This window comes from Engystomops pustulosus, chromosome 7 (genome assembly GCF_040894005.1).
Source record: "Engystomops pustulosus chromosome 7, aEngPut4.maternal, whole genome shotgun sequence".
Taxonomy (NCBI): Eukaryota; Metazoa; Chordata; class Amphibia; order Anura; family Leptodactylidae; genus Engystomops; species Engystomops pustulosus.
In genome coordinates this window covers 117206691-117278779 of record NC_092417.1, presented here as the reverse complement: position 1 = coordinate 117278779, position 72089 = coordinate 117206691, and the positions used below count along the sequence as shown (strand labels likewise).

Sequence of the window (72089 nt, the reverse complement as noted above, 5' to 3'; positions counted from 1 at the left end):
TAAAATGCAATGTAAACTCAGCGTGTGATCAAGGCTGAAGCCTTTTGAATGCTTCAAAAAAGCATTAAAAAACCGCAACTCTTTGTGTGAACGCGCTCTCAGGGCGCGTTCACACGTTGCGCTTTGGTTGCGTTTTCATTGCGTTTTAAAACGCATTACAACAGCTGAGGATAGGTGATTTGCCTAATTACATTACTATTTACATTTGTTAACGCATGCATTAACAAAACGCATGCGTTTACGCGTTGTTAAAGCATGTGTTAACATTGCATTTACAATGCGTTTTGTAAATGCAAATGTTAACAGTAATGTAATTAGGCAAATCACCTCTCCTCAGCTGTTATAATGCGTTTTAAAACGCAATGAAAACGGAACCAAAGCACAACGTGTGAACGCGCCCTCAGGGTTTGTGTGTGGGTTTTTTTTTACACCATTAGAAACCACTAATAATAGATATCAGGCAGGTGTGCTGGAGAGGAGGAAGAGGGGTGAGCACTCCCCTCTAAATAGGGATGCAGGGACATTGCAGTTCACTGCCACACATCTGTGGCACCAGAGCGCCGTCAGGAGCCGTCTACGGGGACATATATACGGCCGCAAACTTGCAGGCGTATATTTGTCCCCACAACGGCAGTGTTAATGAGACCTGAGGGCGCGTTCACACGTTGCGTTTTGGTCGCGTCTTCATTGCGTTTGAAACGCATATACAACAGCTGATGAGAGGTGATTTGCCTAATTACATTACCGTTTACGTTTGGATATGCAATGTTAACGTATGCATTAACAAAACGCATGTGTTAACGCATTGTTAACACATGTGAACATCGCGTTTACGATGCGTTTTGTAAACGGAAATGTTAACAGTGATGTAATTAGGCAAATCACCCCTCCTCAGCTTCAAACGCAATGAAAACGCAGGTCAAAACGCAACGTGTGAACACGCCCTGAGAGTGATGCACTTTCTGAAGCTCCTGGCTGACCATGTAACTTGAAAAATCCTCCTCCACAATGTAGTGACTGATCTGAAAAAAAAAAAAAGATAAAAATGGTTAATAAAAGTGACACTCTACATGTCACCCGCATTCCATCCGTGTCGCCCACCTTGCACCTCCGCATTCCATCCATGTCACTTGCCCTGCACCCCCACATTCCATCCATGTCACTTGCCCTGCAACCCCACATTCCATCCATGTCACCCGCCGTGCAACCTGCATTCCATCCATATCACCTGCCCGACACCCCCACATTTCATCCATGTCACACTCCCTGCACCCCGGAATTCCATCCATGTCATCCACCCTGCACCCCCACATTCTCCTCTCTCCCCTGCACAGCCTGTCTCTGATTTTCTTGCTACTATACCTTGTCACATCAGCAGCCTCTTCCATGGATCTCCACGCTTCCTGTGTGGATTTGTCACGTGGTCATTACATCATCAGAAGTCCTGGGCCGGGGCCAAAAACTTTAGAAAAAATTGGTACTTGCCTCTGGTCGCTCCTCTTCACTTTCTCTCAGGTTCCGGAAAGAGGCACGTCTCTGCCGTCTGCCAGCGTGCACCGCTATGACGCAGCTGCGTCGCTGGCAGATTACATCATAGAGGTGCGTGGCGGCAGAGACGTGCCTCCCAGAACCTAAGGTAAAGTGAAGGGGGGTGCCGGAGGTAAGTGTTGTCTTTATTATTTTTATGGGGGCATTGCTGTGGATATTTCATTGGGTGGGGGGACCCCTACTAGGACATGATAAGTGGGGGAGCACTGCTGGGGTTATTAAATGTCGGGGGAGCACTGCTGTGGTCATTAAATTTTGGAGGGGCACTGCTGGGGTTATTATATGTGGGGGGAGCACTGCTGGGGTCATTATATGACGGGGGAGCACCTCTGTGGACATTATATGACGGGGGAGCACTGCTGGGGACATTATATGGGGGCATTTCATAAAGGGGGGGATTACTGCTGGGGGCATTTCATAAAGTGGGGAGCATTGCTGGGGGCATTTCATAAAGGGAGGGGATTACTGCTGGGGGCATTTCATAAAGGGGGCAGCATTGCTGGGGACATTTCTTTAGGGGGGCACTGCTGGGGGCATTTCGTTATGGGGGAGCACTACTGGGGGCATTTCATTAGGGAGGGCACTTCAGGGGGCATTTAATTAGTGGAGGAGCACTGCTGGGGACATAATTTTATGGGGTGGGGAGCAATGTTGAGGACATTTCATTAATGGGGGAGGACTTTTAAAATTCTGCCAATGAGCCTGAAGAGGTCTTGTGGAGAGGGGGGGGGGGGGGGATTAAAGCCCATCAGTGCTCGAGATTCACACCCCCTCTTCACTCTGCCTGTGTAATCTAGTAGAGTGAAGAGGGGATGCCCTTCAGGCTCATTAGCATAATCATACAAGTTGATTTTAAAAGGAAGAAGGCCATGGATAATAAATATAAGAAGATTGCCACAGTAATGGTGCCTGGTTTGTCATGCTTGATTCTAATGGTAGATTTCCTTTAACCCCTTCACGCTCCGTGACTTATCGGGAGACACGGGGTGCCGGCTGTAACTAACAGCCGGCACCCCAGTGTAACACCCGCGATCGGAGTTGTCTCCGATCGCGGGTGCTTAACCCGTTAAATGCTGCGGTCAGCGCGACCGCGGCATCTAACATGCATCTGGGGGATCTTTCCCCCACGATCGGCCCCCCCGAACCGTTTTCGGGGGGCGCCGATCGTTGCTATAGTAACTCTGGGGTCCGATCTGGACCCCAGAGTTACCTGCAAGAACTGCCAGTAAGATGGCGTCTGTGACGTCATCTTACTGGCACAGTGCCAGCCTATGCAAGTGTATAGGCTGACACTGCTAATATCCTGCAATACATGAGTATTGCAGAATATTATCATGAAGAAGCAATCAGATGATTGCTTCTTCATGTCCCATGGTATAAAAGTGAAAAAGTTAAAAAAAAAAAAAGTTATTCAATAAAAAAATAAAGTCATAAATCACTAAAAATGCCCCAAACCCCCAAAACATATAAAGAGACATATAACTCAAAAAAAAGTCTAAATCATAACACAAACCCCACATATATAGTATCACCGCGTCCGTAACAACCCGTAGAATAAAAGTAAATCATTATTGAACCCCCACGATAAACGCCGTAAAAAAAAACTGCTATAAACCTTCCAAAAATTATGATTTTTACCTTTTCAATCCCACAAAAAATGCTATAAAATGCGATCAAAAAACCATATGTACTCAGACATGATACTGGTGCAAAGTACAACATGTCCCGCAAAAAACAAGCCATCAACCAGCTCCGTAGCCAAAAATGTAACAATGTTATGCCACTTGGAAGACGGCAATACATAAATGATAGATTTTTCCCCACATTAGGGTTTTGTTTGACAAATTTAGTAAAACGTAAGAAAATATATTCATGTCTGGTATCCCCGTAATCGTATCAACCCATAGAATAAAGATAACATGATTATTAGTCTATACCAGTGGTGGCGAACCTATGGCACGGGTGCCAGAGGTGGCACTCAGAGCCCTTTCTGGGGGCACCCAGCACAGAATTTACCAGATAGGACTCAAGGCTTCCTCCTGCAGTCCAAGATAGCCCAGGTCATGCTCAGTGCTATTTTAAAATGACACCTACTTGGCTGCCAGGACTACAGGAGGAGCGAGAAGGTGTGGACAGAGATGGATTATCTTTTGAGCTCCTGCTTTGGGTCCCCTGATTCTTCCTGTTCAGGGGAGACTGGAGGGAAGCTACTATCCAAATGTCTCCTGCTTTCTATTGTATTGGTGTCCTCAGGACGCCAATACGATTGAAACTTGTGATACAGCAGAGATCAATAGGTTACTGCTCAAAGTGTTATGCTGGCACTTTGCGACATAAAAGTGGGTTTTGGTTGTAGTTTGGGCACTCTGTCTCCAAAAGGAAAAAAAAATCTATCTAAATCATTGGTGGCGAACCTATGGCACGGGTGCCAGAGGTGGCACTCGGGACACTCTCTGGGCACCCAGGCCATCACCCCAGAGTTTACAGACATGACTCAAAATCTCCTCCTGCAGTCCCTGGCCACCTAGGATGTGCTGTGATTAGGGCTATTTTAAAGCTACACATCCTTGGCTGCCTGGGATTACAGGAGGAGCAAGGAGGTGCAGACAAGGCCGTGTTATTATTGAAGCTCCTGCTCTGGGTCTCTTCTTTCTTTCAACTGTATTGGTGTCCTCCGGACACTGATACAATTAAAAGATGTGACAAAACAGGTAGCAGCATGTTACTGCTTAAATTGCCATGTTGGCACTTTGCATTTTAATAAGTGGATTTGGTTGTAGTTTGGGCACTCTGTCTCTTAAAGGTTCGCCATCACTGGTCTATACGGTGAACACCAAAAAAAAAAAAAGTAAAAAATCCAGTACAGAATTGATGCTTTTCTACTCCTGCCCTCAAAAAAAGTTCCTAAATTTTCAACAATAGGTGATACCAACCCCAAAATGGTAACAATGGAAAAAGCATCTTGTCCCGCAAAAAAAATGCCGTCACATGGCCCCAATAACGAAAAAGCGAAAATTTTATAGCCTTCAAAAGGGGCCAATGAGGAAACTAAAATCCTGGCAGCTGCAGCGCCCTCCTTCCCTTCTGCACCTCGCTGTGCCCCCATAACACAAGTCACAGCCACATGTGGGGTGTCTTTGTACTCAGGAGAAATTGCAGAACAAATTGTATGGTGGGTTTTCTCTTTTTATATTTTGGAAATGTGTAAATTTTAGTGCTAAATGAACGTATAAGGGAACAATATGACCATTCTAAATTTCACCTCCATTTTGATTCAATTACTATGAAGATCTCAAGGGGTTAACAATCTTCGTAAAAGCTGTTTCTGATAGTTTGAGGGGTGCAGATTTGAAAATGGGTAGATTATATAGGGGGTTTTGATGCTAAATATGTAAAATTTCATTCAAAACTGTATTTATCCCCAAAATAGTCAATTCTGAAAATCCGGAAAAGCGATATTCTATTTGTAAGCCGCGTGACATCAAAATAAATTATCCAGACATTTCAAAAATTATGAAAATGTAAAGTAGACAAATGGGAAATGTTATTCAGCAACTTATTTAGGTGGTAAATCTATCTGCCTGAAAACGCAATGATTTAGAATTTCGAAAATGGCAAATTTTTCAAAAAATGTATCATATTTTCTTTTTTTTTGTAAATAAACGCAAAACTTATCAGCCAAAATTTACCACTAAAATGAAGTACAACATGTGGGGAAAAAACAATCTCAGAATCGCTTTGATAAGTAACAGTGTTCAAAAGTTATAACCATATAAAGAGACGCAAGTCAGAATCCAAAAAATCGGGCTGAGCCTTAAGCTACAAAATGGCTGCGTCCTTAAGGGGTTAACAGGCTGCTGCAGACTTGGTATACAGGGTTGCAGCCTGGCCGTCCTATATTACTTGCTATAACTCGTTCCTATTTCCCAGGGGTGTGGAGTAGGAGCCGTGATATAATTGACTCCAAAAATATATAATAAATGTTTACAGTTTGAGCAATGCATTATGTGCTGAATATTTAAAGCGTCCTTTAAGCCTTTTATAGAATATGACATATCTGATGCATCCTCACAGGGTGCCACCTCAGTGGCCAAGAGCATGTCTGATACATCCTGGCTTCTAAGACTCATAACTTTGGATTGGTGAATCCTATTGGTGCCATTTGTTTCAGTCACGAAGACTAAAAGTTGCAGTATGGTGTCAAGCTGCCTTGCCCCTTCTCACTGACATTGCTAACCTAGTGGAAGAGAATTCCAGCTTCTGTACCCGGAGTAGAGCTACGCAGGAGCACTAGCGGACCCAGAAGCAGCTAAATAATACTTCCTGCTCCTGGGGCTGCTCTGGGTCCTGAAGCATGCAAATACAACCATCATCAGGAGTCATGACCCAGGAGCAATGAGGATGCTTCACTCACCTCCAGCGGCCTCCTGCACCAAAGAACGCTTTCAGACATGCAAGCACTCATTGGATGCTGACTGTCAGCAGGATGGGGGTTGTGCAGCCCCTTCTAGGATTTTTAGTTGAGATAAATGTGTGCTTTAAGTATATGCTCCTCCGCTACAGATCAAAGGAAAAAGGCACTGGGAAGGAAAGCTTACACTCAGTTTGGCTTACTGTCTCCAGAGCCCTGCTTTTTCCACTGAACTACTCCACTAATGCCCACCCAACAACCACAACAGAACCAGGGTAAAACCCCTTTTATTACCTTCGTGCCTCCCTTCTGGAATGTTGTGAGCTGACAGCGATGAAACAAGCCTGCTTGCTAGCAGGTGAACACATAAAATAAATAATAAACGCCCATATTAAAATATGATAACAAACAATTGAGATGCATGTAAATATAGCCCTGGGCGATGTCTGGTGTCCTTGTGGATTGACTATATGCGCATTTTTATCTGATTTTATGTGAGTAGAACCAGGAATAAAGAGTTTTTTCTTGTTGAAAACATCTACGCTATGTCCATACTTATTTCCTCTAAACAGCAAAGCTGAATTACAGAGGATATTTGTGGAAAAAGAACTGCAGCGGTTTCGTGTCTGAACAGCTTATTCCTAATGAAATCTTTAGTCTGAAAAAATCTTCATGGACTGAAGGAAGTCGTATATATACATATTCATTGGAATAGAAGAATACAACAACTGTGAGCTCCGGTCAGATTAACAAAACTTTTTAAATACTGTATAGCCCTGTAGGTAGTGGTGCTATTCCACTTTGCTCGCTTAACATGACAGGGGTATAATAGATATGCTGAACAGGTTGATCAGGCCCACACATTAAATACCACAGTGAATATCTAGGCAGAAATTAGTAGGTTCACTACATATTGCCTTATTTGCCTGTGGTGCAAATAAAGAATAATAAAATAAATGGTAATTAAACTCGTGAACAAATCAGCTCATAGACAGGTGGTGTTGTCCTGTAATGCACCCTCTTCATCATGGCCAGTATATTTACTGTTGCACTATTTGCTTTTTTGACAAACAAGAAAAAGAATAACAGGGCGTGATAACACCCTGTGGTGCACCAGGACTCTAAGCAGAATTTTAAATGACCCTCCCAGCTCCACTTAAAGGGGTTGTCCACTTTAAGCAAATAATTGTTATGGTTTGTGTAAGTGTAATGTCCCACTGCACAGGTTCATCATGAACCTTTATACTTCAAGTGAAACTTAGCGAGAGTACAATAGGTGGGTAACGTGTGTTCCCAACCTCATCCACCTAGTGGAGCATGAAAGAAGTACAAATGGTGGAGGAAAACAGTAAAATAAATAAAGTTTATTTAAACAAAGAGGTGAACAAAAAATTACGCTGCAAGAGATCGATGGAGTAGAGATCGATGCAGTGAGCCGACAAGGTGAGAAAAAAATCTCTCAATGAGAGACAGTATAGGGTCAGTGTGCCCTAAAGGTGGGGCTGGAGGTCCCTGATGAACCCTAATATGGAAGTAGGGAGGGACCTATTGCACCCTGGTTGTAGCCTAATTCGGGACCGCAGTCCTAGGCGACTGCCACCCCGACCGGAACCTGACCCTACTCTCGGTTGCCTCACCCTACGCTAGAGGGAAGAGAGGCAGGGAGATGGTAAAGGGGGTGAGGGTACTCGGTCAGGGAAAGTCGCTGTCAAGACGCCCCAGTGTGGTGAGGGAGCCTGGAGGCGTGGATCCGGTGGTAGCGTCAGTGAAGAGTGTCAACCGGAGCTGTATGTATAAAATGGCAGTGACGTGTATTGGGGTCAAGGCAGAAAAGAGGAGTATGCACGTCGAGTCAATTCCCGATAGAGGGAGAGCAGGCAAAGAGCATACTAGTGGCTGCCCAAGATGATACCCTAGTGCAGTGTTTATGCAAAAAAAGGGGGGGGGGGATCCAATGCGTCTGGGTAGGTTGCTTGTTGGATCAGAGTTCCCTGTGGGTCGGGACTCCCGTAATGGTACAGACGGGTTCCCCGGTGGGTCAGGAATTCCCTGTAGGTCAGGACTCCGGTTGACACTCTTCACTGACGCTACCACCGGATCCACGCCTCCAGGCTCCCTCACCACACTGGGGCGTCTTGACAGCGACTTTCCCTGACCGAGTACCCTCACCCCCTTTACCATCTCCCTGCCTCTCTTCCCTCTAGCGTAGGGTGAGGCAACCGAGAGTAGGGTCAGGTTCCGGTCGGGGTGGCAGTCGCCTAGGACTGTGGTCCCGAATTAGGCTACAACCAGGGTGCAATAGGTCCCTCCCTACTTCCATATTAGGGTTCATCAGGGACCTCCAGCCCCACCTTTAGGGCACACTGACCCTATACTGTCTCTCATTGAGAGATTTTTTTCTCACCTTGTCGGCTCACTGCATCGATCTCTACTCCATCGATCTCTTGCAGCGTAATTTTTTGTTCACCTCTTTGTTTAAATAAACTTTATTTATTTTACTGTTTTCCTCCACCATTTGTACTTCTTTCAAGTGAAACTTACCATATATAAATTCGAGTATAAGCAGAAAAAAACCTGGAAAACCTATTGACGCATATCAAATGTGGTACCAATATACAAAAAAAGGATCAAAAAGTCTAACTTCTAAAGTCTAGAGTCTAACTTCTGTTGTTGGGAACATATTTGAGGTGTTTGTTAGAGATGCTATCTTGGAGTATCTCACTGTACATAACCTTATAACCCAGTATCAGTATAAGTTTATGAGGGTCCAGTCCGGTCAGACTAATCTGATTGGTTCTAAGTTCCATCTGGACTTTAAAAAGGCATTTGACACTGTGCCACATAAAAGGTGGGTACATAAAATGAGACTGTTGGGACTATCTGTGCATTTGGGTAAATAAGTGGCTTAGTGATAGAAAACAGAGGGTCGTCATAATGGCACATTCTCAGATTGGGTTGACGTTACCAGTGGAGTGCCAGGGGTCAGTATTGGGGCAACTTCTTTTTAATATTTTTATTAATGACCTTGTAGTGGGTTTACACAGTCAAATTTCAATGTTCGCAGATGATACTGAACTGTGTAAAGTAATTAATACTGAGGTCGATAGTTTAGCATTACAGAGGGATTTGTGGAAGCTGGAGGAGTGGGTGGAGAAATGGTTGATGAGTTTTAATCTAGATAAATATAAAGTTACGTACTTGAGCCATGGAAAAAAAAGGTACAATTATGTTCTAAACAGTTAATTACCTTGTAAACCTGGAGCTGAAAAAGACTTTTCCCCTAATACCAATCCCTGGTCAGATGACACATGAAATATTGTGTACAGTTTTGTGCACCAGTGTATAAAAAGGATATAGTAGAACTTGAACGGGTGCAGAGGAGAGCAACCAAGATTATTAGGAGAATGGGGGCTCTGGAATACAATGACAGATTACAAAATTTGGGATTATTCAGTTTAGAAAAAAAACGACTGAGGGGAGACCTCATTACAATGTACAAATACCTGAACGGACAGTACAAGGATCTCTCCAAAGATCTTTTTATACCTAGGCCTGTGACCAGGACAAGGGGGCATCCTCTACGCCTAGAGGAGAGGCGATTTTACCATCAACATAGACAAAGGTTCTTTACTGTAAGAGCAGTGAGACTATGGAACTCTCTGCCGCAGGAGGTTGTTATGGCGGACTCTATGTGCATGTACAAGAGAGGCCTGGATGACTTTCTGGAGAGCAAAAATAGCAAGGGTTATGGGGATAAAACATTTATTTAATTCTTAAAAAGTTGGACTAGCATCTTTTTCAAACCTTGCATACTATAATAAGCCTAGGGTGGCAAATGCATTGGTCACAGCCTCCCCAGTTTATTCCCAGGGCCTGCCCCCTAGTATATAGCCAGCAGCCCCCTGCCCAGCCTAAAAAACCCCCAAAAACACTGTACCCACCTTTCCGGCGCCCGATACTAAGCACAGAAAAAGATAGATGCATACACTGGACTAAGAATAAAGTGCAAAGTTTATTACATACAAGTGAAAAAAAATTGACAAAGACAGGATACATAAAAACACTCAAAAAGGTGCACCATGAAGGTGTACCCAGCAACCATGGCTCAATGTAAGACTCTCTCCCTAGCTCACTCTGCCATAAAAAAACATATAACTGTAAATGCAGGGCAAGGTGCAATACATAGTAGGCAAAATCAAAAACCAAAGTAACGAATAATATGCCGCAAATGCACACAAACTTCCCTAGTAATACAATACCATACTCAATGCTCCTCATAAGACCATGTGGACAGGAGTATTGGGCATAGACAGAGAACATGGGAGGTGGAGAACCCAACAACCTTTCCGACGCCCCCCGCAGATCCTCTTCTGTCTTCATCTCCAGCTCAATCTTTGGGTCCCCACGTGGTACCGTCGCACATACCATGACATTAGCCGCTTATACTCGAGTATATACGGTAGTTATGTAAGTGAAATACCTCTATAAAGCTGCCTTAATTATATCTTTATTTCTTCTAATGATTTATTAATTTATGGTATTGATGCAATCTACTGCCATAACTGGTAATGCAGCTGAACCTGTTATCTGCCGGGGAAGGGAAGGGAAGGTTTACTTATTAACTAATGATAAGTTCTGTATCAGTAATGTCATTCCTGTTCTTCCCCGAGGATCCTAATTGGTGGATGCCTGTTACTGTTGCTGCGTTGAAGTCCTGGAATAGAAACTAAGTTTGATGTTGTATATCTTACCTAGGGATCCCTACATCACACCTACACCAGGAGTGCACCAGGAAGAACCTTCCATCTTATTGTGGCCTCCTCTCTTCTTGCAATCCTTCACTGGCCATGTCTGGCAAGGATGAAATCTATTCTACCTGGGCCAAGCGACTTTGAGAAGTCTAGCGCTAGGCCATGCTAAAGCCAGCCACCAAGGGCCTAACAACAGCCGCAGCTGTTGTGTTAACAGCTGGCGTGTTAACAGACGGCAGTACTAAAATTTATTGAGGCCGTTCTACCAGGCTCGCCCCTCACTGCCCAGCACCTGCCTGTCCCACCTCCGTTTGTGCAGTGCGCACCTAATCTTCCTGCCGCTGGTCTGATTACCGGTGCACCTAATCTTTGAGCCGCTGGATCACCTGCCGGCATACGCCTCATCTTTGGGCTGCACGCTTGCCGGTGCACCTCATCCTCTTTATGTATATGCTGTAGGAGTGTATATGGTATGTATCTACTGTATGCATTAGTGTATAAATGTTATTTTAAACTGTGGGGCCCGGAATACCAAAGGCTGGCTTATGTTGCATTGGGCATGCTATGGTCACAGTGCTTGGTATTGGGACCGGAGGACAGGCCTACAACCTTGCATGTCTCCTGCAGGTGGTGTGTGCTAGAATAATGGAGGGAGAGGCTTAAGAAAGAGGTTTCCCCCTGGGGCAACCCCTGAGGTGTGTATAGAGATCACTGGCCGATGGAGGATGGGTATTCCGTGATGGTGAAACAGCCTGATCCAGGGATCACACGGAGGCACATTGTGCAAATCAACACACAGTTCTTTATTTGAACTTCAACGGCACGCAACGGCCTAACATCAACAGCAGGTTCATCAGGCTGGAAAGCTGGGAGGAGATAGCTGGTCCGCAGTTCCGTGTTCTTCCACACAGAAAGGTGCTGCGTTCTCTGCTTACTCAAACTGACCCTGCATGACTTCACCATATGCTCCCACGCACAGGGGTTTTTATACTACCCTAATAAAGTGGCAGCATTCTCCAATCAGCTTCCAACTTGCTTTAAAATAAGAATACAGTATATCATTGGTTATAGACAATAGATACCCTCTCAGGGGTTTGCCATCTGTTGCCCTTCCGGGCAGTTGTTCCAGCTGCAATTACAAACTAAAACTTTTGGAGACCTCCTAGTGAGGTGATCAGTCTCCCTAAGCAGCTCCTAACATGGAGAGGGTGCTATTTGCAACAACTACCTACCCTATGCGTCTGCAGTGTTGTTGCACATGCATTTTAAGAGTATATAAAAGTGTGTGTATTAGTGTATGTAAATGTGTGTGTATATATCAGTGTATTATTGTGTGCGATTGTATAATCTGTGTGTAGAAATACACTCACCGGCCACTTTATTAGGTACACCATGCTAGTAAAGGGTTGGACCCCCTTTTGCCTTCAGAACTGCCTCAATTCTTCGTGGCATAGATTCAACAAGGTGCTGGAAGCATTCCTCAGATATTTTAATCCATATTGACATGATGGCATGACACAGTTGCCGCAGATTTGTCGGCTGCACATCCATGATGCGAATCTTCCGTTCCACCACATCCCAAAGATGCTCTATTGGATTGAGATCTGGTGACTGTGGAGGCCATTTGTGTCCAGTGAACTCATTGTCATGTTCAAGAAACCACTCTGAGATGATTCCAGTTTATGACATAGCGCATTATCCTGCTGAAAGTAGCCATCAGATGTTGGGTACATTGTGGTCATAAAGGGATGGACATGGTCAGCAACAATACTCAGGTAGGCTGTGGCGTTGCAACGATGCTCAATTGGTACCAAGGGGCCCAAAGAGTGCCAAGAAAATATTCCCAACACCATGACACCACCACCACCAGCCTGAACCGTTGATACAAGGCAGGATGAATCCATGCTTTCATGTTGTTGACGTCAAATTCTGACCCTACCATCCGAATGTCGCAGCAGAAATCGAGACTCATCAGACCAGGCAACGTTTTTCCAATCTTCTACTGTCCAATTTCAATGAGCTTGTGCAAATTGTAGCCTCAGTTTCCTGTTCTTAGCTGAAAGGAGTGGCACCCGGTGTGGTCTTCTGCTGCTGTCGCCCATCTGCCTCAAAGTTCGACGTACTGTGCGTTCAGAGATGCTCTTCTGCCTACCTTGGTTGTAACGGGTGGCAATTTGAGTCACTGTTGCCTTTCTATCAGCTCGAACCAGTCTGCCCATTCTCCTCTGACCTCTGGCATCAACAAGGCATTTCCGCCCACAGAACTACCGCTCACTGGATGTTTTTTCTTTTTCGGACCATTCTCTGTAAACCCTAGAGATGGTTGTGCGTGAAAATCCCAGTAGATCAGCAGTTTATGAAATACTCAGACCAGCCCTATTGGCACCAACAACCATGCCACGTTCAAAGGCACTGAAATCACCTTTCTTCCCCATACTGATGCTCGGTTTGAACTGCAGGAGATTGTCTTGACCATGTCTACATGCCTAAATGCACTGAGTTGCCGCCATGTGATTGGCTGATTAGAAATTAAGTGTTAACGAGCAGTTGGACAGGAGTACATAATAAAGTGGCCGATGAGTGTATGTATCTATATATATATTTGTTTATGGGTGAAATCACACATGGTGTCCTGACGTTTTCATGTTAATATGCGTTTTCCAGCTTTGAAAGCGTTTTTCTTCATTGCTGGAAGTGTAAGCAGTTGTGTTTACATTGGGAAAAACCGTTTTCAAAGTTGGAAAACACATAGTAACATGAAAAGGCAAGTGTTTTAACTAATTCCCTCAGGGAAATCTGCTATGGGGCCCAGCCTCTCCTAGTTACACCACTGACAGCTATTCAAGTAACAGGGGAATCCAGCTGCCCCCAAGCCATTAAGTCATGCCCCAGCGGGATGACGTTGCATATGGAAAAGTTATAAAATTTTCCAATATACTTCCTGCATCAATTCATTACAGTTTTCTAGATCTTTGTTTGCTGTCCTGCTATAGAAAAGTTTTATGTTTACTGATGGACTTGCAGGTGCACGAGCCGTTATCACAGATTATAATTAGAGCCGTTTCATACCAGTGGCTCTTGCACATGCATGTCACGTGACCATGGACAGATTTCTCTTCAGTGCAAGTACACATAGCAGCTATAGACAGCAAGCAAAGATCTAGAAAACCACAAGGAATTAGTACAGAAAGTATATTTGAAAAATGTATAACTTCATTACACAAACCATATCAATTATTTGCTAAAAGATTATAACCCTTTTAAAAGGGTTTTAAACAAGCTAAGGAGGACCCATTGGTCCCCATGCTTTTTGTATCCGGGGATCTGCTGCACTTATTGATCTTTAGAAGAAAAAAAAGCCCATAGATAACAAATATAAGAAGATTACCAAAGTCATGAGGCCTGGATCTATGAGTAAGTGCCCCTGGTTTATCACACATGATTTTGATCATGGGTTTAAACCAAACAAAGGAATTTGTTTGTTTGTTTGTAAATGGTGAAGAACGGCAACAGCCCAATAGGAATACAACACCGGTGGGTCCTAATAGTCCACAGAAAATAATACCATCCTCAAAAACAACATAAATAGTACAAAGAGATAGGATGTATAGCCAAAAATGTATTCATATGAGAAACATTAAAAACACTTAAAAGGCACACTGGTGCACAATACAAAAAACCCACAGCTACCGAAGATGAATGCAGCTGGTCCAGGTATACAATATAAGTGGAGCTCGGGAAGATAAACGCGCCAGTACATGGATACAATTACAAATAATAAATATATGACATGATCCAACCTACATCAAAGCCAAAGAATATAATTACCTGTAACACATAAGTGGGAGCTGTGGGTACTGAGTAGCCAAGCATATCGCCTGTATGCACAGGCTACTTCAGGGGTCAATAGGAAACACAGTACCTGAAGGAGGCTTTTGTCCACACTCCGGTAGATTTTGAACTCCTTCAGAAGAGGAGGTCTTCCCTAATTCACCTTCCGGGACCTACAAAATGAGTCTTGGATCAGCGTCATCCACCTCATCAGAGCTGGTCAATGGTATTAGTATCTCGGGAACATTCACTTCATCAAAAGATCTAGGTACCAGAGTGGTTTCTTTTCCCAGGACTGTAAAAATACAGCACCCAAATCTAAGGGACAGCCAACAACTGGAACAAATGAGGCGAGGACAAATCTTCAGAAGAGGGCTCTTCTGTCACTCTGATGGGAATCATCAGCTGGGGCAAGAAAGCCTGAAGACACCTTTCATGGTATTTGTGGTGTACTCAAAAAGACAGAAAAGTCTCCGAAGCCACTTCATAGTCAGACTGGATTCCTAGGTTGTAAGGGGTTTAACACAGGTGTGACTATCTAAGTTCTTCGGTCTCTGTTGGGCCTTATCAACTTTAGAGTTCACAATCTCCTTAGCATCACTAGTGTTCCTTAACCCAATGAGTTCAAAGAAGATGTCTGATCTATGGATATCCAAGGCCATATCAGATTGTAAATGTTTATTTCTCCCAAATATTAAGAGTGGGGGCAGGATATTAGGTAATTTACCAATATACATAGATTAATAGTTCTGTTATCTTTACATTATATGTAATGTGAAGCCTCCTGTCTTACCCAGCCAGACATTCTCCATCTATAAAATGGCTGCAGATGGAGGTTCATGTGATCTCTAACTTGCGACTGCTCATGGACAGTTAGAGATCACATGTCGTCCCCCCCATCTGCAGCAATTTTATGAACAGTAATATCTGGCTGATGAGGTAATGGACAGTAGGTTTTACGTCACATATCAAGAAAGCGGAGCAGAACTTTAATAGATGTGTATTGGTAAATTACCCAATATCCTGCCCCACACACATTACAAAAAAACATGAGTTAAAGTGGCTAACCCCTATAATGTAAAAGGTACCCAAATCTTATGCCAGTCTGCCTTTTGGTGAGGGGGTAGTGTTTTTAGCATGTTTCTGCATGTAATATGCATATACTGGAATTGGTAGCCCAATCAACTTATACTTTAACAGCTAGAATGCAGCTCCACATTCTTCCATTCAGTCCACAGCAATTCTGGATTCTTTGGACTTCCCTTTTAAGAGTTCCTGAGGGGTCCATCTATTTAGGCGAACTTTGAAATGAATCTCTAGTAACAGCTGCTAACTCCGGGCACCACTCACAACATGACTTAGAAATGTCACCCAATGTTTTAGCAGGCGACACCTTGGGGGCTTAACCTTCAGTCCTGGAATACCTTGGTCAGATGTTGGAGGTGGTCTTAGTATGTTTTTCATAATTCTGGAGTATACAATAACGTCATCCAGGTACAAGAGAACTTTTTCAAGGCCTTTGGAATGTACCCTGAGTGTTGCACATCTTGTTAAACTCAGAGAGACTCATTGGAGTAGTGGTCTACTCACTATTTCACAAGGTGGTCTTCTCACTTTATCCAGGTGCCATGGTCACTTGCTATTGGGTGGAGTGGGTCTTTGATAGGAGTTTAGCAGATCTTGCCCTTAAAGTTCGTAAATTTCCACTGGGCAGCCATTACGTGCATGGGCTTCCTGAGGACCTTCTGGGAATCACTAATATATATAATATAATATGCACTCACCCATACAAGTCATATCAGGAGTGGTAAACTGGATAAAACTAGACGCTATCCACTGCATAATCCTACCCTAGATGGATTTCCCGGGGTGAATACCTGTGCAGAAGCCGGAACTGTCCATCGCCAGACCAAGGTCACTTGACCAATGTCATCTATCTCACAGTACTCACATGACCTCAGCCCAGAATTATAGTAGTTATATTCTTGTAAAGACGGGGCAGTATTATATATAGTAATGCTCTAATCTCACTCATATGCGGACTTCCCGACCTGACTGTGCTGCCTCTAACAGGCTAATCAAAATTATAAAAATGAAAAAATCCCGAGGTGCCGGGATTTTTTCATTTTTATACTGTTAAAGTGTATCCACGAGAACGAAGGAAAGAAGCCGAGTGCGGACCATTTACTGCAAAGGCTAATCAAAATTGCCATCTTCTGTTCCTTAGTGACAGTGTACAGTCTGAATGTAGTGAACACCCTGAGAGTATGAGGTTTCCTTTGTAGGGTCCTCAAAATAGTCGGGCATTATAAGAGTCATGCCTACATGAAGTAACTTGCTTAGAAAATATCCAAAGTTTTCCAGGATGGGATAAGGAAAACCTTGCTTCTTTTAGGTACCTTGCAAGGCAGCTCCCTAGACATCAAGCAATGATCTACAAGAAGCCTTATGACATGATGCGGGATCAAAACCAAACCAGTATATCTATTCCAGAAGGAACAGACTCCCAACTGTAGATCTCTTGTAGGTCATGACTGATGTCAAGAGAGCTGCCTTACAAGGTAGATAAAAGTAGGATGGTTTTCACTAACCCATCCTGGAAAACTTAGTTGCATATTTTCCCAGAAGTGTCAATGGCTATAAGTCTCCACTGAGACCGGCGTCCATGCTGCAGAAGATAGAGTAGAACCTATTCCTGCCCTTATTGCACCGCAGCTTCCAGGCCCCCTTTGAAGATGGGAAGGTTGAGGAGCACTCAACGCTCCCATCTCCCAAGTTCATGTCCCCCTGTGCATATGAGATGCATAGATTAAGAATCATGACATCTTTAACAAAAACAGCAATCAAAGGATTAGTTCAAATAAGTCTTTATTTTTATAGTTCCCATTTGTATTACATATATTGCCTCAATCCCATGACACTGCGCCGAGAAAAAAAAAATCTAATAAAAGCCCTTCACAGACATCAGTCAAGTCCAGCATAAAAGTACAAAAATAATATTTAGCAAATTTGAATTTACTAAATTGAAAGTGAACCATCAAAATGCAATGTAATATGTAGGCAGCATTTATAAAGCAGGAGATGCTTGAGAAAATTTGTGGGAAAAGTATCCAGTATAATCCTATAATGAGGGTTTCATAACTTCTGTGCCTAGAAATCATGGTAGCAGTTCTATCCCTAAAAGCTCTCCAAGTATCAGAGAACAGCATCAATTCCTGATAGGACCACCTTCTACAGAAGTTTAGATGTAGAATATACAAGATATAATAATCTTTTCCCAAAAAACTACATTGTACCTACTTTATAATGTTCTCTGTAGATTATGCTGCAGTTTCATGGTAAAAAGGTTCCCTTTAAACATATTTAAATTTTTTTTTTTTTTGCAGGTTTTTTTCCCCCAACCTTTCCCCAAATTTTTTTTTGCCACAATATTTGGTGACAGGCTGTGGAATTACATCTGTCCATCTTGTAAATTTTCCACTGGGGATTTTATAGTTTGCAATCCAGATTTTGGAATGGTGACATGTCGCACCAGGGTAATGCTATATTTGAGGATTTATATTTTCTCTTGTAAAAGTGCAACTGCTTCAAGTCATACAAAGAAGAACACAGTTGCATGAAAAATAAATTAATTATCACCGTACTATAACACTAGAGCTCCAGAGAGACATGTCCCATCTTAGTGTCAAGTTACCATTTAAAAAAAACCAAAACAAAAAACCACACCTCTAGAGCTTACAAATAAATATATTTTATTCACCACAGAATTTTTTTTAAATTTACTAGTGGAGAGGAGGCTCAATAAAATTTTGGAGGCAATATTGGAGGCAGTTTGCTTTTGACAACAGTCCCCCATCCATTTTAAAATAAGACTACCCTTCTGTAGTCTGCACAGCCGATGGAGGGCTTATACAGCGTTTATAATTTTCTTTTTTTAATCAAAAACACTTAAAACAGGGTTTTGGTGAAACATTTATTTTAAAGAGGACCCATCACCCTGAAAAACGTCACTAGGAGCAGCTCCTAGTGCCAAAACAAACGCAGTAGTGTTACACTGCTAGCGCTATCAGAAACCTCCCATTACGCCAACTAATACTGCTGCGCTGTACATTACAATCGCCGGACCGCTCTCAAAGCGGTCCGAGGTGCTGCCTTTTCCCCAGACTGCTCGCTCACTCCATAGGCCGGCGGTCCTAATCCATCCCCCTCATGAATACGCCGGACTGCTTTGAGAGTGGTCAGGCGTTTGTAATGTACAGCGTGGCAGAGTTAGTTAGCGTTATGGGAGGTTTCCAATAACGCTATCCCTTTTAGTAATTGTCAAACTGTCATCATTTACATTTCGTAAAAATTACTATATCCTGTAATTCCCGGATTGGCAAGGATAAAGACAGAAACTGGTTGCCAATTTAGCCATAAATTTAGGGATAAAAAAAGGCATGGAGCAAGTTCTTACTAAACTATGCTTTTCTTTTAAAAAACAAACAATTCTGCAGCATCTTTCTAACTAGAAAAATAAAAAGAGCTCTACGTATCAGGTTATAGCCAATTTCCAGACTAGGTTTACAGATAATTCACCATGAAGGTTCCAAGGTCAAAGACGCCATTTGTGTAATAGGCTCCAGTGTGGACCACAAAAACTCCATTTTGTTGTTGTTCTCCTCCTCGTGTGTACATATATTTTTTAGTTATGCCTTCACTATAAGAGATACCAGGCATAGAGTAGCCTGTACGGATCATATCAATCCTTTTTTTTTCACATTTGAGAAAACAAATAGTGAATATAAAAATCACATAAATGGGAGCCTATTCTGCAAATAGAGTCTTTGTGATCTTGAAGCCTTCATGGAGAATTATCCATATACCTCATCTGGAAAGTGGCTATTACCTGATATGTAGTGCTCTAGTCACCTTTTAATTTTTACAGATGTATTAACTTTTTGGACTGCTTCTGGACCGAGTAGCTACATTATTAGGAATCCTGCATGGGAATGCACAAATTTGATGTAACTAGATAGCATCAAAAGGGTTCTTTTCATAGTTTTATATTCCTCCCTTTTAGAAGATTCTCACATACCGGAAGGAGTCAAAACACATGTTCATTCTGTTGTGTAGCAGCAGTGCATTGCTCCCTTTTACTGCAACGGAAGCCACTAAACCTAAAATACAGCGGTCAACTTATGTCTTTCACCCGGGGTCCCAAGTGTTTTATCTTTTCTTAGATTTCTTATACAACTAGATTTTAATTACGGTTTTTACCTTCAAAAACTTTGTATATTTTTCAGTGTAATAAAAACTCTGGTGTACAAGTCTAGTTCAAAAGTCTTTAAAGTGTTCTGGCCAAGAAGCTGTGTTCACACGTCACATTTACATTGCGTAAACTCAATATAAATACAACGAGTTAACATGGTCCGAGTTTCTTTTTATTACCGGTTATTAAACTGTTGAAGTTGTATTTTATATATTCTATATATCAAAGTGCACATTATTTCACAGTTCAGTAGAGGTGCAAACCTGAAAACTGGAAAAGTATCTTTGGACTTGGAACCTGGATGGGAACTACATTCAGCATTTTAATTTTAACCATCCAAAATTATGAATATTCTTACCAGTGTATACACACAAGAATATTCATATGTCTAACAGAAAAACCTGGTTTATTGAAGGTCGGTATTTCAGAATAATTTGGCTTACTGCAAGCCATCCAAATATATTGGCCCACATTTACTAAGGGCCATGCGCCAGTTTTCTGTTGGACTTCCCGTTATGCGACATATGTAGCGCACACAACCCTTTTGTTCTGCGGCTGCACTATTCTTCAAACAACACAAATTTCTTCATTTAAATGGGCGTTCCAGTGCACAGTTGGACAGCGTACCACATTTATCACGCAAAGTCCGACAGGAGCGTGTAGCACGTCCCATGTTAAAGATGCAAATCATAAATCTAGCGCACGCTACAAAGGGAAATTGCACACAGTTTTTAGTAAATGTGCCATGTTGTGAACTAGTCTCTTATTAGGCTTGTGACATGCTGGTATCACTAGGTTGAAAAATCTTAACAGTTCTGGCAGAACAATTGTGTGGCAGAAATGGAATCAGCTGTAAAGTGCCCCATAGCATGCACCAGCAATGGGGACTTTTCCATGCAGTTTGTGCAAAATAAAAAAAAAAAAAACACAGGGCATGATACATGAGCCCCATTGTGCATAAACCTGAAATCACACCATAATAACCATCTATGATGCTTTAAGTCAATGCCTTCCTGTGGAACTTCATATCCTGTACTGTAGTAATATTTTTAGTAAGGGACAGAAGTTCAGCAGGCGGACAGGGAGGACTCCCATTTATTTATACAATAGCCATCTGTAATCAGAGGTCAATGGAAAGGTGGGGGGATATTTTGAAAAGGTGTCACTGTATTTATTTAGGGACCAATCTAGAGACACGTGAGATAAAAAACTCAAAGATCTGCAGGTTTCATGACACATAGAAAATGTCCAAACTGCCTTAGCAGTCTTTTTAATAAGACTTAGAAGGATTACATTCTTCTCAAATCCGGTTCTTATATTTTTTCTCTACAGATTCAAGGTATGATATGAACCTTCTGAGATTGGTTCTTACATTATCCAGGACACACAACTGGTCAGTACTATATTTCTCTCTGCCTTCTTTTCGAATCTGTTGGAGACATGGATACATGCAAGTCAGGAAATTGGTTCCAAAATGTCACAAGTCATGTATAAACTTACAAATATAAATGCATATAATTTATTTCTCATGATAATCACAAGTCAAGTAGATTGGTGGGGACTGATTTTGGAGACATTTTTCACGATGCTTGAACTTGGATGATTTTAATAATTTGCATGAACAAACTGTTTATGTTGAAAATAAAGTACTTTCTTAAACTAGTTGTGCTTCTTGAGAGGGAAATGTTATATAGGAAATGGCTCCCTTTTTTATGGGGTGGGGATGAAGTAGTTGGACCAGAAATGTTTCTTTATCTCTTTGGAATAGCAAAGTTAATCTCATGGGTCGGTCATTCTGTGTAGGAAATAAGCATGTGTATCCTTACTGAATATACTGGCTAGATTTTATCATTTAGTATAAAAGTGATTAACTAGGAATGACAGAGTCAAATTAAAGATGGAGGGGGCCCTCTCCACAAAGTAAATGTTAACATAAATACATACAACCCCCCCTACCACCGTTATAAATATGTCTAGCCCCACCGTAACACACACTAATATATATATATTATAAAAATATATATAATATAAAATATATATATTTAATGAACATATATACAAAAACATATATACACAGTCCTGCCCCCCTCCCCCCTGTAACAATCATATAGTGGCTTGCAAAAGTATTTGGCCACCTTGAACTTTTCTACCTTTTGTCACATTTCAGGCTTCAAACAAAGATCTCAAATTGGATTTTTTTTTTGTGAAGAATCAGCAAGTGGGACACAGCTGTGAAGTGGAACAAAATTTATTGAATATTTTAAACTTTTGTAAAATAAACAGAAAAGTTGGGCATGCAATATTATATTGTTCAGCACCTTTAATTTTAGTGCAGCAAAACGCACTTTAGAAGTTCAGTGTGGGTGCAACCACACGTTCAGATGCAGTTTGCGATGTCCAAACCAGGAGTGGATGGAGTACTCACCCACTGTGATCCACACCTGGTTTTGGCTTCAAAAACTGCACCTGAAATACTGAACAGTTGAATGCATCCTTAAGATCTCTGAATGGTGTTCTACATCATTATGACTGATAATCCACCTGTATGTAATCAAAACTCTGTATAAATCCACCTGCTCTGTGATAGTCTCATGGTTTTGCAAGACCAAGGAACACACCGGGTAGGACCACTGCATATCTACCAAGATCCAGCCACCCCTCTAAACTTTCATCTCAAACAAGGAGAAGACTGATCAGAGATGCAGCCAAGAGGCCCATGATCCCTCTGGATCAACTGCAGAGATCTACAGCTGAGGTGGGAGAGTCTGTCCATAGGACAACAATCCATTATACACTGCACAAATCTGGCCTTTGAGAAAGTGGCAAGAAAAAAAAGCCATTTCTCAAAGATATCCATAAAAAGTCTCATTTAAAGTTTGCCACAAGCCACCTCGGAAACACACCAAACATGTGGAAGAAGATGCACTGGTCAGATAAAACAAAAAAACAAAACATTTTGGCCACAATGCCAAACGAAAGGTTTGGCGTAAAAGCAACACAGTACATCACCCTGCACACACCATCCCCACTATCACACGATGGTGGCAGCATCATGGGTTGGGCTTTTCTTTAGCAGGGACAGGGAAGCTGGTTGGAGCCAAATACAGGACCATACTGGATGAAAACCTGTTGGAGTCTGCAAAAGACCTGAGACTAGGACGGAGACTTATCTTCCAACAAAACAATGATCCCAAAAATAAAATCTACAATCGAATGTATCACAAATAAATGTATACAGGTGTTAGAATGTCGAAATCAAAGTCCAGAACGGGCAAGAATTTCAGTCTCTCGATGTGCAAAACTAATAGAGACTTGATACCTTAAGCGACTTAACTAATTGCAGCAAAAAGTGGTGCTACAAAGTATTAACCGAATAATATTGCACGCCCCACTTTTCTGGTTTTATATTTTCTTAAAAATATTCAATAAATTTTGTTCCACTTCACAATTGCGTCTCACTTGCCGATTCTTCACCAAAAAAATTTCCAATTTTATATCTATGTTTGAAGCCTGAAATGTGACAAAAGGTAGAAAAGTTCAAGTGATTCGAATACTTCTAGCAAGGCACTGTATACACATGGCCCTAAATACATGCTCCCCCCCAGTAACAAACATATATACACTTCTTCCCCGCGCAACAAACACACACACATATATATATATATATATATATCTCTTTATATTTATTACTGTGGGTGTCAACTGCCAGGTTTCCTGAACTAACTGTTCAAGCAGTAGCTGGTTCAGGGACTTGCCGGGCCGCCAGACCCGCACTTATTGTGGGCGATTTGGGGGGCCATGTGATCACCCAAATCACCTGAACTTGGTGGGGGCCCCTTTGAGTGCAAGGTGGTGGAGGCTCTGGGGAACGCGCCCACCCTATAATCCGGACCTGATGAAGGACTTTAAATATTAGAATTAAAAAAGATTGACGTGGACTAAAATTCAATAATCAAACGGCCTGCTCCCTCTCCTTGGTGGAGACATGAGGAAGGGCTCCATCTGGGCCAATTCATAAAGATAATGTACTGTTACCAACTAAGTGTCCAAAACCTTCAAGTAAGGGTGACAGGCAGAACTACTTGACTAGACAGCAGAGTGCGACAACAGTGAACGCAGAGATGCTACCAATAACGTGGAAGATTAAATTCACAGGAAGGAAAAGAAAATACCAAACACCAGTAAAGTGGCTATAGTGGCACAATAAGTCACTTCCGGCCATAGACAGATGAGAGCATGATATGCCATGGACTACATGGAGTCCCTTATCAGATAATAATAATAATTCCTTTATTTATAAAGCGCACATAGATTACGCGGTGCTGCACAGAGCTTGCCAAATCAGTCCCTGTCCCCAATAGGGCTCACAATCTAATCAACCTTCTGGTATCTTTTGGAGTGTGGGAGGAAGCCGGAGCAAACAATCCCTTACTATGTATATACTTTTACAATGCCAATATGTATTTAGTCCTGGTAACAAAGCCTATTTTACAGATGATATATAAACTAAGCCAAATGCTTTGAGTCACACAGTCAGCCAACTTTGTTATGTCACCTACATGAAAGGGAGAGGGTGAACGCTCCAGGAGAGGTGCCTGGGACAGAGTCAGGTAATCTATCCAGTATCATTGGTAATCAAGATGTAATGTAAGCAAGAAGCAATGAACAACCACAAAATGTGTATCAGGACGCAATATACTAGACAGAAACCTGAAGTTCATACCTTTGATTTAAAGGCTGGTTGTATTTTCTTTAGAGCCTGAAGTAACTTTATTTCCACTGCAGCTTTCTCTGCTTCATCCCCATCAGCAAACACATCAAATATGGCATCTAGTGCACCTCCTGCTACTACCAGGGATAAATCATTTGTGGCAATTCCGAGGAGAAAGTTTCCTATGCGCTGAAAGAAAATCATATTTTATTAAGAGTGTGAACATATATTCATGCATAAAATGATTTTAATCCAGCCTCTCATACACCGAGCTGGGAATATTACTGTAATTAATTTCTATGCAAATAAGTTGCCAATACTGTTTGCTTTAGAGATGGTAATATAGCATATTCTGAACTTGTTAATGATATTATCATACAAAATAACATTTTAAAGTTTGATTGTTATCCCTTTTCCACAGGGATGTCCCATTCATAGTCTAAAAGGGTATGGGAGATAGTGGAGTGCTGTGCTCGGCAATTGCAAAAGCGATTGCTGGAGCGGCAGAACATACACTCCATTAATTAGTGAGAACAAGCCTCCATTCTGGTGATGGTTGTTGGTCTTCGGACACACACAGCAGAGTGATGGAGAAGAGAAAGGATAAGAGCAGCCGTACCGCTCCCTCTCCATAGAAATGCCACGACAACTGGCCGTAAACATAGGAAAAGATGGAGCATACTTCTCCCCCCCCCCCCCCCCATTTGTACTTTTGCAATAGTTATTAAGACAGAATATTTTATACTAGACTGTAATTGTACTTAAGGTCATTCAGAAAGTTTTTTTTAAATAGCATGGACTGAAGGTTAAGTACACATTCGCAATAAAAGCTAAATCGGACTGCAGCGGACAAAGCATATTTCTAAGGGCCAAAAATCTCTGAATCTACAGGTTTCATGCATTAAAGTGAGCCCAATCAGAGCTAGGTCCAAAGTGAGAGACTCACTACCTATTAGGAGAATGCCATCAAAAACAGGTTTCGCCCCTCCAAAAAAGTCACCTGTAATACCATGCACTTTTATTTCTGGACACCCCCATATTTCAAAAACATGAATTTCTACAAAATACTGTACCTCTAATGTCTCAGTCGTGTTGTCACCTTTTGCCAATACACTGCCTGTGACACCAATGATACTGACTGCATTCACCCGCGTACTGGCGTTGCTGCTCTGCACACAAGCTTCAGCAAAGCTCATAACTTGTTCTGAAGTCATACACTACAAAAGGAAACATTTCATGAAGGAAGTCAGCACTTTAACAATCTGGGCTCTATGACAATTTGGAAACAATTTTATATGTCTAGTGAGTCATGCTGCAGGCCTATTGCGTGTCCTGGAGTAAATCTGGTATAAAATACCTGTGGTATTCCTCTAAATGCCATTGTCTGTAGTAATGCCCGAACAGCACTGGAAGCTGCCTCTAAAAAGTCTTCCTGTTTCGGGCCATCTAATAAAAAAAAACAAAAACACATTTGCAAGTTTGACATTTTGTCAGCATTTTCATGAGACTCAGGGAGGTGCATTATATTGTTGTCCACAGCGATTTGCGGAATCCACGACATAGCGCACACGCGCCCCCCTCCCCCGCCACCATATACAGTCATCTGTCAAGTATGGTACATGCATGACATCCATCATGTTTCCCATGGTAATCAATAAACACTTTCTATAGATGAATACTAGTTCATATATTTCCAGCTTCTATAAAAATAAAGTACAACTTATAACAACTTATACATCACGGTATTCACAATTAGTTCAGCATGGTGCAAAATTATATAATTTATTAAATTCTATTACAAAATACCTGTCTGAATGAAGATTAACTCTGAAAGATGCTGAGCAAGTTCCTGTAATGCAGATGCTCCTCCTAGACTCTCAATGTCCACCATAGACAAGATGTTATGCAGACAGGTTAGTGCCCTGTGCTGGACAGTCGACATCCTAAAACACACAGAAATTAATCGAGCATAGGTTTTCTAGTGTATATGGCCAATTTATTATATAGACTTCTTCAATATGTAGACATATTCTAAAATGGGTTGTTTCTGATGAGGCCGGAAAGTGGAATGTATTCTGTGGTAGTCATGCAGGTGAAAACAGATGTAACAGGAGGACATTAAATCCTGTAGAACAGGAGGTCCGGATGAGGGTACTCTGAAGAAATTGTGTACAAAGCATGTGAATAGTAATCATTCCCATCATAAAAAAAAAATAAAAATCACTAACTAAAATACATAATTTGCGATGTTTGACCTCCTACTGGTCTTTTAAACTGTAACTCTTAACCTGTATGTATGGTTTGAAGAAATGCAATGGATTATTAATTGGGTTTAATATTTAATGCACTTCATTTTCGTGCCCATAGTATTATGGCTATTTTATAGGTTTTTAGGTGTTATTTTTAATTGATACATCTTTTCCAGCTCATTTAAACCTAAAAAAAAATAATAATTACTTTGTAATTAATGGTTTCCAGGCCGAGTAGTGTCTACAGATCTGTAAAGCAGCAGCATCTGGAAAGCGAGTCTTTTCCAGTACCTAATGGAGTAAAAGAAATGTTAGGCTACGGCATTGTTATTAGAGAATCACACTTCTTCTCCTGACCTGTAGACACACATAGTATATGTTACATTACACATAAACATGCACCAGCATAGAGAGCAGCTAGTTGGGTATCATATTGAAACCACACGAGTTTAAGAACATGCTGTAAACGTGTATATATTACAGTGACTAACAACACCCTAGAAAGGAAAACCAAAGCATGAAAGTGAAGGGTCATAACAACAGCAATTTAAATAAAATAAGTTCATTATGATTCATGTTCTACATTGTGTTCCACACAAACCAGCAAAATTTGTACAATAGGCCGCTACATTTTTCCTTATACTGTACATCAGAGCATAGTGCTGGAGGTAAAATGCAACCAGCACCTTTTTGGGGATGAAGTGGTTCAGGAGAGCAGAGTGGACTTCAGAAGACAGACACAGTGGCGACATCAGCCGGCCTCCATCAGCTAGGGATTTTTCTAGGCAGGATTCACTCTCATCACTACTGGAAAGTTCTTCCCAGTCATCATCAGATGGCTCTGGAAATAACAGGTTAATATTGTAACCATCACACCATGATGATAAAAAGTCTATATTCATCAGCATTAACTTCGTCAAAATTATTAGGAGTACTGTAAACGGTACAGTTCATATCAGCTTGTGACACAATATGTATAGTACAATACAAAAATGAACAATAAACACTTATTAAGGGGTGGAGAGAAAAGGAGGAGAAATAGCACTCATATGGTACTATCGTCTTTAAAAGTAGAAAAAGGTTACAGGAAAAGAATTGATCACCATCTTAGGCTACATTCACACGGGCATACATCGGCGCCGCGGAGAGGAGCAGGGGATGAGCGCTGCTCACCCCCGCCCCTCTCCATAGGAAGATACAGCGCACGGCGCCGTATCACGGGAAAAGATAGGACATGTCCTATCTTTTCCCGGGCTACGGAGCGGTACGGTGCCGCACATCTGCTGCACTGTACCGCCCCCGTACAGGGCTGTGAGCCCATAGAAGTGTATATCGGCCGTATATACGTCCCCCATACATGTGTGTGAATGTAGCCTTAAGTTGTGCATATTAAAAGGCACAGCACTAAATGGAATGCATCTTGACGGTCGGGGTGCAGCTTACCTCCACTTTTATCTGAACGCAGTAGCCTCACCACTTTATATCACTAGTAATGTAGAGGTGTAAGAGGAAATGAGGGAGCACTCCTTAAATACAGTATTTTTCGGACTATAAGGCGCACCTGATTATAAGGGTGAATTACCAGCAGGTGGCAGACCTTTGCACAGTTCAAGGCAGCTGTTGTCTGTAAGTACGGTTCATATATAAGGCGCACCTTTGATTTCTGAGAAAAATCAAAGGACTTTTAGTGCGCCTTATAGTCCGAAAAATACGGTAACCTTAAAGAGTTAATTTTATTTAGTTGTCTCTAGATACAACTCATTTCAGGTCCCTTTTTCAAAGAAAATATTTACTAAAAGATGAAACAAAAATATAATGTAGTTTATAAACAGGGGTAACAGAGGGGATACATGCCATCTATGGATCAAAAACAGGGGTAACAAATGGGATAGCATCTTAAGTTCTGTAGAGCAAAACAGGAATATGTGCATATGTACACACACAATTTTTTTATATAGTAATTGTTACCCCTGCTTATAAACTACATATATATTTTGATAGGTTTTATCTTTTAGTCTCTATTTTACTTGAAAAAGGGACCCTAAAGTACCAAAATGTATCGTCCCGATATCCAGAGACAACTAAATAAAACTAACACTTTAAAAGATGATTATTTGAGGTGTGCGCACTCATTTCCTCCTGCATCTTGACCCCACAATACACACTTATTAGGTAGGCTTGAAAGGTTCAAGTTAAATAGGAGGATACCAAGGGTCAGGTACATTAACTTACATGGACAACCGTATCCATAAATACAATAGATAAGAGTCTCTTCCAAAAAACAAAGAACAAACAAAAATGTGTAAAATTTTACCTTTGGAATCAGAACTGGCAATAGATCTATTGGGGGAGAAAAAAAAAGGGGGGGGGGGCAGGCAAAAGGTGTCCGAAACACCATAGGGTGATGGCACACGTAGTGTGTTTGGTCCGTTTTTAAGCGCGCGTTTATTACCGTTTACCATATGTTTGGCTGCTTCGAAATGGTTTATATATCAAGATAGATAGAGACTCTTAGGGAAATTTCTATCATGTATTTATGGATACGGTTGTGACATTACCCTTCGTGCTCATAGATTAAATTATTAGGTGTAAATGCACATGCACTAGAATAAACTCCTGCCAGTGGCACCTGAATTGTGTTTCTAAAAGCAATTCAAGAATGTGAACGGCTGCTTGTGTGGAAAAGGAAAAGTTTTACATTTTATATTCCTGAAGCCAATATGTAGCAGCAGCCAAACCAGTAATGAATAAATAGCTGTGCACAATTAGAAGATGCCACACTAAATAAGTGTGTAACTACTAGTTAAACTCATAACAACTAACATTTGTTACTACCAAAACAAACAAAAAATAAAAATAGAAGCAACACCAGTACAAAAGATATAATGTGGTGTATATGCTATACTGGCGTAGCTTCCATTTCGATTTTGCTAGTATATTTCATCTGCCTGACCTAATAAAGCATTTTATGCAGCAGTTGACTGAGCTTGCGCAAGTACAACAGGACTAAATAACACTTGCAGTGTCCATAGTGGGTATCCAAAGTAGTGGACACACAGCTTCTCACCTCCATATTGCACATCATAAGCATAGCACAGCATTTAATTGGGCAGTGCAAAGACAGTATTTTCTATATTTGAAAAGGGGTTTTAGACCGGTTTGGGCCCATATCTGTCCAAGGAAGCATAAATTGCAACAACCCCACCGGGTGATGACAGTGTATGGGGCAGATGTGTACTAGGAGAGGAGTGGCTGGCTTGGCTAGCTAATGAAGTCACAGTAGCACAGTCCTGGTGTAGGATCTTCCATGTCTGTCAGGGGAAGCAGGGTGAAGCAAGCAAAGTGGGGCCACATGGTGACAAGTGACCTGGTATAGGCATTAATGGATCCTGGCTAAAAGGTACAGGGGAGGCTCAGGATGTTAGCGGCCATAGCCATGGACTCACAATGGGGAATGAAGAGAATGCACAAATTAAGTGCAACAGTCTGATGGCATGCAAACGGCTGTCTAATTTGGCTAGCTAAAGTACAGCAAGTCTTCCCTTGCTGTAGGGGCAGGAACTGCTACTTCAACCCTGAAGCAGTGGTCTGCAGAGCTAAGAAAATCTATAAGCTACATCAGATCTGAACTCCCCTACTCAAAAATACAGCAAGAACTAAGTCTAAAGGGACCTAAAACACAGGGCTGAGCCTAAAACTTATAGATTCTAGGTCTCAGACTCTGGAAAGCTCCAGGACGCTAGCCAATAGAACATCCTGCATTTAGACCATGTGACATCATACAGTAAGCAAAATACATGAATCTGCATTATAAAATATAGATTATATAATATAGCCACTTTTAGCACTGTTACACAATTCAGCCTACTAGAAAGGATTCCTAGGGGGCGGAAGCTTGGGAATGCTGGGTTACACTGCATAGAAAGCTGTATCTCCTAGTTACGGAGCCCAGTAGGGTGAACAGTTCACCTAGGTCCACTCCAGCAAGAATTCCAGACATGGAATTTTTCTTTTTCAATGTCACACTTTATGCAAAAGGTAGGACAGCCCAAACAATGATTTACAACGCTCCAACAGAGGATTGTTTGCTTGTCAGAAATCAGCCATTGGTGCAGATTAATGTACACAGCTCTTCTGCACTACATAGCGAATTATGGCATTCATGAAAAAACATCTATCAAATCCAAATGAACAGAATGTAAGGCTCATACAAACATTTTTCACCACTCAGAAGAACAACTGTCCCTATCAGTATAGGTGTAAGATGCTTGAGCAACTTCATAGGTTCCATAGCTTTGTTCTTAAACTGAATTTGTATGCAAGTCTCTACTGTATATTTCATAATTGTAGTTCCAAACAAAGTTTTTTTTTGCCCCGTGACAATTGGAGTTTCAAAAACTTTAGCTGTAATTGGACTAAAAATTGTCCACAAAACTTCATTACAGAGACCTGACAGCAGATCATTGCAGTCTGGGACTATAGTAGAGCATTCAGAGAGCTTCACCAGAGGTCACAGAGGGAAGAGAGGTCCATCTGTTTCTAGGGGTCGTCAGTAAGTTGGGTGTCCTTAAGTAGAGGACCACCTGCAGAATATTGCAAGTCTCCATGGGAATAGCTTTTGATGTGAAACTATACTTCTAAATTTCTGCTCCATTGTGTTGTTCTATTGTGATGTAACCATATCAAAACTGCATCAGGAAAAAATTAAAGGTCACTTTAAACACAAGTTTTAGCTGACTCTTTAAAAACACTACATGAAAAAATGTATTTGTTTTATTTTATTAGTGGGGTTTTCACCCAAGTTGAGAAATTCTAAACAGAAATAAATGAATCTTTGTGTAGTAAATGTTGTACAAACCGTCACTACAGCACATGTTAACAATCATCTCCAGTGCAGATTTCTGAGCCACCAATAAGAAAGAAGCTTGTCTAAGTTCTTCATTTGACACCTAAATGACAGAAATAAAAAAAAGAACCTGTTAATGTCTATTACCAGAATTGGTAAAAAGGGGTGATTGTTTCTCATTGTATGTCAGAATTTTAAAATTGATGTTATGAGAAAGGTAAATTACCATTTCTTTACTTGTGTGCTATTATTCCTCTGAGTAAAATAAAGGCTATTAGCAGTTTGGGGTTGGAAAGTATTGAAGACTGTGTAGGGAAAGGGAATGGTGATGCCCAAGTGTTAACCAATTTATTTATATTCAAGAGAAATATCACAGGAGCAGTCCTTTACAGCTCTGTAATATATTATTTTACCAATAATTTTTTAAATGAAAAATAATTGAATTTAAAAAAATACCATACTATAATAAAAAATATCCACAAATGTATGGACACTAACACATATCTAATTTGACTTACTGGGTTTAGATCTGAGAAGTTATCACCATTCTGCTCTTTAACATTGCCTTCCACCATCCCATCTTCATTCAGAGCAGCTTCGTCTTCCTCAGACTCTATAGCAGCAGTCCTTAATCGAGACGATTCGGTTTCTTTCATCTTTATAATAAACTGCCCTGCATCTTGAGAGAGGACCTCCGATAGTATCCTCAATACGGCATTAATGGTATCAGCCTGGCTGAAAGGGGGTATCCTGTCCTTTAAGTTCCAGACAGTACCTGAAATATAAACTTCATACATTACCAACAAATCTGAAACATACATTCATATGTGCAAAAATACTTTTGCGTTTAAATTTGCATATTTTACATTAATTCACAACTAGCTAAAGACTGGAAGGATAATAATGTGATCACTGGAGTTCAAAAAGGTCACTGGAACAGGGGGCCTGTGTCTGATGGCCCATGCATGCTTTCCCTCTATTTAATGTACTTTGGCCCCGCCATCAATACAATATAAGAATTTGATAGGATGGAAGTAGAAATGCAAGAGCATTGTTTTCTTCAGGCAGCAAGAAACCACTGTAGGTGGGTATCCCAGGTGTAGAATCTGCAGAGATCGAATCTATTAGACATTGTCAGCATATATGTAAAATAACTCCTTAAAAGCTGTTGACTTACAATGACACTATCAATTTTATGCCTTATTCGGGCATTTCGATGTCATACAGGGGGTCCCCAGGCAGATTAGAGATCTGCCGCGAAACAAACCCTCTCTTTGTATAAACTTTCACTGAGCCCCCAACCACCCTTTTGTTCCCATATTTAACCTGCAACTAATGTCTGCAAAAGTCTCATCTCCATGGTTGTTGCGGAAGTCATCAGGACAGTCTCCAACGTCTGCAGAGCAGAAGCATCGATAGACGCCATAAGTTCTGGATTATCTTCTGTAACAGTCTGCAGGCAGTAAGCTATGGGTAGAAGTTTTCAGAAAAACACATCAATAGAAAACAAACACAGACAAATCATAGAAATTTATCTGATATAGAGATATAGATAGATATATACTAAAAAAAAAAAAAAAAAAAAAAAAAAAAAAAAAAAAAAAACCACTACCTGCTGATACTGCCAATTCCAAGTCACTTGGGAACTTTCTCAAGCACTGGATAACAATCTCGACACAATTTTCTTTGTTAAAGATATTCAGTGCCTTACTGTTGCTTTCACTATAAATACAAAGTTGTGAAAATCAAAATCAGCTTAAAATGTTTGTAGGTTGCTTGAACTAGCAAACACTTGTAATAAAAATATTGTAGAAAGATATTGGCATCCAAGCAACATTGTAAATCAGTTATGCCCCCATTTCTATAAGATGGCGATACCATTGACAGTCACAGTGCAATGTGGCCGGGACACTTCCAGACACACGTTGCACTTTGACCCAAGATGCACGGCCGCACATCCTGTTCCGGCAGCAGTAGAATCTGGAGGTGAGGAGGACGACAGAGGGGAGTTGCGAGGGGTCCGAGAAAGGAGGGCAGAGGCGACTGACATCTGTGGAAAAAGGACTATGTATAACATAATTAATTAAAATGGGCAATATATAGGTAAACTATAGAGGGACTACATAACAGTTCATTAGTAAGGGAACCTTAAAAGCATGAGAGGGAGCATTATATAGGCAAAGTAATGTATTGGGGAGGGCTATATATAAAATTATTAAACCAAAATAAAGAAAAATGTGTTTCACATACCTGGCCTTACCGAGCAGATGGAGGCTTAGTAAAAAGGAGTACACACACATCGACTACTGGCCTTTACACAGGAACAATGGGAGAAAGGTTTGTCGTGGCACATCCATAAAATCACAATACTTTATTTTTAATCCATTAAAATACACGTCAGCGAGACACACTGATATACCTATACACACCTGACTAATCAAACACATCACATCCGGTTTTGAACATGAGAGACCATATATTTACATAATGGGAACCGCAGATAATAAACTTGAACACTGACTGAAAAATGACATCTAACAACAAGAATGTATGTTAATAAATACAAGCGGGGGATTTCGCTGCAATGCATGTCCTTCGGCTTAGAACAGAACGACACAATTTGAGGTGAACAAACAAAATCCAGAAAATCACTACGTTCATAAACTGACACACATCATGTAGTTTATGTAATACGTTGTCTTTGCTGCACATGTATTTATGTTGGCTGCACGATTCAAAAATTGAAAACCTGAATTCGCCAACACATTGCAAGCATTAAAAATGGCAACTCAAATGCCTCAGGGGCAGCTAAGCAATTACAAGAGACTCACAATAAGGATTTTTGTTTTCTATGCTTCTTCGGCATCAAACTAGTTAATTGCACAGAGGGGATTACAGGAAAATGCAGCTAAAAAGAGAGGCTTTTTGGATATTTGCTCTTGACTCTAGATATCCAAATGGCATGAACTCCTAAAATGATTTGCCTTATATTTATTAACATGCATTCTTGTTATTAGGTGTAATTTTTCAGTTTGTCTTCAAGTTTACTACCTGCAGTTTCCCATTATGTAAATGTGTACTCTCATGTTCCAACTAACCGGATATGACGTGTTTGATTAGTCAGGTGTGTATAGGTATATCAGTATGTTTTAATTTTATTTTAGCATACCATGAGTAAGGCTTAGAATGTATCCAAAACGCGTAGATTTTGTACCTACACTGCCTTTATCACACTAACTTGTATTTTAATGGATTACAAATAAAGTATCATGATTTTATGGATGTGCCACGACAAACTTTTCTTGTTCCATTATTCCTGTGGTTTTCTTTAGTTACACAGATGTGCTGCTGGGAGGTGAAGACATCAAGACAATTTGGGGAAAGTTCTGCAGCAAGAAGTCATGACAGGGAGAAGTCATCTGCACTTCTGGACCCAAAGGACAAGACATGTCAGATGTAAGGCAACAGGTCCCATTGGAGTGGACACTTACATTCCTGACCACAACCCGGCTCCCAGCAAGAAGCCCCACAAAACCAGGGGTAACTCTTATAACAAGCCCTTACCGCCAACATGAATGACATATGGTCACTGCAGCCTCAGTTTACAGGCAAAGAGCCTAGGACAGTGATGGCGAACCTATGGCACGGGTGCCAGAGGTGGCACTCAGAGCCCTTTCTGTGGGCACTCAGGCCATCCCCCAATTTCAGGACAACAGGACAAAATCCACCAAATCTTCCTGCAGTCCCAAGCAACTTAAGGGATGCTGCTCTCAGCGCTATTTTAAAGCGCTATTGGCTGTTTGAAACTGTGGGAAAAGTGAGCAGGTGTTGACAGAACTGCATTGTCTTTGGAGGTCCTTCTGCTGGACCCACCATTCTTCCTGGAGAAAAGCTACAATGACAGTCTGAAGTTATTTGCCCACCTTCTTTCAACTCTGTTGGTGGCCTTAGGAGAGCCAATACAATTGAATGATGTGGAAGAACAAGGAGCAATAAGCTACTGCTAGAAATGCCATGTTGGCACTTCATGGAAAATAAGTGGATTTTGGTTGTAGTTTGGGCACTCGGTCTCTGAAAGGTTCGCCATCACTGGCCTAGGAGAATTCTATATTCGTTATTTCAATGCCTCCCCACCAGTACTTAAAAATTCCCTGATCTCGGGAATCTTACAATGTAGGTAATTCTATGTAGCAGTAGGGTGGGCCCCCAGGATCAATTTTTTCAGATACCTCAGTCCAAACTTAAATGACACGAATAAGAAAATACCTTTACCAAATTTGTAAATACACATCATCAGCACTAGCATCTGAAGACTTGCCCCTATTGCAGGGATGGCGAACCTTTTAGCGGCCGAGTGCCCAAACCCCCTTTTATTTATCGCGAGGTGCCACCAAAATTTAAGGCAGTAACTTATTGATACCTGTTTTTCAACAACTTTCAATCATATTGGCCTCCCGAGGACAACAACACAGTAGAAAGATGGAAAATGTGCATTATTCTAGCTTCTTTCCAGTGTCCCTCTGCACACAGAGAATTGTGGGGCCAGCAGGAGGTCCTCCAAAGATAATTTGGCACAGTCTACTCATTCTCCCTCTTCCTACAGTCCCAAATAGTGAAGTAAGTATCACTTTAAGATTCTTTGAGTCCTGTCTGGTGTGCTGGGGCGATGGCCCGGGTGCCCACAGAAATGGCTCAGAGTGCCGCCTCTGGCACCTGTGCCATAGGGTCGCCACCACTGCCCTATTGGATGGTTTCCTAATCCTGAAGGAGAGTAACTTACCATACATTCCATAGAATATTAACAGTTTGGTTTGCAATATCTTCTACTTGATTTTTTGTTGCGTCTTTACTGTTAGTTTCTGGCTCAGAGTCTAAACGGACGGAACACTACACCAAAACATCAGAGAAAAAGTGGGAATTAATTTTACCATCAAATTATTACTGGTAATTGGGGATGAACATTTCTACATAGGAAGTTCATGTCTGTTGGATGACCTCTGCTAAACAAACTAGCAACAGAAGTTTCAAGCATTGCTAGGTGACAAGATACATTCAGACATACTATACATCTACTATAAAATGAAGCATGATAAACCAGGGACACCTACTCATAGATCCAGGCACTGTGACTATAATATTATGTTTGTCATCCATGGCCTCCTTCCTTGAATTTTTAATATTCTGGTAACGAGCCATAAGGATTCCAGGGGGTGTTATGAGAGCCCATCTGTGCCATCCCCACCGCTTCCTTCTACCTGCTGTAATTTGACAGCAACAATGAGTTTTATAGTTTTAGCACAAATCATGAGGGGGGGATTGGGAGAAAGTCTTGTTACTTTATGCATGTGGAAGAGACACAGGACAGAAGATGGCTGCTTGTCACATGTTCGCCACCTGTCTGGGCAGATCATGTGATCATCACTAAGTTTGCTTTAGTCAGTTGGTTGCAGTAACACACATCTGGGGCGATTTATCAGAATTGTATGAGAGAAAAAAAAAAAAAAAAACTGTTCTAGTTGCTAGTAGCAACCAATCAGAGCTCAGCTGTTATTTTCCCCCAGCAGTTTATTACATTAAAGCTGAGCTCTGATTGGTTGCCATGAGCAACTAGAACAGTGCTCTCATACACTTTGCCAAATGTCCCTCATGATTACTATGTTAACCGAGCAAGACAGTCTTATATCTTCACCTGTAGAAGAGTATCTTACTGAGAAGTGAAGGATCATGAGAGTTGTAGATGGCAGCCATCTTAGATAACTCTGCCCACTTTAGAAGGCCCATAACATTTTGTAAATCATATAACTATTTATGCTCCATTTGTGATTAAGGACACTGGCAAACATTTATCAAAAACAGTGAAGTGAGCCCCCATGCACTGCTCTGACAGAGTGCATCAACTTTTTTTTGTTGCAGCTCTAACATAGAAAGTGCAACACATTTCTGTTGGACACTGCATGATAAATGTGACACCCCTTTATATGCAGAAATGTGTTGTGCTGGGTATAGTGCATCCGCGACACAAATGAGTTGTATGTGACACATATGTTGTGCTCACACTACTTAAATACATGAACAAGACGTTTTCACAAAAAAAGAACATACAAAGATCAGTCAGAAAACTGGCGGGGCTTTAGTAAACGTGGCCCATTGAGTTTTGTTGTATTCATTTGTTTATAGCATTATGAGTTCATATCCCTGCAACACCCCTTTAACCTGCAAATGAATAAAGGTGTGTTCACATGTGACATTTACATTGCGTATATAAACGCAATGCGATTGCCCGGGGGAGAGGCTCTGCCAGATCACATCTGTACTGCCTTTGAAACACAATGCAAAACACTGGGTGCTTGTTGCTGTTCGTATGCGTTTCACTGGAGGCACAGAAGATGCGATTGACCGGATCCCTGCCATTGGGCATTTGCATTGCATTTGTAAGCACATTGCATATGCCATGAGTGAACGCACCCTGACAGCTTCAAACAACAGCAGAGTTATAACAAAACAACAAATTGGTGAAAAATAAAACAAGTAGGCTTAAACCTCAAAATAAAAACAAACAGTCTTATAGGCAAGTGTCCAGTGTATGTAAAAAAACTGCTTAACAGAAAATAAATAAGACATACCTCTCTTAACAGGGCCACTAAGGGGGTCATGATGTCTCTGGTCACCATGTCATCACATACTTCAAAACCTCCACAGGTGCTCAGGTTTCTTATATAAAATAAATAAAAAAGAATATTATAGAAGGATAGATCTTTGTTTGTTTTACTCTAGATACATATGTTTTTGTAGATTTCAGGAGCAGTTACATATCATAATCAAATACCATTAAAAACTATTTATTTTTTTAAACTCCTACACGTTCCACTCTTACAGCTGAAAAAGTGATAATCTAACAGAAACCATAACAGTCAAAATAATCTATTTTCCATTGTTGCCAGTATGGTAATGGATATGTTTACAGCTTGCATTGCATTTTTATGTTACTCCTCCCTCATTCACACAATGAGCTCAGGGCCTGGTGAGTTGACTTCAGCGGAGGAGGAAGGAGCTGTACAGGAGCACAAAGGTGGGGGCTGAGAGCTGGGGAGTGTGCAGTACATTCAAGTCACATTTTTTTTTTTTTAAATGCCAAATGTGTTTAAACACACAATTATATTGTAGTGCAAATAAATAGAAAAGGCAGAAAAAACATATTTGCAATTCAGCTGTAATGGGCTTCTGCAACCTGTCTTTAATAAAAATGAAGTCCCTGGTGACAGGTTCCCGTTAACTACTACATATATACACATATATTCATAAGGGTTTTACCTAGATGTCCACGACATGATGGGCGAGTGTATGCGAACACAGTACAAGGCTGCCTGAGCAAAACCAGCAATGTGCCCCCCCTCCGTAACCTCATGGGGTCTGATAAATTATATATGTATAGATTACCGTAAAGCACCTGCTGCTGTTTCACGCACAGACATAGACTTATCAAGTAAAAGTGGCCCAAGACATCGTATAGCATCTCTTTGTAAGAAAGCTGGTATAACTTGCTTCTGCTGGACAAGTTTTGAGATGCTGGCACATGCAAATTCCCGGACTTCAGCACTGGGGCTCTGCAACTGGAAGGTAAAATGGAAGACCAGAAGAGTTAGGGCTCTGGTGATACATTTCTTGCAAGTTCTTTAGCTCCCATTATTTTTGAGGTGCACAATATCAGAATCTTGATAAAGATCATCTTAAAAAGCTTGTCTTGCTACAATGAAGCCGAGTAATCATCAGATTCTCATGGTTGGACCCATTCACAGTAAACTTTGTTGAGTAAGCGTCAACCGAGAAGTTAACAATTTAATAATGAAAGGAAGTCTATGTAATAAAGGTCAGGGATTAAATGTTTAGCCATTATCAGGGGATTTTAAAAAATCAAAAGTACTTTTATTTATGTCTACCATCTCTCATACAGAGGCTGCAAAAGTGTGTAGCCACTGAAACATAATAATGTTGTAGAGGGCGGGTATCTTCCTCTCCAGTGCCATGCTGTCAGGGAAAAGGATACCCACACCAGATACAATTCTTGAGTGTCTAGAATAAGTAAAAGTACAGTATAACGTAATAGTTGGGACTTTACATGCTTCAAAAATGAACATCACATTGTGATTCTTGAATCGTGCCACACCCTGCATCAATTATAAGCAAATACACAGTACACCATAGTATATAATGTAAATTACATTGATCATGAAGATCACCAATCGGGATGATCTTATCAAGGAGATGTGGTGGATAGCAGAATAGGGGATTCAATGGAGATGAGTGCAGGTCTGACCAATCGGACTGCTTTAATCACATGGGGGTCATGGACACAATCCGGTCTCATTATTTTGTGTGGGAGCTTGATCTCCCATTGTATGGAATGGTATGTGTCACCATTGTTATATAAGGGGATACAAGGGACCCCTGTAGTCATGATCCTGCAGAAAATTAGAAGCTGTATTGACCATCTTTACAGATATCAACAGGCCGAGACAAATATCATAACTGGACCCAAAGAGCAGCTGATCTTCCCCATGCTGCGTTATGACAACTCCGCCCCTCCCCCTCTTTTTTTTTTTTTGTTACTTAAAACTTTATATGTAGTTTTATGAAGACAACCATGTGCGCACATCTTGTACATCGCATACCATGTGTGTGTGTAACAAGTGACACTAGCAGTCCAGGACACATCCGCCGGTCTGCTGCACATGGACACAGCGGCACGTCTATGCGCTCACCTTGTGCAGAAGCTCCTCGGCGTGTAAGGACTCCGTGCTGTCCGAGTCTCCGGGCCCAGCCGCTGGCTTGACAGCTGCAGTAGGAGTAAAGGCCACCGGCTTAAATCTACGAGCCCTGCTCTTCCCCATGATCATTCAGCACTGGGCAGTTCAATTAACTTTATTGACAACGCAGCGCAAGCACAGACGAGTTGGGGTTTTTTCTTCAACAAACTTTATTGATATTTCCGTTGACAGTTCAGATATAGTGTGTGAATGTCATGCTGTGGGCAGTGGGTTTTTAAAAGAAATAAAATTATGGACAACCCTAACATTATAGTTATACTGCACATAGATATTGAAAAAATAATAAAGCTCACCATGTACATGAACATCAATAGACCTTGTCACAATACCAAAGCATGTCACACATTAGAGGTAGAAAAAACAGTAGTGTACGAACATACAATGCATGATCACACGATGTGTTTTTTTAATGTGTTTTTGATGCATGCTTAGGTAGCATTGCGTGCAATGGAGTGCAATGCAATGCATTGTGCGAAAGCGCCTTTAGCCTTTTTTTATGTCAGAATTCTAGGTTTCTCCAAGAAAAGTGTCCAAAAGACCTTAAAAGGGAACCTACCACCACGGATCTACCTATAAAGGTAGAACGGGTGGTAGGTGCTTCCATAGGACGTGAGGATAATCTTCACCTCCCTGCAGTATTTTACTAACTTTTATTTAGTTGATATGTAAATTTTGTAAAGAGGCTACTTTGGCGCGGAGTAGCAGGAGCTGAGGCTACAAGGCCCCAGGGGCCTCTTTCACCCTCCTACTAGAAGTCTTCTCCACAAAGCTCCTCGTAGCTGCGCGCCCTCGTCCGTGAAACCTGCCGTAGGGTCAAAGAGGCTACAGGGACGTGGAATAGCTGCGCCGTGTAGCCTCTGCTCCAGCTACTCCACGCCCCAGTAACCTCTTTACAAAATTTACATATTATAAAAATAAAAGTTAGTAAAATATTGCGGATTAGCCCATAACATTTAGAATTGTTTGAATCGATTCGCCCATCTCTATATATAATAGATTACATAATATTAGCATAAAAAATGCAGTACACAGGTGGTACAATACAGGGGTCATCTCCAGACACAAAATGGAGAGTAATGTGGTGTATAATGGGAAAAGACTTAGCATACTATCCTGGTGGGACTACAATATTTCTACACATATAAATAGGCTTGTGCCATTAACATTCTTTGCAATGTAATTGGATCCAAATTCATCCACCCTACGAATAAAGGTCTTACCCAGATGTTATGACACACTGGGGGACATTTACATAAAGTGTCGGTGTCTGCATTGGCATTGTTACCGACCTGCTCTCGGTAAGAAGACACACATTTACTATTGTGGAGCTGTGCAGATAAATTTCTGGCGCCGAGACCATTTTCTGTCCCTGGGACTAAAATCTGTCCTCATCACCAGAAATGTGTCCAACAGTCAGAGAACAGGCAGCAGTGCAATAGCACTGTTTTGTGTCCCTGCTAGACCAAATTTCTTTTGGTCTACTTTACGCCAGTTTACAGCGTCCAAAAGTGGCTGCGACACATATTAATTGTGTCTGAGTTTCCACTCCAAAGCCACGCCCCTTTTCAGAGAAGAGTCGGAGCAGGCGGAAAGAGTCATTTTTTCTGTCCCCGACAGCTAATAAATAGGTAGGAGAGCAGAAGATGCGGTGAAAGCGCCACAAAACTGGCGGAAATACCATAGCAAATGTCCCCCACTGTGTCTGGAAAGGGCACAGATAGAGTTGAATAATGGGATGGTACAGGGAGCTATTAGCACTGTTAGTTCTGTTGGGGTGGCTGGATTGCGACATGAATTATATCGCTATATGTATACTGAGGCCATATGTGTTAACTGCTATTCACCCACTCAATACAGTATCGCACCTAGTCACTTAGACCAGTGATTTTCAACCTTTTTTGAGCCGCGGCACACTTTTTATACTTAGAAAATCCTGGGGCACACCACCAACCAAAATAGCACCAAATGACACTAAAACATATTATATATTATACATATAGTTAATATAGATTCTAAATGTATTTTATTCACTCAGTGTGAAACCTGGGCCTGTTTCGATAAACACAAAAGGGATATCCTGGAAGGAATGGTGGAAAGACACACACGAAGCTCTTCCTCAACAGTTCTCAGTTTCTCCCTGTTTTTAGTATATGGTGCTGATTATTATGTGGCTCATATACTGCAATATAAAGGGGTACAATGAGAAGTACTTTGGCCATGAGGCTCATATACTTAGCATATGAGCTGGTACTTGTAGTACTCCAGCCTCATGACTATAGTATTTCTCAGTTTACATTTCTCTGGGAAACAAAACACAGGGGGCACCATAGTTTGGGGAACTTTCCCCGCTGCACACCCAACCATGTGCCACGGCACACTGGTTGAAAATCACTGACTTAGACCATAATAACTAAATTGAAAACAAGGGAACATCTCAAAGAAGGGGAGAGATGACAAAACTAGAATAGTGAGCATAAACATAATCTTTATTAATGATACATGAACAATATTGACATAAACACAAGCAGTGCCAGCGTTAAATGGCCCCTTCTTAAAAGTATTGATAAAATGCAGTAAAATATCGGATGATGTAACACAGAAACATAAACGGACAAACCCGGACAATGTGGAGAGGAGGTAATCAAGGAAATCTAATCAAAGAGGCTGGACAAGAGTGGGCACAAAGCCTCATAGGAGCCATCTATTTGTAGTGCCTGATGTAGGCAATTGGAACAGATCCCTATATAAGGACTAAGTATAAGGCGATCATTAGATAGTAAGTGCCAGCTCTTACCTAGTCAGAACGGGTAGTCAAAGCTCCACTCTCTGTCTCTCTGCCATCTCCAAAATCAATTAATAACCCTCATCCACAAAGCTCTTCATAACGCTGCAACCCCCTTCCTCTCCTCTCTCATCTCGGTCTATTGTCCACCCCGTGGCCTTCGATCTGCCAGTGATCTTAGATTATCCTCTTCCTTAATTCAAACTTCCCACGCACGTCTCCAGGACTTTTTCAAAGCTGCACCATTTCTCTGGGATGCCCTACCCCGCTCTGTCAGACTAATACCCAACTCCCAAAGTTTCAAACATGCTTTAAAAGCACATTCATTTAGACATGCCTATCACACCCGCTAACTGCATGGAACTTTAACTCTTTATTAACCAATTCCAAGTACTCCCCCTGTCTGTTATTCGGGAAATGCTTCTCTGCAGTCCCCTTGCTGCTTATGAGGGGCATAGACACTGAGCAGGGATGGATCTGGGGGCACGTTATGAATACATTATGACTCGGCAAGCCGGTAGGCTACGGTGGTGGTTACAGCATTGTCTCCAGTTTAACATTGTGGTAGTTCACTATACTTTACTTTGTACAGTAGATTATAAACTGTGTAGCAGCATATATAGACTTCATAGGAGCCAATAGATCATCCCTAGACCCCAATTATAATTAACATATAAATTGAGAGATTTTATTATCATACAATATGGGACTATAATAAGTGAACAAGCCCTGATATCTTGTATCTTTTGTATTAAACAATTTATAAAAAAGTTAGTTTTTTTTTTTACTCTTCATATCTTTGCACGGTTAAAACTCAGAAAAATGGGGCACATTTACTATTGACCTTACGCCAGTTTTCTGGTGGACCTTGCACATTCTTTTGTATGCATACTGCTTGCACATGTATTTAAGAAGGAAAAGGAAAGGGGAAGGGAAAGGAAGGGGTATAAAAAAAAGGAAGGGAGAAGTTCTATCAGGTCACAATGTTCCATTGAATTCAAAATGGCAATTCCAGTTCTCTTTAGCCGTTAGCGGGATCCTTTTCCAGATTAAAGGTCAAAATAGATCAAAATTATATCATTACTGGCATAAGAAATGTTTAGCTCCTGCTCCATCTCACAAATTTTAGTTTCTAGAGTCATTACTTTTTCTTCAAAAACTGCAGTTCTGCTCTGCCATTCCTTTACTTCATGAGTTACGTGAGCTTCCCTTAGTGCATGTGTGGTCCGCTCTGACTGCAAAGTCTCCTTCACAGATTCTAATTTTGCATCTCTGTCAGACATTGCTTTCCTCAAGTGTAATTATATGTATCAGAAGAATTGTTATTTTCTCTTGATGCTTTTTTTCTTTGTTCTCCTGCCAGGTGTACACCACCAAAAGATAACTGTATTCAATATAGGGAAGGGGAAAGGAGGGGACAGGGTAAGTGTGCAACTTCATTCTCCTTATCAATCAATTCAGCTGAGAGGTTTTTATGCTTTGTATCTTGAATCTCCAACTGATTTTGCAAAAACTCACTTTGCTCACTTTTAGCACATTTAGTTCTGTCCAGCTCCTCTTCTAGAAAATGAAGATCACACCTTAATTTTTCAATAGTGCATTCTCTGACACGGTCATCTTGGAGACGCTGCTCCTTTAAATTCTGCAATTGCATCTCCAGCACTTGCTTTTGCTCCTCACTATGTAGAACTTTACTAGACAGAGAACATTTCATCTCATCAAACTCCTTCTTAGTGACATAGTCCATTCCAGGCAAACCCAGCACCACATTTTTACCATTACTGCAGCATGAACGTTTTATGGAGTCAAGCTCTTTCTTTAATTTTCCAATTTTCTTTATTAGACACCTCAAGTTGCCATTTCCAGTCAGCTATTTCATCCTCATACATACACCTGAGAGTTTTCATCTCATCTTGAAGCTGCTGCACCATATTGTTTGGCTCTCTAGAATATTCATCATGTATACTAGTATGTGACACAACAGCAGCAGGATTATATTCAATCATAGAACAGAGGTGTTTCATAAAAATTAAATCACTTTCATGCAGTGTATTGGCTTTACTTGCAGGCTGCAGACCCGGTCCAGGTTTTGCGACCCTCTGCCTTGAGACTGCTGCACTAACACACCTGTGTTCAGCTTTGCTTTATTACACAATGAAACTTTCTTCTTCTTTCCCATTGTTGAATATCAGCAAAACACAATATTCAGAATAACTCCTCGTTATAAATAGTGTCTCGTTTTACTGTTCTCTTTGTAGTCAATAGCATTCAACAAAAAGTCCTTCTGTTGCACTACAACAACCAGCATTTTCTTCTGTCTTCACAGAAATACAGGCTATTACAATTAACCATTTCAGTCTGGTCAACCTTACTTTAATACAGTTCAGGATACTGTTTCAATTTGTTGCCCCTAGCAATATACACGCTTGTGTGCCACAGCATAAACAAAGTCCATTGCCTGGATTCCACTTCCAGAGTTTAAACGTCACCAGTTTTGCAGAAACATTTGATTGTGGATTCACTCAGCCAACCTTGGGTCTCTGCCTTACAATTACTCCTGCTGTTTCAGCTGTAGGCCACAATTCACATTACTGCAGTTCAGCAAACACGTTTTCTTTGGCCCTTGCGTGGATCTCCTCATGCCCGCATCCTCCACCATTTGTAGGGGTTCAGCTCAAATGTGGGGGTCGGCAATGACAAAGCTCTCATGGACAGCAGGATTCAAGTTGAAAACTGTACATTTATTCCACAAAACACCAGTTTCAAACAAAACATCAAATAAAATCCTTGCCTGTCCGGCTCTAACTAAACACTTGGCGGCCCTCACTAGCCACTGGAGGGCTTCTCCCTGCCAGCATGAAACATACGTTCAGTAACCCTGTATCACTCACGTGTGGCTCTCACACAGTCCAGCCTCTGTGTCTCCAGGTAGAGAGCAACATCTGAATGCTCCACACCCTTCTTTAAGGGGTTGCACACCTGGTGCATTGTTAGACTCATTAGAAACTGGAAGCTTTGGTCCAAGAGACCAACCCATGGAAAACAGCTTTGAGTGTGACCTAATGCACATTGTGGTTGCTGTAATACACATAAACACTCATTTTCTCTCCAATTCAATAGTGACTTTGTCACAATATATATATATATATATATATATATATATATATATATATATATATATGTATATACACTCACTGGCCACTTTATTAGGTACACCATAGTAGTAACGGGTTGGACCCCCTTTTGCCTTCAGAATTGCCTCAATTCTTCGTGGCATATATTCAACAAGTTGCTGGAAGCATTCCTCAGAGATTTTGGTCCATATTGACATGATGGCATAACACAGTTGCCGCAGATTTGTCGGCTGCACATCGATGATGCGAATCTCCCGTTCCAACACATCCCAAAGATGTTCTATTGGATTGAGATCTGGTGACTGTGGAGGCCATTTGAGTACAGTGAACTCATTGTCATGTTCAAGAAACCGGTCTGAGATTATTCCAGCTTTATGACATGGCGCATTATCCTGCTGAAAGTAGCCATCAGATGTTGGGTACATTGTGATCATAAAGGGATGGACATGGTCAGCAACAATACTCAGGTAGGCTGTGGCGTTGCAACGATGCTCAATTGGTACCAAGGGGCCCAAATAGTGCCAAGAAAATATTCCCCACACCATGACACCACCACCACCAGCCTGAACCGTTGATACAAGGCAGGATGGATCCATGCTTTCATGTTGTTGACGCCAAATTCTGACCCTACCATCCGAATGTCGCAGCGGAAATCGAGACTCATCAGACCAGGCAATGTTTTTCCAATCTTCTACTGTCCAATTTCGATGATCTTGTGCAAATTGTAGCCTCAGTTTCCTGTTCTTAGCTGAAAGGAGTGGCACCTGGTGTGGTCTTCTGCTGCTGTAGCCCATCTGCCTCAAAGTCCGACGTACTGTGCGTTCAAAGATGCTCTTCTGCCTACCTTGGTTGTAACGGGTGGCGATTTGAGTCACTGTTGCCTTTCTATCAGCTCGAACCAGTCTGCCCATTCTCCTCTTACCTCTGGCATCAACAAGGCATTTCCGCCCAGAGAACTGCCACTCACTGGATGTTTTTTCTTTTTCGGACCATTCTCTGTAAACCCTAGAGATGGTTTTGCGTGAAAATCCCAGTAGATCAGCAGTTTCTGAAATACTCAGACCAGCCCTTCTGGCACCAACAACCATGCCACATTCAAAGGCACTCAAATCACCTTTCATCCCCATACTGATGCTCGGTTTGAACTGCAGGAGATTGTCTTGACCATGTCTACATGCCTAAATGCACTGAGTTGCCGCCATGTGATTGGCTGATTAGAATTTAAGTGTTAGCGAGCAGTTGGACAGGTGTACCTAATAAAGTGGCCGGTGAGTGTATATAGTAATATTCCCCACGCACACATATAACGTAATACCCCCCACAGACAATTTATAATTTAAAAAAAAACTGTAATACTCACATTTCTTCACTCCCGCGATCTTCCTTTTTCTGGCCTTCATCCTCCGTCTTCCTCACGGCTTTTGTTCTGTGCATGTAGTAAGGCGTCCAGCGCTGGCAGCGTAATGACGTAATTACGCTGCCAGTGCTAGGACGCTTACCGTCCTGTGCACTGCTTCAGTGTGACAGGGCAGGAAGTGTCAACGCGCGTCACTTCCTGCTCTGTCACGGACCTAAGCTGTATCGGAGCTCAGCTCCGATACAGAATGTCGGGGCTGGCATAAGCACTTTGCGTTTGAGTGCTACATAAGCTATCATGTGGCCTCTAATAACTGCCTTTGATGCTGCCCACATTAAGGCTGGGTCATCAGAATGTTCCATGTGGTCATCTAGGCAAGTTGCCCAATTGATTTTAAGAAAGGTACAGAAATCCTCCGACTCTAAATATGCTAAATATGTGGGGAAGCGGCATATGTAGGACTGTGTGCTCTGGCAGGACTGTCAGGGTCAGTGTGATCGGAGCATGGTCTGATATAGTGATTTGGTGAATATTAACCGAATGGTGGGAATCCATCAGGGTGATGGGTAACAGGAACAGATCTATAAGAGAAAAGGTGTTGTGCACGGCCGAAAAGCATGTATACTCCTTTTCAGAGTTATGAATTGTGCTCCAGACATCACAAAGTGAGAGTTGTTCCATTAGGTGTGTTAGCGATCTAGAGGAAGGTGTCGGTCTACTGTCAGGTGAGGAGCGGTCAGCAAGGGGTCAGTCACCGCATTGAAATCTCTCCCCACTATCAAATTTTGTGCATCCATCTCCAGCATCATTTCAATCAATTTGGGGAAAAAAAATCTGTATTGGACTGATTCGGGGCATATATGTTTAGTATGTTATACCGAGTACCTCCAATCAGTACCTAGAGCAATAGAAAGCATCCCTGATCTTCAGACTTAACCTCTAAGACTTCGTAGTTAAGGCCTTTTTTAAACAGGATTACCACTCCTCTAGATTTGGAAGTGTAGGAAGACGCACAGCAGGCATCCACCCAGTGGGCTTTAAGTGAACCCTGTGCTGAATGCTTCCAATGAGTCTTCTGTAACAAAATAACGTCTGGTCTAAAGCGGTAGAGGTGCTGGAGAACCTTCTTTTGCTTGATAGGGGTATTTAGCCCTGCTAAATTCCAAGAAAGGAACTTAAGGTCAGGGGTAGTCGTGTATGTGTCAGTGGTGTCAAATATAAAATCGGTATTTCTCATCCATGTCAGGAAACAGGCGATTAGACCGTTGGTGAAGTGTCCTAACTTGTAGAGCCCTACCCGTCCCAGACTGCGGGAGGACTTTTTTATTCTGGCTCAGGTTAACGAGATGGGGGGCTAGTAGGCCCCCTCCAGGGATCTGCAATAACAAGAAGAATGATGAGCAAGTGCCACACAGGAATAAAAAATAACTAGAATCATAAACAAAAAGCAACGTCAGAATTTTTTTTTTTTTAAATAAAATTTTATTTGATTTTCCAACAAAAAGAAGATAAAATTGAACATACAGGACAATAAGACATTGCGTATTATCTCCAAACATGCTCATTGTTCTGGCATAAAACGCTTTTGAAATATAGATAACATTTTATCTTTATATAACATTGAAAGTACATTGCCCAAGCAGTTTAATTTTCGATGTGTGGTGGCATACTGCATTGTTTCCAACGCTTTTATTGTACCTTGCAGTAATCAGGATTTGGGAAGGGTTTTTTTTATTCCGGTGCTTGTAATCTTAAATTCCCCAGCGTCCCTTTCAGTTCCTCCCGGTTGTACCACTGTGTGTATCGGAAGGGGGTCACCAGCTCCACAATTTCTGTTCAAGACAAACGTCAGCATTTTAAAGTGCAAACTTCACGTGGGATCTCCCCATATTTTCGCCATATTTCAGCCTATATTGAAATGTTGTTTAGCTTCCTCTGGATCTTCGAACATCAAGGTGCACCCGTTGTGTTGGACTTGCAGGCAGGCAGGGTATTGCAGTTGGAATCTTCAGACTTCTACAAATCGCTTTCTACGGTATGATACTATAGCAGAGAAGTTCTGAAATAAAAGGATTTGAGTTGTGCCTGGCTTCTGTAGGCTCTGAGGATTTTTTCTTTCGTTGCCCAATGAAGGTATTTGGCAATGACTGGCCTGTCACGTCCTCCTCCATTATCCCTGGGTGGCCCTATACGATGCACCCGTTTCATGGTCATAGGGTCTTGAGGACAGTCTATTTGAACGGCTCTCGGGAGGTCTTCAGTGAGATATTTTGTTAATGTGTCCCCAGTGATTGACTCCAGGATACCCACAAATTGCAGATTATTTCTACGGTCCATGTTTTCCAAGTCCTCCAGTTTGTTTTGTAGAGACTCCTCCATTGTAATTCTTTGTTGCATGGATTGTTCCAATGCAGCAACCAATGTTTCTGTGGCCGTGACCCTGGTTTCCAGCTCACTCATGCGCTGTGTGTTGCTGGTGATTTGCGTTAGTGCATTGTTAATGGAGGGGTGAAGGACTTCCAGACTCTTGTCTATAAAAGGCATCAGGACTTGGGACATTTCTTGGGCAACAGATGCTGCCCTATCATGTGTGGGTTCCGGTGATGAAGGTGCCTCATAGACAGGTGACAAATTTGGAGGAGTGATATCATCTGTAGGCGAGAGCAGTGAACATGATGCTTCATCTTGGGGACGTACATTAGGGGTGGCTCTGCTTTGTGTGCCCTTGCGGTCCGGCCTCTGGTCCTTCTCAGTAGCGTTAAGTGCTTTTTTGGGAGGTAGGTTGTGAGGCTTTAATAGGCATATTGGGACTGTAGTGGCAATAAAAACTTTTCCATGCCCTGATGCACAGCGTAGTAAATAAGCCCCACTATCTTTCAATCTGCGCGGAGACAATGAAGAATTGATTTTTCCTTTAAATGGTGTACAGGTCATTTTACTTATTTAGGTATCAAACTTCCTGCTAACTTCATACAAAATTCATACAAAATGAATATTACTACTTTATTGGGAATTGTTTCATCTCTTCTTTCTCATTAGAAATACTTTAATATCTCCTGTTCTGGCCATTGTCATCTTACTAAAATGATAGTTTTCTCAAAGCTTTTTTATTGTTTGCAGACGATACCGGCTTTGCTTAAGATTTCGGATGAGAAGGGCTTGTATAAATGGTTTCATAACTTTATTTGACAGGAGGGTAAAGCTAGAAAAATGTGTATACTCAAATTACAACAATATAAAGCTGATTGGGGGGGGTTAATCTCTCTAATTTACATTTATATTCTTTGGCGCCCCAATTCTGTTACATTGCAGACTGGTTTAGGGAGATGTCATATTTTAATAATGTTCTTTAGAATAGAGATTGTTGTCCTGTTTATAGCTTGGAGTCAATGTTGCACTTGGCCACTGAATTCTTGCCACAGGAGGTTCAATCTGACCCATTGCTTCTTTCTTCTATTCAGGCCTGGCGAGCAGTTAGGGGGGGTTCACATGTGGCGTTTTGGATGCAATAAAAAACGCATGCATTTTGCTATACTAGAAGAGTTTTTCTTTATTGATGTAAGTGTAAGCAGCTGTTTACACGAACAGCAATGAAGAAAAATGCTTCCAGAGAATTAAAACGCATTTGTACATTTAATAACACATGCCTCCTGGCGTTTCAACTCATGCATTTAGACACATCCAAAATGACAAGTGTGAACCCACCCCTAGAAAAATCTATAAATTGACTTATCAGTTAATTGCAGCCAAGTGGTATACTCAGCTACCTAGGTTTACCAGCCATTTATATGCTACCCCTAGTTTGAATACATTGCCGCCTGTTAGCTAGTATCAATATATGGCACTATATATTTACGAGTTCCATATTTCTCTTCTAGAGTCTTTCTTTTGTGCTAAGTGTGGTATGAGGGATACTGGCATTTTTCATAAGTATTGGGAATGCGCCCCATCTCAAAAGTTATTGGGCATTGTTGAAGACCATCTTTCTCATGTGATTTTTTTCATGTATTGTCAGATGATAATCGTTCAACTCTTTCTAAATCTGAAAAAAGTATTTTTGGGTAGTGCTACTATGAGTATATTTCATATTTGGTCTGATCCTTATCAGGTTCCATTTTCCATTGTATTGGCCATAGTTGAACATTTATTCCACATGGATTGGATAAACACTGGCCTTCAATAGGAGCAAATTACCACACCATACCTTTGGATGTACGTCAAAATCTTAATGACCATTTAAAATATACTGCATGGTATTCTCTAAAAGTACTTCATAGTCAAACACCAATTTATTTCATGAATGTTTGGTTGGAGTGGACAACAACATTGGGTAGGGGGGATGATGGTGGTTGTAGGAGGTGTGGGTATGATGACTATTGTGCTTTTTTGAATGTATTTTACAGTATTTGGCTATATAAGCTGTATTGTTGGTAATTCTAAAAAAAAAAAAAAAAAGTATTCTAGAGCATTTCATGTAGCTGTAGCTGTTTCTAAGCTACCTAAATAGGTTTTACCAGTCTCTTTACCAGTAAATTGTGAGAAGGAATAACAAACATAAACAATATAGCAATAAATAAAATAATTTTACCGGAAATATTCGAGAATTGTGTTACAGATGACAAATTTACATTTATTAGTAATAATTTTTTCTGTTTACAATACAATTCTATGACGGGACAGCTGTACTTGTTTGCATCCTGCTTTATTAAAGTCTATGGGAGTCACAGAAAGAGCCAACATATTAATATGCCAATAAGTAATATGTAATTGGGTTGGCCTGAGCCCAACACACATCAATGGGAATTCAGACTAAAGAAGTACCGAGAAATGAATGATATGAGCAAGGCAGCGATACTGCTATACGTGGTACCCACAGCTTCAGCAAAATAATTAAGATAGAAATTCACAATACCCCAGTGGGCTCACCTCCTTTCCTTCTGTTCCAAGGTGCCCTTTGCTTGACCAACGCCACATAGAAAAATTGAAGCCTATTTTCACTTTCTTTGTTGAAAAACACTACAGTGTTACTAGGGATGTCAATGCACTCATTTATATTCTTCATAGTTCCCAGAGAATTGATCTCAACAATTCTCTGGAGTTAACTCTTACATATGGGACTAGCACCTCAGTTGTCAATGCATTCACCACTGTTTCTGGTGCTTCACACCTCAATCACAGTGTGCGGAAACCCTAGGCCAAAAAGATCCCACACTATAACACACAGTCACTGAGGAGAAAAGCCTGAATTATCTTGGGAAGGCTATGGTGTGTGTTTATTGCCCAGTGGAGCTTTACAAACTCACCAAGGTGATGGGCCGTGAGAATTACCATCTACATTTGTAGAAACTGAAAAATGAAATTGGAAAAAAATGTGGGTTTCTAGCGAATACTGAATGCAAACACATTTAGCCCCTTACTTTTCTGTGTGCCTTGTTTATAATAATATTCTACAATTTATTAAGATGGTGTTACAACTAGCCGTTAGGGTGCTAATAGTGTGTCCATGATGCAGATGTCATCCGGGTGGCTGCATCAATTGTGCTGATAATTCATAACAAACTTATTATATAGCAACAGTTTCATATTACTTACTTTACTTACTCTGTCACCGGAGTTCACCGAAAGTGCATTGTTCGACTATAATGCACTCTGCTGCGATTAGGCCCTGATATCCTGCATGTGTCGCTTTTCTCGCTTAGGTCTGACAGAGTTCACCATCTTTTTAGTGGTGCATGTAAGTGCTTGGGCTTGCGACATAATTTGAAGGTTAAATCCTGTGCTCAGTCCGAAACAGTCAGATCATTTGATGGGCCGCTCCCCAATTTGACACAATCCCAGCCAGACCACTGTTAAATACCTGTCCAAGCCGTGTAATCCCCGAAAAAGGTGCAAAGTTCAATGAAAGAACCCTTAGTAAATGAGCCCCACTATCTATTCACACAGGCAGAAAGCAAACTCATCAAAACTGTGTTGCTTTGCAAAAAAATTGATTGCAAATCTGTGACTTGTTGACAAGTGCCGAAAAAAACAACAACAAAAAGTTAGCAAGAAATTTGCCTATTGAGCCCATCTTTTTTGTTTCACTGGATGACAGGTGCAGTTTTGCGGCAAGGCAAACTCTATTTCCACAGAGCTATGTCCGGTATGTGAAATACGGACTGCTTGAGAGCCAAGTTTCTAGACTAAAACACTGCGCAAAGCACAGCACTACGTAGTTTTCTAGTCTATGGGGGCGTAGCCCTATCATACACCAGCGCAGGAGTACCAACATATGATAAATCTCCCCCTATGACCCTATTTACAGTTAAAAGGGTTTTCTTATAGAAGAAATTGGATTCCTGCATTATGACATACGATTTGTTACGCCGAAGACAAGCCCTCAAACAGCTCTGTACACAGAAAAATAAAAAAGAGCTATTGTTTTTGGGTTGTATACTAATAATGGTTTATTTTCATTTTCTTTTCTTTTTTTCTTTATAGATAGCACCAATGGAGAAGAACTCTCAGAGTTATTGCAACTATGATGAATGATGTGTAGCACCAACTTAGGGTACACATTCATGTCAACCCTCCCCTCTCTATAGGATACAGCAATACTCGGCCGTATACATGGGGAAAGATAAGCATTAGAGATGAGCAAGCACTTAAATGCTCGAGTGCTCGTTACTCGGGTCGAACTTTTCCCGATGCTCGAGTGCTCGTATCGAATAACAAACCCCATTGAAGTCAATGGGAGACTTGAGCATTTTTCACTGAAAGAACGAACACATTGAAAGAACACTAAAGAGCACTATTGCCCCTTACACATAATTTTCCAATCCCATAGATAGCATTAAATAAGGATTACAATCTGAGGTGTTTATGTTTCCTTGATCTTTAATATAAATTCATTAAAAGCAAAAAAAATTTAACCTTACATATAAAAAAGAAGAACAACCTACGCGTTTCGGACGTTAGATATTTCATCCTTAGTGAAGAGACAGTGCGCATGAATGAAAAAAATAATAATAATACAGATTGGGTATTGCCCGTACAATAAAATAAAATTGTCACTAAACCCATACAATGAATGCTGTAAAAAAATGCTAAAACAACTCACAAACATCATGAAATTTTCACATCTGACAGCATAAAAAGTGATCAAAAAGTAACATTTACCCCGACATGATACCAAGAAAAAGTACAGCTTGTCGCGTAAAACAGCTCTGTAAACAAAAAATAAGAATGTTATGCCCATTCATACATGGATATCCATAAACAAGTGATTTTTCTCACAAAATGAGTTCTATATTCTGCAAAAAAGTTAACAGTAAAAAAGCTATATAAAGTATATAAATGGGGTATCACTGTAATTGTATAGAATAAATACATAGAATAAAGATAACACTATATTTTTATGGTATGATGAACAGCTGTAAAAAAATGTTAAAGACCATAAACAAGAATTAATGATTTTTTTACCACCACCAAGAAAGAGTTAATAAAGTCTCATTATTAGTTATTCAAGCCCCCTTAAATGCTGCACCTGAAAAGCATATCTCATCCGCAATAAAAATAATCCCCCATATGTCCAAATTACAAAACAAATAAAGATTTTAGAGCCTGTAAATTGTGACAACGTAAACCTATTCGGAATGGTGCTCCTTCCATTCTATGTCAGGCTGTGTGCCTATACAGCAGTTTACCAACAAATATGGAGGATCCTCATACTCTGGAAAAATCGGGTATCAAACTTTGTGTAGTTTTTCATCATTTGATACATTGTGACCGTTTAATTTTTCGGCCAAATTGAATATATTGGGGGTCATTTACTAAGGGCCCGATTCGGGTTTTCCCGACGTGTTACCCGAATATTTCCGATTTGCGGCGATTTTCTCTGTATTGCCCTGGGATTTTGGCGCATCGGCGCCGGCATGCACGCAACGGAAATCGGGGGGCGTGGCCGAACGAAAACCCGACGGATTCCGAAAAACCGCCGCATTTAACAAAGAAAATGTGTTGCAAAAATTGCACTTACCTTCACCAGGTATAGGCCGGTGAATTTCAGGGCATTCCAGCGGACTTCAGCGCAGCAGCGCCACCTGGTGGACGGCGGAGGAACTACCTTAGTGAATCGCTGGAAGAACCGAATCCACCGCAGAGAACGCGCGGCTGGATCACGAATGGACCGGGTAAGTAAATCTGCCCCATTGTCTAAAAAAATATCCATTTTGTTTTAACCCCTGTTTTAACATCTACAAACATCTACAGGGTTATAACACTTCATAAAGTTGATTTTTCATATTGCTATTTAGGCCTCTAAAAGTCACGTAAAACTGAGCAGGTGCCTCTAAAAACAGAGGGCGTCTCAAAAAATGCGAAAAATTGCACCTTAGAAAAGAGAGAGGATGCATAAAAAAGCCCTTGCCCAGGGGTGAACCAAGCCTTTCTGCTGCCTGAGGCGAGCCATATAGAGAAGACCCCTCCATATATGTAATATATGAGGGTACAATAAATGCAAAATAAAGTGTACCACCATGTAGTATAAAATACATACAGCGTGCCTCCACGTAGTATAAAATGCATACAGTGTGCCGCCACCTAGTATAAAACGCATACAGAGTGCCGTCACATAGTATAAAATGCATACAGCGTGCCGCCACGTAGTATAAAATGCATACAGCGTGCCGCCATGTGGTATAAAATGCACACAGCGTGCCGCCACGTGATATAAAATGCATACAGCGTACTGCCATGTAGAATAAAATGCATACAGCGTGCCACCATGTAGTATAAAATGCATACAACGTGCGACCATGTCGTATAAAATGCATACAGCATACCGCCATGTAGTATAAAATGTATACAGCATACCGCCATGTAGTGTACAATGCATAGAGCATACTGCCATATAGTATACAATGCATACAGCATACCGCCATGTAGTGTACAATGCATACAGCATACTGCCATGTAGTATACAATGCATACAGCATACCGCCATGTAGTATACAATGCATACGGCCCGCGGGAGGGAGGTGTGCGGGCGGGTAGATGTGCCGTCTGGTGGGAGCATGTCGCTGACCCCTCGGCCAGCAGAAGGCGCGCCGCTTGAGGCGAGATTCTCAACTGTGATAGTTGTGGGTCTATTGAATCCTCATAAGAACCTTCTTCTGACTCTGCTTCACATTCTGAAACACATTCCATAATCCTTTTCTTAGATGTCTCCCGAGTCTTCAGAGGATGAAAGACTGTACTTACCCATGATGATTTTTCTTCTCTTCGAAGGTTATCTATACATTCCTTACAGTTTTTTGTAATCACTGGATAGTTTGTTGAAACACATGTAGCTTCTTCGGGAAGATACTTTCTTCTTTTCCGTATCATTTGGGGGCTGATCTTTCTTTTTCGGTTTCTCCTTTTCTTAAGTCTCCTGCTAACCGAGAAGGAGAATACCTGCCATTAGGCTTATATAGTTTATTATAGTCAGGGGATCTGAGGAAGCAGCATGCATGTTGCAGGAATCTATACTCACCGGCCACTTTATTAGGTACACCTGTCCAACTGCTCGTTAACACTTAATTTCTAATCAGCCAATCACATGGCGGCAACTCAGTGCATTTAGGCATGTAGACATGGTCAAGACAATATCCTGCAGTTCAAACCGAGCATCAGTATGGGGAAGAAAGGTGATTTGAGTGCCTTTGAACGTGGCATGGTTGTTGGTGCCAGAAGTGCTGGTCTGAGTATTTCAGAAACTGCTGATCTACTGGGATTTTCACGCACAACCATCTCTAGGGTTTACAGAGAATGGTCCGAAAAAGAAAAAACATCCAGTGAGCGGCAGTTCTGTGGGCGGAAATGCCTTGTTGATGCCAGAGGTCAGAGGAGAATGACCAGACTGGTTTGAGCTGATAGAAAGGCAACAGTGACTCAAATCGCCACCCTTTAAAACCAAGGTAGGCAGAAGAGCATCTCTGAACGCACAGTACGTCGAACTTTGAGGCAGATGGGCTTCAGCAGCAGAAGACCACACCGGGTGCCACTCCTTTCAGCTAAGAACAGGAAACTGAGGCAACAATTTGCACAAGCTCATCGAAATTGGACAGTAGAAGATTGGAAAAAAGTTGCCTGGTCTGATGAGTCTCGATTTCTGCTGCGACATTCGGATGGTAGGGTCAGAATTTGGCGTCAACAACATGAAAGCATGGATCCATCCTGCCTTGTATCAACGGTTCAGGCTGGTGGTGGTGGTGTCATGGTGTGGGGAATATTTTCTTGGCACTCTTTGGGCCCCTTGGTACCAATTGAGCATCGTTGCAACGCCACAGCCTACCTGAGTATTGTTGCTGAGCATGTCCATCCCTTTATGACCACAATGTACCCAACATCTGATGGCTGGATAATGTGCCATGTCATAAAGCTGGAATCATCTCAGACTGGTTTCTTGAACATGACAATGAGTTCACTTTACTCAAATGGCCTCCACAGTCACCAGATCTCAATCCAATAGAGCATCTTTGGGATGTGGTGGAACGGGAAATTCGCATCATGGATGTGCAGCCGACAAATCTGCGGCAGCTGTGTGATGCCATCATGTCAATATGGACCAAAATCTCTGAGGAATGCTTCCAGCACCTTGTTGAATCTATGCCACGAAGAATTGAGGCAGTTCTAAAGGCAAAAGGGGGTCCAACCCGTTACTAGCATGGTGTACCTAATAAAGTGGCCAGTGAATGTATATTCCCAATGTTTGCGTACAGGTCCAGCAAGCCTATATATGTAAACATATTTTATATGTATGTTACTAGGAAACATCGTATCCTACAGAAAGGAAATTATATAGTCCTGGTGCAATTTAGATATTATTTTACCTGCCTTGACAGCTAAAGATATTATACTGGGGAGACAAGACAACAGAAGACAACCTGAAATATATCAAGGGGTCACAACATAAGTTTTTAAATGCACAGAAGCGGGAAAAAAATTTCGAATGCAGTGTAATTGGTGAAAAACGCATTTGCGCCGTTTTCTTGTCGGCTTGGATTTTACGGATTTCACGAATGACATGTCTACTTTATTCTTTGGGTCAGTGCAATCACGTGGATACCAAATTTGCATAGGTTTTATTATGTTTTCATACATTTACAAAAAATTAAAACCTCCTGTACAAACTTTTATATTTTATTTTGCCTTCTTCTGGCGCTAATAACTTTTTTATACTTAAGTGTACGGAGAAGTGGGTGGTGTCATTTTTTACGACTTCTGATAAAGTTTTCGATGCTACCATTTTTAAGACTTTACAACATTTTGATCACTTTTTATTGATTTTTATATTTTTTCAAAAGGTAAAAAAAGTGCCATTTTCGACTTTAGGGGTTAAATACAGTGAAAAAACATTATTATATTTTGATAGTTCGGGCATTTTCGGATGTGGCAATATATGATGCATTCGTGATTTTTATATCAGTTTTAGGAAAAGGGGGGTGATTTGAATTTTTAAGGGTTTTTTTATTATAATTTTTTGTTACAATTTTTAACTTTTACTATTTTTCAAACTCCCTAGAGTACTTTAATCCTAGGTTGTCCGATTGTTCCTACCATATACTGCCATACTACTGTATGGCAGTATATGGGGAATTTCCTACTCATTCATTACAATGTGCGAATCACACATTGTAATCAGTGGATTATAACGAGCCTCAGGAAGACCCGGGACTGTCATGGTAATGGGGAGCGATTATCTCCAACAAGATGGCAGCGCCCATGCTTGCACTGATCGTGGGTGTTACCGTTGCAGCAAAGACTTACTGGCACCCGCAGCCGACCCGTGACATGCTAAAGGGTCGTTAAAGGGTTAAGTGTCCTCCCACCAGCCAAGCACTCATAGTTATGGTGGATCAACGTGATGTGAAATTGAAATGTTAATTCTATCAGGCTAAGTGCAAGTGCACTTGCATATTAGTTTAACCCACTCAGCCCTGGTCCCAGCGAGCCAGTGGGTTAAAGTACACCTGTCATCATGTCTTCATTTCTGTCACCCACTACCTGTTGGAGCAGCTCACAAGGATCCCATCCCAGCCTTTATCTAATCAATTCATACATTAGTCATTCCTAAGTCACCTTTTCCTTGTTATGCAAATGAGGCTGGGCATATGGAGAAAGAAACTGATGTCACCGCTGCCCCCCCTCCCCTTGCTCATGTATGTATGTAATGTATAATAAAGCATTGCTACAGTGCTTGTGCTTTATGTGCTGACATGCTCTCTTCTCCCATACATGTGTGAGACACGGCATCAGCTACACAAGTGCCTGGCATGCTCTCTTCTCCTATACACGTGTGAGACACGGACATCAGCTACACAAGTACCTGACATGTTCTACTTTCCTCGTGAGAGACCCAGATATCAGCAACACAAGTATCTGACATGTTCTGCTATACACATGTGTGAGACACAGACATCAGCTACACAAGTACCTGACATGTTCTGCTATACACATGTGTGAGACAGACATCAGCTACACAAGTACCTGACATGTTCTGCTATACACATGTGCGAGACACAGACATCAGCTACACAAGTACCTGACATGTTCTGCTATACACATGTGAGACACAGACAGCAGTTCACAAGAACCTGACATGTTCTGTTATACACATGTTGAGACCCAGACATCAGCTACACAACTACCTGACATGTTCTACTTTCCACGTGAGAGACCCACATATCAGCAATACAAGTACCTGACATGTTCTGCTATACACATGTGTGAGACACAGACATCAGCTACACAAGTGCCTGACATGTTCTGCTATACACGTTTGTGACACAGACATCAGCTACACAAGTATTTGACATGTTCTGCTACAACATGGCTGCTGGAGCTGTTGTATCTCTCCTATACACACACACAGGCTGCAGGGGGCGCCAGCACCAGGAAGCACATGGAGGAGCCATTACACCATTACACCTCACATCATTATACAGGCTGCCAGTCAAGCCCTGGGGGGTGTGGCTGTACCTCCCACTCATGAATAAGCTGGACAGCTGAATATGATAATGACTCATTGGACATCTCTCAGGTCATGTGCATACAGCTTTAGGCCGGCGGCACACGTGGCATTTTGAACCCGTTTCTGGGCCATTTTTAAGCAGTCCATTAAAAAACACATGCATGTTTTGAAAATGCATCCGTCTTTGATCTGTTTAAATTAAGATAATTGGTAAAACCAGTCAAAAACGCATGCGTTTAACGGACTGCTTAAAAGCGTCCCAAAAACGGGTTCAAAACGCCACGTGTGCCACCGGCCTTAGTACCGGATTGCTTAAAGGGGTATTCTCACCTGGGCATTCACATCCAGATTCATTAATCTTCCATATATAAACATTTCTTCAATTAGATGTCATTAAAATTTTTTTTACCTGGGTAAAGCTAATTTCTCATAAATGTAGTGGTACGGTCCCTTAGAAACAAGACTGTAGGGATCATATGACTATATTTATGAGAAATTATCTTCACACAAACATTTTTTTCAATAACATCCAAATGAAAAAATGTTTACATATGACAAATGAATTAAATTAAAATTTAAATGCCCAGATGGTAATACCCCATTTAAGTTTACAGGCATGTAGAGGGACAATGAAGGGATAGAGGCAATGCTTTCTAATGACAGTTTATGAGAATATATTTAGTTTGGGAGGTTAATTTGCCTGACAGGTTCTCTTTAAACTGATCCTGCAGTGTTTTTTTTGTGAAGGGGCTATTGCAGGGTGTTGGGGGATGGACAGTCTGCATTTTGAAATGCTAGCTCTATCCATCAGTAACTGTAGAAGAATCAGTAGAATCAGCTCATTCACAAACTACAAGACCTTTTATCTTGCCATGCCCCATAAGCTTATAGTAATAACAAAAAAAGAAAAAACCCTTCATAAAAACATTCCCAAATCCTTACAATGAAGTTCATGTTCTATATTTAATGAAGTTAGCGTGGGATGGTTCGGCTTTGCACTATAAAGGCACTATATGGCAAATGGCAAGGCATCCCAACGCAAACAACTCTGCTAAAGGTGGAACAGGTGGATTATTGCACTTTTCCTCCGCCCCACTCCTTTCTTGAATTAAGGGGGAGGAGTGAACATTGGCAGAAACCAGGAATTGGCTGCTGATGCTTGGGGTGTTTTCCCAATCATTGGGGTCCTCCCTCCTGCTTGCTGTGTATTTTCAGCCTGTGCTTCCCACAGTACACAATGTATATACTAGACAGATGGAAGCAAAAAACCATGCCTCTATTTTCCAGTAAAAGTCTATGGGGCACATTTAGGGTGCTGCCACGTGTCTGAAAACTTTTTTTTTGAATGTTTACCATGCGTTTGGCTGCTTTGAACCCGTTTATCTTCATGTCTTTAAGTGTAGGCAGCTGTGAAACTGATTAAAACCAGCCAAACGCATGGTAAGCTTACAAAAACACATCCGTTTAAAAACGCATGCTTTTTCAGTCCGTTTAAAAACGTTCCAAGAATGCAATGTGTGGCAGAACCCTTACTAAAAACAGCACAAACTGCACTATGTGCAGTTTGCCTTTTTAGTGTGCAGAGGGCGCCAGTTTCCTGAATTGTGGCGACTGTTCTTCTTGAAAAATGGCGCCCTGTGTAGTGGTCCAAGTGCACAACTTTTTTAGTTTAGTGCACATTTAACATGGGCGTGCAACACATTTCTGTCATACTTTGCATGTTATGTGTGGCACGCAGTCCGACTGCGCACCTGAACACCCATTTGTGTTGCATGAAGAATAGTGCAGCCGCGACACAAAAGGGTTACGAGCAACACATGTGTGGCATGGAAACCTCTTAAATACATGTGCAAGCATGAAAGAATGTGCAAAGTACCTCAGAAAAGTGGCGTGAGCACCTTAGTAAATGTGCTCCTATGTGTGCGCCCAGAGCTTTCCTGGTGTATATATGCTCAGCATATGAAATAAACAAGCAAATAGAAATTAATAGCAAAGAAGCAATCTCATTTCGGATTCAGAATTCTATGTGTTTATTAAACATTATAAATTTCAGGTAATGCTTATTTCATTTCTTGAAAATATTGTGTTGCGTATTGTGATGCTACTCCAGATATCGTAACACAATCAAAATTCAGGTATCGGTGCAACCCTAGTATAGACCTTTTCATTTATTAAACCAATTTGCATTGTGTGCCAAAACCCATTCATTCTGCCTGACGCATTTGATTTACAAATCCCACCTTACACCTCTTGCTCTCAAATCTTGGAGAAACCGGTAACAAAAGGATATTGTTATTTATTAGTTTTGTTAGCTACATGAAAATATGTCATTTCAGTGTGAAACACATTTTACTGAATGTACATTAACATTTTAGAGAGTTTTTGTAAACATGTGAAATATACAAGAGGGCGCGGCTTTTGTGTGTCTAGCTCTTCACTCCATCCAAACATTTAACCATCCATGATCTTGGTTTTCCAGGTGGAAAAGAGGTATAAAGTTATGTTTCCCAAAATACTTTGTATTATTTCCTCTCTGTTCTGAAGATCTCTGCTCACAGCCATTTTTAAAAAGGCACATTACATTTTCTTTCCTTGGATGAAGTTCTGTCCTGCTCATGTGATGTAACAAGCCAACCTTCCATGTGTCCAAGATTTTTATTCATTGAAAGTAAACAATAAGACCAAAATGTACCTTTAAGACACAAAGTCGATGTCAAAACCATCCCTTATTAAGAGAACTTGTATGTATCTCCAATGCCCTGCATGGAAAAAGTCAGTGGACCAGGAGCACTTTTTAACCAACTTGTATTGCTGAGAAAATATTCATCCAGGGCTATGTTTGAGAATATCAAATATACACTAAAATAAATTAGCATCCTGCATATTACACAACATTGGACGGATATTCAGAAATTAACTTTTTGAATGCCGGGGTGGTGGGGGGGACAAATAAAAAAAAAAAAATATATAGATCATTAAAATCTTCATTTCTGCTTCTAACTTTATGTCATACTGTTAAAACACAAATGAAAGTATTATATGTGCTGGTAACACACATGAACTGCAGGAAGAAGTTATTCTTCCCACCCCAAGGATGTAAATACATGACACCGTGGAAAATGTATCCCTGTTACCACAGCCTCAAAGCTCACTCTGTACAATCATTGGATCTCCTCTTGGATGAATCGTGAAAAGTTTCACTTGGCGTCTCATGGATCTTTCATCATTAAATATCTCCAAGAGAACATATTCACAACAGTTTTAAAATGAAGATTTATCAGGTCATAGAAGATGTCATTGAACATGCGGTCTTGGCTTTAGGATCAATTTACCCGTCTGCAGATGGGAAGAGAGAGGAAAAAAAAAGTAAGTGCCTGCATGTTACCAGTCTACTATAGGCAGATTGGCTGATGAAGATTTTTTTAATTATTTATAGTTGGGCAGCTTGCTTAATATTCAAGTAACAAAGGGACATGAAAATACATACTATTTTCCCCCAATATTCTCATTCATATATGATCTTTGATATGAAAGATTGTGATTTAACTCCATATAATTCAATGTAAATACACACACTGGGGAGGGGGGAATTTATTATACACCGGCGTTCACCACTCCAGATACATGAAGAGGCTTAGGCCATCTGTGCAGCAAATATGCAAACTCCCCCACCGGCTGTGCTACCTTTGCTTGGAGATGGAGTAATTTTTAAGAAAGAATAGAATAACAATAACAAATTCCAAGTAATTTGTATCTGCTGAATTAATTTTAAGATTACATTTTTTGTTGTGTATTTACATTAAAGTTTGTCCCAATATTACCTTTGATTTGTCCATAAAGAAATTGTGGGCCAGTTTTATTTATTTTTTACTTTAAAACAAGTGGCCGTAACTTTTCAACAAAACTATACACAAGTAGTACAAGTCAAAATGATTATGTAATATAAATTATCAGAAAATATATATAAATATTATATAGCTCTTCCATGCTACCACTATCCCTCCAATATCATCAAAATCAAGCATAATAAACGAGGGGCTCTTACTCAAAGATCCAGGCATTGTGACTTTGGTAATCTTCATATATTTGTTATTAATGGCTTCCTTCTAAAAGTATTAAAAATATGCTAATGATTCTGATCCTTATGCCAAGCTGCAGCTTCAAAGTTGTTACACCCCCTCCCACATTGTGCTATAACTTCCTCTGCTGTGGTGTGATTCCATCAGGCAGAGAGGTGGAAGTGCAGTGGCCTGTGAAGCCACATCATTGGAAGTGCTCTGGTAACACCCTTTTGGCTCTTTAGCATGGTTTTCAAAGTTTAGAAGGAAGGAGGCCAGGCATTGTGATAAAATTGTGAGAAAATGTCCCTGGTTTATCATGCTTGATTTTGATGGTAGATTTTTTTTTTAAAGTTAACCTGTCATAAAGAGGTATTCCGCTTTCCCTTTCCCTGGAAGAAGAAGGAGTTGAGCAGTTTCATATATTGTTTTGGCATAATCATCATTTATCCATTTATATTTCCCCTGCCCAATAATATGTTTACCGTATAATGCCAGGATCCCACATAGCCCAAAGCTTTATTATATCTTGTTTTTCTAATCCTCTGCAACAATATGACAGGAGGATTCCCAACGTGTCCTTACAACAGAGGGCAACGACATATGCCAATACATATATACATAGTGGGGGATGTCATCTTGCTCCTCTCCCTGAGAGCAGGAGTTAACATCGGCAGCAGCCAGTGATTGGATGTTCAGGGCGTTTCCCGCTTTCAGGTCACTATCCTTATATGGTATACTGTCAGTGGAGGCCAGCGAAATACTTTGCATCCATCCTCCCTTAGCCACTTTAAGGCTCAGGGGAGGCTCAGTCTGCTGCATCTTACAATTATGCATTTTCCACAGTATGCAAAGTAAACAGTACAGTACAAAAAGGAAGCCTCCGCCTGCTAGAATATGTACATGTGGGGATCCTTCAGGAGATTTCCGCAAAACTTATCACAAATATGATGCGAACCTGGAGCAGAATTGCTAAGGGTTACGATTATGCCATGATGCAATCACAGTACGATCAGAATTTAATAATTACCCCAGTATTCCTTCATTTCTTTACAGGAGCTTCTTCTTAAAAGTGGTTTTGAAGTTTGCACCACCAAGCTATTAGAACTTGCAATAGCTAAATTTATTATTGCAATTATCAATTTTCAGCATGATCACATAAAAACCCCTTCTCAGTGCTGTGAAATTGTACCCTAAGAGTCAAAGCACAGAAATGTGCCTGGGATGGGATTCTTAGCATCATATACAAATTACCCTAGTGGAACTGAAAACATTCTTCATAAAAAGAAAAAAAAAGTGCTAAAAAGGTGTATAATACGTACATCATCACACGACATGTTGTATTCTGCTAGAACCGTTCGACATCTTGCTGCTATTCTGAAAATTAGGTTCAGAAAAATTAGGTTTTAAGTGAAATGAGGAAAAAGGATAATTGTCAGGAAATATTGCCTTCTTAAACACGCAGAGAGAAGAGACTCTGGCAGATTCAATTCATGACGTGTTACAGATCTAGATTTAATATATTTTTTTCCAAAGACAGAACTCCAGGACAACTAGCATAGATCCACATCACTAGTTTCATGCGTGAACAAGGGGGTATACGCCAGAAGGTATTTATTACCGCTCTGTATAAAACAGAATATGATAAAGTACATGATATTAGAGTTCTGTCATTAAAGGGGTTTGCCTAAAAATCATAGTATAGTATAGTATATAAGGCTGGAAAAAGACACAAGTCCATCAAGTCCAACCTTAAAGAATTAAATAAATGTTTTATCCCCATAACCTGTGATATTTTTGCTCTCCAGAAAGGTATCCAGGCCTCTCTTGAACATGTACATAGAGTCCCCCATAACAACCTCCTGCGGCAGAGAGTTCCATAGTCTCACTGCTCTTACAGTAAAGAACCTTTGTCTATGGTGATGGTAGAATCGCCTCTCCTCTAGGCGCAGAGGATGCCCCCAAGTCCTGGTCACAGGCCTAGGTATAAAAAGATCTTTGGAGAGATCCTTGTACTGTCCGTTCAGGTATTTGTACATTGTAATGAGGTCTCCCCTCAGCTGTCTTTTTTCTAAACTGAATAATCCCAAATTTTGTAATCTGTCAGTGTATTCTAGTTCCCCCATTCTCTAATAATCCAGGTTGCTCTCCTCTTCACCCGTTCCAGCTCTACTATGTCCTTTTTATACACTGGTGCCCATAACTGTACACAATATTCCATGTGTGGTCTGACCAGTGATTTGTATAAGGGCAAAACTATGTCTTTATCATGAGAATCTATTCCTCTCTTGATACATCCCATAATTTTATTTGCTTTAGCAGCAGCCGCCTGGCTCTGGTCACTAAAATTAAGTTTACCATCCACCAATACCCCCCAAGTCCTTTTCAGCTCCAGTTTTACTAAGTAATTGACAGTTTAGAACATAATTATACTTTTTGTTTCCATGACCCAAGTGCATAACTTTACATTTATCTACATTAAACCTCATCAACCATTTCTCTGCCCACCAAATACAAAGCATATCCTATTTAGGATTGGCAATTTCTACGTAGAGCAACGCTTGTGTAATTCTCCAAAGCCTATTCATCTTTATATGACTCCTGGCACAAGATACCCCAGATACCTTCTGATCTCCACCAATCTACTGTCAGTCCTGGTTGGAAAGAGTTCATTTTTTTTGTAGGGAGAAATCTTTTACTGCATGCATGATAAAACCAAATTCTACAAGAAATATTCTTCTTTGTTTGTAAACTCCTGGTTATAACTACTTAAGGGAACCTACCACCACGAATCTACCTATAAAGGTAGATCGGGTGGTAGGTGGATGTAAGGGACGTGAGGATAGCTCTTTTTAGAGCTAATCCTCACGTCCCCGCTAACTTTTGGGAAACTTTATTGACCTAATATGTAAATTTCGTTATGCGGCTACTGGGGCGTGGAGTAGCCGGCACGAGGCTACACAGCGCAGCTACTCCACGCCCCAGTAGCCACATTACTCCTCCTACCCTTCGTCTGTCATGATGGCGTTCTGCGCATGCGCAGAACGCCGGCTGAGCAGTCCCAGCTCCGAGGCCGGAGCTACTGCGCATGCGCAGTAGCCGGCTTGTCGGACGAGGGCGCGCAGCTATGAGGAGCTGCGCGCCGCACACAACAGGGTAGGAGGAGTAATGTGGCTACTGGGGCGTGGAGTAGCCACGCTGTGTAGCCTCGTGCCGGCTACTCCACGCCCCAGTAGCCGCATAACAAAATTTACATATTAGGTCAATAAAGTTTCCCAAAAGTTAGCGAGGACGTGAGGATTAGCTCTAAAAAGAGCTAATCCTCACGTCCCTTACATCCACCTACCACCCGATCTACCTTTATAGGTAGATTCGTGGTGGTAGGTTCTCTTTAAGGATACACTTCAACTTGGTGTTATCAAAAGGCTTAATATCCTCCCCTTTGTTTTGACTTCCCCATCTTTGTATATCTTGCATCTTTTTTCCTTTATTAATAACAGAACAGTTATCCGTTCACCTCGTGTTCCCCATAGAGTTAAGGGACCATCCTTTATGCATCTGTTATTAATAGAGGGAAAAATATCTAAATCGCTGCTCATACCCCCCCCCCCCCTTCATTAATAAAGGAACACGAATTAAGCCTAAGGGTGATGCCACACATGGCGTTTTGAACCCGTTTCTTGGTCAGTTTTTAAGCAGTCCGTCCAAAAACGCATGCGTTTTTGAAAAACGCATCCTTTTTTGAGCAGTTTTAATTAAGATAATTGGTTTAACCTGTCAAAAACGGATGCGGTTTGAAAAACGCATGCTTTTTTCAAAAATACATGCATTTTTAAATGGACTGCTTAAAACGGACCAAAAAGGGTTCAAAACGCCATGTGTGGCATCACCCCAAGGTCTCAAACTCAAGAATCAGTAGTGGTGCAACTTCCATTTTTAGTTTATGTTACACTCTCCTTAAACAGAGAATGTACCTGAAAGCCAAGGCAGATATGAACTACCGTGTTTCCCCGAAAGTAAGACAGTGTCTTACATTCTTTTTACCCCAAAAAGTCCCACTATGTCTTACTTTCGGGGTATGTCTTATATTGGAAAAAAATTGTAAATTTTTGTTTTAACCATAAAATTAACATTTATTAACAGGCTGAACAGTATGGTATTCACCACCAAACAGTTTTATAAAAGAAAGTGCCAAGAATTATACAGTGTAATGGGTGGTTATACAGTGTGAGGGGGGGGGGGGGGGCATTATACAGTGTGGGAGGTTATACAGTTTAAGGGGGGCATTATACAGTGTGGGAGGTTATACAGTGTAAGGGGGGGCATTATACTGTGCAGAGGGGGGATGGGTGTTTTAACACAAACCATAGAACTGTGCAAGCAAACACACTGACACACACTACATGCATACATTATACATGTAAATAAACATGCACACAATGTTCACATATAGATCAGGCATCACATCTACATACACATTACACATAAACATACATACTTTTCAGTGTCACTGACTGCAGGGCTGAGTAGAGGCTGCTCCAGGCTGACATGTGCTCCCCCCCTCCAGGTCCGACTGATGAGAGTTTAGCAGCTACACAGGAGGGGGAGGAGCTGCTCCAGTAACACAGACGGCAGCAGCACAGAGCAGGAAGCTTCTCCTGGCTCCATGCTGCAGACTCCACACTGTGCAGCCCTGTCTCCTCTCTCCTCATGTGATCGGAGCCTGCACGGAGTAGCTGAGCTCCGGTCACATAATCTTCTATCCAGCAGGAGCTACAGCAGTGACATGAAGAGGCTGCAGCACCCGGCTCCCGGCAGCTCTAACTATGTCTTACTTTCGGGGTACGTCTTACATTAGCCTACCCCCCTAAAACACCCACTACGTCTTATTATCGGGGGTGTCTTACTATCGGGGAAACACGGTAGGTTGTACAAGTAAAATTTAGCCCTCAAGCCACCAATATTGGTGTAATTGAGTTTGACACCAATGGAACAGTTATGCTAGGAGATCTGTGAGGTCAGCTGTAAAGCATCCCACCTCTCCAAACTATAAAGCTAATCCATACATAGTCAACGTTCAGTAAATATTGTTGCCTTGATTTATCCGATCTGGCTTCCCGTTTGCCACAATAATAGCTTCCATAGTTTTTCAAATATGTATACTTTCCAAGCACACAGGCAGCTTTATTCTGCAACTGTGCACATGCTTGTACTACACATTGTTTGTATCCCTTGTTTCATGAAAGAAAAACCCACAATGGTCACAGAAATAACTTGCATCTTACAAAAGTAAAAATAAATTACATGTCTATTAAAATAAACAAACGAAAGGCAGACATTGCTCTACAACCACGCTTTAACAGAACTAAATAATACTCATGAAATAGGCCTGGACAGAAACGATGGTACCCCTGAGAAAAAAATCTGGGCACAGGGACATGTTAAAGGAAATCTAACATCAGATTTCCCCTGCTTGTTATCAGGGATGACCTTGCTTTTCTTATATGCAGGCACATCTGCAGTCCTGTATATAAAAACAAAAAAACAAAAACACCTTTACTCAAATGAGCTGTGCCAAAGCGCCTCTCAGCTCCACCGCCTGGTAATACATGCACGCTCCTTCCGTGTTCAGTGCAGACTGGTCCAACCCACCGATCGTAACGTTGTTAAAGGTAAATTTATGTTCATAGATTGGAAACTAGATGGAAAGACCACTGTTCATACTGTGAGACATGGAGGAGGCTCTGTTATGTTCTGTGGAGGCTTCGCTGCATCTGGCACAGGTTGTCTTGGATCTATGCAGGGTACAATGAAATCACAAGACTATCAAGAGATTCTACAGAAAAATATGCTGCCTAGTGTAAAAAAAACTTGGTCTCAGTCGCAGGTCTTGGGTATTGGAACAGGATAATGAACCAAACCCAGACAACTGGAACAGTTTGCTTGTAAGGAGTGGCCCAAAATACCATTTTGTTTACCAAATTGTTTGATTGCAGTAACTGCCTCAAAAGGTTGTGCAACAAAAATTAAGTTAAGGGAACCATCATTTCTGTCCAGACCGGTTTCATGAGTTTTATTTTTTTAAATTCTGTTGAAGCACGGTTAAAATACAATATCTGCCTTTTATTTGTTAATTTTCATAGAAATTTTTATTTTTTAATTGTCAGATTCAAGTAATTTCTGTGGATATTTCTTTCATTAAATGATGGTGTACCAACAATGCTGCTGGTATTTTTCTAACTGCACATACTGGAGTATAACCAGAGTTTTTCAGCACAAACAATGTGCTGAAAAACCCTAACTCGGCTTATACTGGAAAAGTGTACTCACCTACCAACACACCTCGGCAGGTCCTCTTCTATCCATTACAGCCCCAGGATCAGCTCCGTGTCCCCACGCAGTCCATCACAGGCATCGCAAGGTCAGCCACACGCTGACATTCTAATGTGTGCAACGGCATCGGCACACACTATGATGTTAGCGAGTTACTGACGTCATGGTGCCTGTGACGGACCCCCGGGGACACAGAGCTGATACCTGGGCCACAATGGATAGAAAAGGACCTGCCGGGGGGCGTTGGAAGGAGAGTACACTTTGTTTTCCTACAGGCATTATATTGGGGGAAGGGACTGCAGGCTATACACTGGGGGGGCTGGCAGGTTAGGGTTCTTGGTTTATACGGTAATTTAAAGGGGTCCATATATTTTTTTTTTTTTTTTCTCTTTACATGGGAAAAAAATACAGTACAGTGGTCTGCAGCCCTTTGTCCACAGCAATTTCAAACATTCGTGAAATAAAATTAAAAGGATACATTGACGGAGCCACAACCCTCTTGTGTATACCAGCAAAGAATAGCCCTATAAGTGTTATGCAGCTAATTGTAAAAAAGGGATGATTCCATAATGATGTGAAGAATGAAACCTGCAAAATAAGGAGAAAATGTATTAGATTGAAAATACCTTCAGATTTGTTATCTAATAACACAGTAATAGATTGGGAGCCCAAGTGCTAAGGATGATAGGGCTTAAGAAAAAGCAGAGGGAGAAAAAGAAGTTAGGAACCCACTGGCTTTGAAAATACTGCAGCAAAATATGCATCCAAACAGCAAAACATCCTACATTGTCTCCAGTGGAAGAAAATTAAGTACCTTCTGTGTTTCTGGGTCTATAAGCCAATTCCAGGCACCAGTTGCAGTACAAACAGATACTACAATGAGAATCACTATAAGAAGAAAGCAGAATATATATTACAAAATCATAATTTAGATTCAAATATTTAGATACAAGATATACACCTTTACTTATGTGAACAGAAATACAAGGGCATTGTCAATAAGTAGAA

At 41.1% G+C, this 72089-nt stretch overlaps 2 protein-coding genes across 9 annotated transcripts in view; both read right to left on the bottom strand.

Annotated features, from left to right (window-relative positions):
* Window positions 1-20782: 20782 nt before the first annotated feature.
* On the bottom strand, window positions 20783-46148 carry HEATR3 (HEAT repeat containing 3). Of its 3 annotated transcripts, none has more exons than XM_072117667.1 (15): window positions 46097-46148; window positions 39036-39208; window positions 38222-38309; window positions 36379-36485; window positions 33211-33320; window positions 32925-33065; window positions 32117-32373; window positions 31611-31701; window positions 27439-27593; window positions 26961-27043; window positions 26310-26446; window positions 25861-25949; window positions 25577-25720; window positions 24516-24692; window positions 20783-21221 (listed from the first exon to the last, which is right to left on the bottom strand). In XM_072117667.1, the coding sequence occupies exons 2-15, from the start codon at window positions 39068-39070 to the stop codon at window positions 21093-21095; spliced, it is 1743 nt and encodes a 580-aa protein (XP_071973768.1). In that variant the 5' UTR covers window positions 39071-39208; window positions 46097-46148; the 3' UTR covers window positions 20783-21092. The 3 variants fall into 3 exon arrangements, with proteins under 3 accessions (XP_071973768.1, XP_071973766.1, XP_071973767.1); XM_072117665.1 differs by lacking the exon at window positions 46097-46148 and adding an exon at window positions 40358-40529; XM_072117666.1 differs by lacking the exon at window positions 46097-46148 and adding an exon at window positions 39818-40109.
* A 16548-nt stretch (window positions 46149-62696) lies between these two features.
* The window catches only part of CNEP1R1 (CTD nuclear envelope phosphatase 1 regulatory subunit 1), an 11764-nt gene continuing 2371 nt past the window's right edge, over window positions 62697-72089 (bottom strand). For 4 of the 6 annotated variants that reach the window (XM_072117678.1, XM_072117681.1, XM_072117677.1 and 1 more), the window contains exons 3-6: window positions 71896-71969; window positions 71476-71669; window positions 66071-66125; window positions 62697-64026 (exon numbers count right to left, since the gene is read on the bottom strand). In XM_072117678.1, the coding sequence (XP_071973779.1) occupies window positions 63985-64026; window positions 66071-66125; window positions 71476-71669; window positions 71896-71969 (365 nt within the window). In that variant the 3' untranslated portion in view covers window positions 62697-63984. Of the gene's footprint in view, window positions 64027-66070; window positions 66126-71059; window positions 71079-71475; window positions 71670-71895; window positions 71970-72089 lie in introns of those variants that run through there. The other 2 variants (XM_072117679.1, XM_072117680.1) reach the window with 2 other exon arrangements.

Excerpts from the sequence above, each read along its gene's own strand:
- HEATR3 (XM_072117665.1), bottom strand. The coding sequence starts at position 40,492 with ATGATCATGGGGAAGAGCAGGGCTCGTAGATTTAAGCCGGTGGCCTTT. Across the intron at positions 27,044-27,438 it reads ACCACTTCATCCCCAAAAAG|GTACTGGAAAAGACTCGCTT; the intron begins GTGCTGGTTGCA and ends TTACTCCATTAG. Across the intron at positions 24,693-25,576 it reads ACACGACTGAGACATTAGAG|CGCATAGGAAACTTTCTCCT; the intron begins GTACAGTATTTT and ends ATTTTCTTTCAG.